Source organism: Centruroides vittatus, unplaced genomic scaffold (genome assembly GCF_030686945.1).
Source record: "Centruroides vittatus isolate TY-2023 unplaced genomic scaffold, ASM3068694v2 contig_216, whole genome shotgun sequence".
NCBI lineage: Eukaryota > Metazoa > Arthropoda > Arachnida > Scorpiones > Buthidae > Centruroides > Centruroides vittatus.
In genome coordinates, this window is record NW_027121347.1 from 11,114 (window position 1) to 83,202 (window position 72,089).

The window sequence follows — 72,089 nt, forward strand, 5'->3', positions numbered from 1 at the left end:
TATTTCAAAGGAGTGGCTTGAGAAACTTGTTACTGAAGAAAACTTTGATCAGCTTCTTAAACAGAAACACAGTGACAACACTTTGACATCAAAGAATTTACCAGCAACTCAATTAATAAACAACGTGACGCTTCAATTTCAGAAGTTAATCCAGAAGTTGAATTATTTAACTACAATGCTTCAACTTCAAATTTAGAAAATCTATAGCAACTGAATCGATAACACAGCTGTGATGACCGGCTTAAACCGGCCAGTTTGATTTTAAACTTTTATTGTTCGAATCCCCTCGAGAGATAACGATCAAGATCAGAGATAGCGATCAGGATTCGAAGGATGTACAGCCTTCCGCCGTCAAACCCGCTTCCCTCCTCTCCGGATCCGACTTTTGAGTCACAGAGCCCGACTCATCACCCTCTGTCGCGATTGGTGATCGCAGCGGACGAGATCGAGAATATATAAGGAGGGAGATATCTGAGAACGGGGGTGGCTGAACGTACGAAGACGACGAACGTCTCGACAAAACCGAAACCGTATCGAAGGTCAACCCCGAAGACGCCGGAGCCGCCGATTACAAGCCGCCAAGTTCGATCCTTCCACCCACCGCCGAGCCGAAGAACGACCGGTCCGCCTTCCCAGCGACGATCCGTCACACGATTATTGTCACTACTTCAGAAGACGAGGTATGATTCCCCCAACCATTGTGAACTCTCTCTCTCACGCGATTAGGGACGGGATGCGTAGCTTCCTTGTATTAGGTTCTTTATCTAAATACATCATTATCTGTGTTATCTGTTATTACGGATATTGCTTTGTCTTATCGACGACCCCACACACCCCCTTCACTTGACCTGACAATTCATTACCCTATCCCGCCGAGTCCGGATATCGCGAAAAATTTAGCCATCCTTGACAGTGGGATAGGTCTTGCTGACCTGTTCGCCGAAGAAAAAGGCGGTACGACTCCCGTCCTACCTCCCCGCCTTTCCCACACAGCTCAAACCAATTTACAACTCTACAACATCTGTACCGCCAGTTAAAACATCTGTACTATCAATAGAATAAAAAATTGAAGCAGTTGACAGCGAAATAAAATTACATTGCGTTGTTTGTGGAACAGAATCTACTGGAGCCCATTCATGCAACGTTTGTAAAGATCCAGTACACGTAATATGTGGAAGTAGCGTAGGAGAAAAAGCATATAGATCGAAAATTTTATGCTACTTATGCCAAAAAAACAGAAAATTATAGATCAAAGGAGACATGCCGCAAAATACCTAAAAATATCAGCTGAAAAAAAATTTTTCATTGAAAAAACTTAAGTACGTGTTAGTGAATTCCAATTTTGGTTGATGTACCTAAGGTAGATAGAAGTTCATTAGATGGAAATAATATTACCGGGATAGTATTAGATAAAAAAAAGATTTATATCAAATTGGAACTTCAGCTAGCATTATAAAAGATTACTTCATAGAAACGCTCTTCAAATAGCTACAACCACATTTACCGAAACCGCCTCAACGATCTAAGTTTGCGAGAAATTGCTGAAACATTAACTTTATTCGGAAGTCAAGGTTTTAAGAAATGTTCCCGTGAAAAATACAAGGTACAACGCAAAACAAATAGATGTGCCTGTAAAAAAAATAACGTTTTCTGTAACTTCAGATGTCACAAATCTACAACGTATTTTAATAAAAATAAATAAACTTGAGGTTATCTCTATCTTTACACATAATTACTTCTTACTTTGTTGATTCGTTTTTTTCTTTTTTTTCGTCATTCGAAGTAACCAGTTTAGAGATTTGATCAAATCACTTTATTTAATTAGGGCAATGTCAATATCGAACCTCTATTTTAACTGTAAGTATACAGAAAAGATTTTCTATTATAAATTGATATACGAGCGATATAATACTAGTAAGTAACTATATTATTTATTACGTCATCCGTAATTGTCGCATGTTTACAAAAGTAGATGTATTGTAGTAAAGTGCAAATGAGTTTCAGAAAAAAAGTGAAGAATTTGTTTAAATATATTTATCTAAACTCTACATTTTAATATTTCTATAATGTTCAACGTTGTTAGAAATGAAAATTGTCATTCCGATTGAATTTAGAATTAAACATTATCATAATTAATGATTCAAAATTCTGACAGTATTAAAGATAGAAAACTAAGGGAAATACTATATAAAGATTAATTGTAAACAGAAACTGGTTTTCTGATGTTCAAGGAAAATCCCAAACAAGTTAAAAACAACTAATTGAAAGAATCAGACATTTATGTATTTTAATGTTAACTTAATGTTTTACAGAAAATTTAAATCAAAACTTCCAAACCAATTTTTTACAATAAATAATTATACGTATTATATCATAATACAAGTAATATATACAAATTTCTAACTTCGCCCCATTGTGGGCCTGGCCGAACCCATAATGGGCCTACTAAAAGAGGCCCTCTTAGTGCCCACAGGGCGGAAAGAGTTAAAAAAAAAAAAAAAAAAAAAAAAAAAAAAAAAAAAAAACTTCGTTATATTACAAAAGTTTTAAATTAAAACAAAGATTTATAAATTTATATTTATGTAAAAAATAAAGGAGCACGTTCTCTCGTATTTGTGTACATTACAGTAGAGAGTCATTAATCCGAACCCCGGTAATCCGAATCGCCAGTTATCCGAACGATTTTCAGTCGGACTGTATCGTGCCGAATCGAACGTTTTTGATACTAGATTTACTTCTAAAGTATAATTTTCATGTTTTTATATTCTTTAATATATTTATTTTGTTTGTACAAAATGAAGGAATAATTATTAACGATACGATAGCCTCGATTATTATTATAAAAATTTTCGTTAAGCTTGAAATCGACGAAAATTCAACACGAAGCGACACGCAACGGAGAAAAATTTGAACTTCGGACAGGTTAATATATTTTTTCGCACATAATCGGTTATCCGAACAAATCAGTAATCCGAACAAACCCAGTTCTTAATTGATTCGGATTAATGACTCTCTACTGTACTTTCATTTTGGTAAAACATTAAGTCATTACAACAAATACTGTTAGAGTTAAAAATAAATAATAAGAAAAATACGACGTTAAATTCTATTCGACAAAACTTATAATATTTTTAAATATTAATAAAATTTTTAGTAATTTTTTTAATCCGTTCGAGATGAAGTCGGCTGAACGAAAAGTTGTTTTACTGGTTTCGTTTTATTTCGTTTTCGCTCGGTTAAGTTCATTTTCATTTAAGAGTGATATGGAATGTCAGTTATGTTTACAAATTTTTTTTTGTTTTGTATATACTGTATATTTTTTATATAAATTAAATATTATTGTATTGTTAAATGAAGTGTTATCTACACTTTTTTTCTGACTTTTTTTCGTTAATTATATTTATATTAATCTTATTTTATACTATATTATTTATTGTTATAATGCAGATTACTTTATATCATTAATTATGTCAAATGCTATCAACGACGTAATATATCGGGATAGATAAAGGCTATAATATTATTTAATTAGAAAATAATCATTTAAAATAATTATTTCGAAATTATTCTTAATTATTTAAAATCAATTAATTAAATTATAATTATTAAAGTTAATAAGAAATAGCATTTAACTTTAGTACCAAATTATTTCATAATTAAATAATATTATAGCTTTTATGTAGCGTCATATCTTATGGCATTAATCGCTTGTAGGTTAAAATGTATCGGGTATTACTGTTATTGTTTAGTTAATTAACTAAACAATAACATTTTTATAATATATTTTACGATATTTTAAAATGACTTACAAAACCTTTTATTGAAACTTATCATACTTAATGAGAGGAATATTTATCTATTTCTAGAAGACGAGTAACTAATATATAATTTATCTTATATATAAAATTCTCGTGTCACAATTTTTGTTACTGTACTCCTCCGAACGGCTTTACCGATTTTTACCAAATTTTATATGCATATTCAGTAGGTTTGAGAATCGGCTACTATCTATTTTTCATACCCCTACACCATTTCCCCCTTTCAAAAATATATTTATATATGGATTAAGGCTTTTATGTCCAACAGATGGCGCCAACTTCCGACGACCTAAGTTTGCTTTTCTGTGAGGCATTATCTTTTCTGTGAGAATGGACTGAAGCAGATCATTTTCTATCTATGTATATAAATAAAATATAACGTTCGTTTGTTCCTACCGATTCCTTTGAAATTTTGACACAACGTTGCATTCGAATACGCACGTGGTTTTATATAATATACATGTCGAAATTCCCTTCAGTGGGAGGAGATGGACGGGATTAAAACTTACCGTGAAGAACTCGGCTTCAATTATACTATTTTACATGCGGTTTTTTGCGTTTTTAATTGCGTTTTAATAGGTTACGTCAACAGAATATACACTAGAAAGGGATTTTTCGATATTCCCCAGCGGGAAAAGTACGGGATTAAGGCTTACTGTAAAGAACTCGGCTTTTATTATACTAATTTAGATGCGTTTTTGATTGCGTTTTAATGGGGTACATCAAGAGAATGTACACTAAGAAGGGATTTTTTAAAATTCCCCCCACGGGAAAAGTGTTATACATTTATAATAGATAGATTTTGAGCCACAACATCGTGTGGCCGGGTCAGCTAGTTATATATATAAAGCAAAGAATGAGATTATATACAGAAGATAACATTTAAAATCATGTTAATTTTAAAAATATTGACAAAAACAATAGCAACAAAATATCACAAGACTTCACAAATAGAAAACCCCCTAATAATATATTTGAACTGTTTTACAACTGGGGAAAAATTAGACCATATTTTCCCACTAAAGTGTATCCTTAGAGTAAAAACTATTCAGTCTACAAATACGTAGTAAAAACAAAAATTTTAGTGCTTAACTCTTTAATTTAAACACTAAATTTTTTGTCTCCAGTTACTCGCATCTACGAGGTAACCTCTTTTCTGGTGGCAGATGCAGAGTTTTCCTTTGGGTACTGTACAAGAATCCCCTCTTCTGTGCCTAACAGGTGCAAGGATCACTTTTTTCTTCAAGTTCCCGAATCAAATCTATCGCGATACAACAAAGTCGCACAATGTCATAGTTTTACAGTATTTTCTAATTTACAGAGACTGTTTGTGATACTTTTTACTGTTTTAACACTAACTGGAAGTCCTCTGCAGTAGCAATTATACACTTTGCAATAACATCGTGATCAACATAATATAAATCATCTGTTGTGGCACTTCTTCTTACTGCTTTTTTCGTAATAACACGCATATATATACACCCGTTTTTGTGGACCAGAAAAAATCCATTTACAACAGCGTCCACTTCGATTTTCACAACTGAAATCATACGAATGAGTTAACACTATAACTTAGTCGATCGTGTTGCAGATTGGTCATTAAAATAAGCGAACTTACATTCCTTTGCATTAAATTATACTTATTTACACCTGTTTGGTGACACAGTGGATTCCGCTTAATTGGGACACATTGGGACTAATCCATTTTGGCCCAATTATGCGGCTGCCCCAATTAGTCGAACTAATAATAAATTCTACAATAAAATATGTAATACGTAGGTAAATAAATAAGTAGGTAAAAAATAATAATTACGTACCTATTTTAATGCTTTATTAGACCAAAATTCAGAAAATATTTGTATTATAAATTTGCCAGACTCACGAAGACAGATAACTGATTCGCATAAAGCTAGGGTTGCCAAATATAAGTAGTGACGTAAGAAGGGTTGAGCGTTCGATCCGTTTTTGATCGAACAATTTTATTTCTCTTTCTTTTAGTTAGGACATGTTCTAACTAAAAAGACAGTAAGGAAAGGGTTCTTCTAAATGTGACCTTACGGTCTTTCTTTGAGCACAGATTTTTTTACTTGGAGATGGACCACTTCGGCCCGAGCCTCCATAGAATTTGCCAGCTCCGGATGCTGGACTCAACGATCGGATGGCTGCTGTTCGAATTTAGGCGAAATTAATCACGCAATACTTTCTAAGGAAACTCTATCTGTCTTCCCTCTCTGTCTAGAGCGATCGAAACATTTTCCGGCAACCTTTCTCCCGGGCTCAACGTGTGATACATCCCGCTATGGTGACCCCTTCGACAAAACCGAACTGCTTGAGCAAGACAAAATCCTTTGTCTCTGCCAATCGTTTGACCTGCACGATATTAGTGCTCGTTTTTCTTACATATTTTCGGAAGATTACTGCAATTTTTCAAAAATGCTGAATTCCTTTTCTGCTACTGTCCCAATTAAGCGATTAAATTATGTATTAATTTATTAGTTTTTGTTTTTGTTCTTCAAGATTTGGCCCAATATTGCGGCTGATCCGATTAACCGGTGTTCCAATTAAGCAGAATTTACTGTATAAGATCAGCAAGGAGTAATGAAAAATTGGAATTATACGTTAACAATATGGCTGCCAGGATGAGTATCTTAACCAAGATTTCAATTGTTTTCGATTATTCGAATATGTAGAAGCTTCGACGTTTTATACTATAATTGTTATAGCGTGATTTGACACCAGGAACGAGTAGAATAATTTATTTACCACCTGGCATGACTTGTGTAGGTTTTATAACAGATGGCAATAACATCTGCTATCTTGAAACGTAATACGAGGAGTTTTCTAGAAATCATAAAAACTTGTCAAATTTAATTGTATTTGAAATATTAATCAGTAGTTACTTTGTGATTCATTTCTGCAACTTTTTACATAACAACTAGAGCAAACAAAATCTTAAATAAACGATTTAAACATAATTAATGAACAGTGTTTTATTAAAATTTAAAATTTATTTTGTATACTAGTACATTTTTATATATTAACAGGACTTATTATACTAAAGACTATGGATGCAGATATTTAGTCTTACAAATCAGGAATAATGTTTTTTATTTAGTTCACCAGAACACATACACTTTAATCTTGTGTTTCGGATTTGTAGGTCCTTCCTCAGCAGGCCTTCAAACGACACTTTCTACATTTAACAATAGAACATTTTTTGGTACAATTATAAGTGAAATTAATTAAAACAATAATTTCTTGACAATAAATTAAAAATTCCTACAAATTCTGTATTTCTGAACTTCTTTACATTCCCATATAAACTTACGATCCACACCAACCATATAATTCGACACATTCCTATTTTTTATACAGGATAATTAGTCTAAAACTATAAATTTAATTTTTATTTAAAATATTTTTATTTAAACAAACTTACTTCTTTTGTTTATTCTTTTCCACTTAATCTTTATTTCAGTTTTTTCCTATCACTTTTTTAAAAATCTCTTCCAGTATAATAAGTCCTGTTAATATATGAAAAAAGTACTAGTATACAAAATGAATTTTAAATTACGATAGAAAAGACACAAAGGCATATCAATTAAAGTGTTTTATTACTTTTATAATTTGTTTGCCAGTAAACATTTTTATTGTCATCGAAACGATGAATTCCACTTAAATAATTTCACAGTTATTTTACTAACTTTTTAGTTTTATTGTTAAAGTTTGCTGAAAACAATAAAACAGTTAAATGTCTAAACAATTACAGCTTTATTGCTCATAACTTCTCGTCTGTTATTATTTCCGCATTATAAAAATCATTCTAAAGTTTCCTTTTAATGTAATTTAAGAAAATGAACTTTCTGAATAATTGTTCTAACTGATAAATAATTTTCATTTTCTGTATTTTCAATTAACAGAGAGTTTCCTTTATGAGGAAACCAGCCTCCATTCAAAGAAGGAATAAGACACGCAAGAAAAGCCGGTAGAATCACGAGGCAACCTTTTTGTCGAACGGAAATCCGTGACTAACTATCCTGTTTGTATATGAAAACGGTTAACGAGAGCGCATCTACACTCCTAGTTTTTTTTTTTTTTTTTTTTTTTTAATTATAACTTAGATCCTAAGAAAATAAAACGTTCTATCGGGTATATAGTTCCTGTCTTGCATTCTTTTAAAGCTTCCTGTATCCTTCTAGAAAGGTTTTCATGGGCAAACTTCTCTAAAGTAATTGTTCCTGAATAATGATTAAGATTCTTTACTTCAATTCAGTACAATATTACACAATAAACATGTTATAAATATGAAAATGTGTTAACCACGATGACTCTAATTATATTAGTATGATTAAATGGCAAAACAGCCAACCTGATAGAGAGTTTAGAAACCTCGTTGTGCTTACTTAAAAATTTGTAAATTACAACATAATGTACGGGCTAGAGAATTTGCCTCATTTAACAGTTGTACAAACGAAAGAAAGATCAAGATAGAGCTAATTTAATGAAAAAAATTAATATAAGTCATTAATGTACGATTATGATTACCTTTAATCTACCTTATAATTATTTACAAAACCTGGAAGCAATTACCTCCCTCATTATACTTTAAAGAAGGACTGTCATTATTTTTCATTTATTTAATAATTTATCTACATCGAACTTTTCTGCACCTGTTTACCGTTACTATGTGTAATTATATGCTATTCATAAAAGTATAAATACTCAAAATTAGTAAACAGCTAAACAGTTTGTTTTAAAAAAAATAATCATGTTCAAGTCACTTGTCTTTGCAGCATTACTCTTAATGTGTAAGTTCTTTATATTTTAATCAATATTTTCTTAGTTATGGTATTTTAATGCCCATTTATTTATGAATGAGACTATTTGGATTATATATATTTATGTACAATCCCTGCAATAGTCGTTACTGTATACAAGGATGAAAAACAAACCCTATCTTAAATAGTTAAGTTGAATTCATTGAAACTTGCTTAATGTCATTATATATTTGTGTAAATTTTGTTAAGGAAAAAACGCTTTTGATTCATTTTATAGTTTGTAAACTACTGATACTAGATTGACTCTTTATGTTTTTCGTTTCTTCACTTCTATTCTTTCTTTCAGTAATAGACTAAATTATAAACTAAGGGCAATTATTACTAAAGTGTACAGAAGATCTCTGATGTAACAGCCAACAAACCAAATATTTCGGTAATATTGCAATTTTCGTATTCTCTGCAGGTATCAAAGTGGATGCAGACGATGTTCCGGGTGGATATCCGATAAATAGATTTGGCTGTACTTATCCGTGTTATTATGGGCCCGAAGAAGCCAAATGCAATAAATTCTGCAAATACTTAGGGGGATCATATGGATATTGTTATTTCTACGATTGTTATTGCGAATATCTCCCCGATAGTGTTTCGCAGATTAAGAAACAAGGCGTTCTTGGTTGTAGCAACGGACAATGGGAAATACCAACTACAGAAAAACCTTGACTGTTTCTATTCTCAAACAAGAATTTTTAAATCTTCTGTTAGCGAAACGCTTTCCACAGACATTCACGATTGTTAATTAATAATAAAAGATTATGTAGTAATTTATCGCAAATAAATCAAAATTTAGAAACTGTTAAATTAATTATTGAATTTTCACTTTGTAAAGTTCATATACAAATGATTCACTCAATATGTGTTATAGAATAATTCAAGAAACTGACATTACAAAGATAGAATAAAAACTAAATTTACAACAAACACACACACACAACTTGAAAACCTACCCTTAAAATAATCTTTTCTTTTAGTATCAAAACCATTTTTCTGATATCTTCAATAGATGTCCTCATCTCACTTCGAAATCCAAGTTCCATTGTTCATTCCAAATTAATAAATATCTGAGCAAACAAGACATAAGAATACTTTTTCAATCTCTCTGTTGTGCTTTGTGTAATTTACCCATTCTTGAAATGAAAAAGAAGTTGAACAGCTTCCGGTTACTGCAGCATGAGAACTATCTCTGCTTCACAAATACTGCTTTATAAATATGTAGACACTGGCAAAAACACGGTATTGGCAATAACAACTGCAGAAACACCGTATTTTCTGCACTTATAAAATAGTTTCGTGTCGAAGATTATACTATATAAGACGTACAGTACTGTACACATATAATCATTTACAATTATTATGGGTGAAATTTTTTATAAGCAGTAAAATTTATGATAAGAAATGAAAAATAAATGCTGGCGGTTGCAATCAAGATTCAATTAAAATATTATTAACCGAATTATGTATTGTTCATATCACTTCTATCATTGCTCTATAGTATTTTTTGCGACGTTCTTCATTTTCCCGAACGATTCTGAAATTTAAATATGCTTTATGTTGATATAAAAGTAGGGTTAGAGGGTTAGAGGGAAAAGTCGAAACCAGAGAATCTCTACAGAGAAAAATGAAAAATGGAAATAGAGTAAAATAGATTGAAGCGGGATTGATCTCAATCATTACAATAAAGGTTCACGGTACACTTAATTTTTACTCGGAGCTAACTTTATTTCTCAGAAGTAAATTCTTTACTCAATTTCTGATACAATTTGACAAGAATTTCAGTTGTTATGGGACAGTGTTATTAGATTTTAGAAATAAAGTTAGATAATTTACTGGGACTGAGGTTGATTGTTCGTTAAAGTAAATATCCAAAATTTTTAGAAGCATGATGAATACGACATATAAAGCATTACATGTCTGTAAATATATATATATATATATTATACATCTTAATCAAATTTACTAATAAATTTTGATTAAATAAATCTCAGTTTAAATAGGTGCAGAAATCTGTTGCACAATTCACAAAATAATCATGAGATAAAGAAAAATTCAACTAAATAATAAAATTATATGCAAACAAATTCAAGTTCTATTATTTATGTGCATAATTGCGCATAAATGAATTATAAACGTATACGTTATGTAATACGAAAAAATATACCCGTACAGGTGTTGGTTTCCAAAATACATCCTATTAAAGGTTCTATTAAAGGTAGACATTCGCAAATCAAACTACATGACAGCAGTAATGTTGCCAAACGACTAGCAACATTAATATAGTTTGAAACGTGTGGGGCTTCTGCTTAAATAAAAACTCGGATTCCTGAATTACAAGCTTTTGTTCTGTAAGAAAAATAAATTTTACCTACACAAATTTTGGGCACAATGAAACTGGATATAAATATAACGATACCACCACTAAATTCGTTGTATAGGCCTACTGTCAGATTTAATAGGTCGTTTTCTGCTAAAATCCTGTCTTTATTAATAAATCTTTGCTTCAGCATTTTATCAGTTTTTTATTAACCTATATTCATTTGTCATATAATCATAGGAATGACTTTCTAATCTAAAAAAGTTTTTGTTAATTCTATGTTTCACTTATAAATTTATAAATGAAGAACTAACCGAATATGATTGAAATACAAAGCTAAACATAAAGATCGTACTCCAATAGCCAAAGGAACACAATAGCGGCAAAATCAATAAAATGTTTCGGAGAGTGAAGGTAAGCACTTTAAATTTAGTACAGAGAATTAAACGCTGCAGTAGAGCACATGATCGTAAAATTTCTCTTCTTGCCCTTGCATCATTGTACTTACGCGCTAATCAGTCAGCATTGCTAATTTTACATCTTGGTTGACAGATTTCAACTTCTGGTACATTTTTACCTCATGAATATAAATGTACGACGTTTTAAAACAAAATTAATGACGTATTTAACATTACAATTAGATTAAATGAATTTTTACATAACCCGTGAGGTGGGGTCAGGTTGACCCCGAAGCAAACACTAAGCTCGTATAAAAAAGTATGAACTGACAGTGAAACAAACATTATGTTCCAACGGTTCAAGGTCAACAAACTTTAAGGTACTAAGAGTCTCGACCACAAACACTGGCTGACAGACTAGTAAAAGCCAGTCAAAGTTTTCCTGGGGTCACAGTGATCCCACCTCACGGGTTAAGGGTTAATAAAAGTCTTACAGACACAGTAGACACAACACGTATCGAATAATGGACAATGGTTAAACCAGATTTATTACATATGCACATGCTGGAAGTGAAGAACACGCCAAAGTTCCAGGAAACTTAAAAAAACTTGACTATCGAAGTATGAAATTAACATTTGTTGGAAATGCCCTAAATAAATACTTTTTCCATGATCGCCTGGGCTCTGTGAGAAGCCCTCTGGTGAATTTTTTTTCTCGCAATTTTTCTAAAATTTTTCAAAAAAATTCACAAAATTTAACTTCTCCAATTTCTTCGAGTTGAGAAAAATGCAATGAATAAAGTTTTTATTACGCGCCGAGTTTATTTAGAAATAAAAGTCAAAAAGTGCCCGTGTGTCATAATACAACGCGACCATTCGGGTAGAAAAAATCGGATAAAAAACGAGTTCGCGATAGTCGCTATCGTAGATCGCCACCATCGCGAGCATCTTTTTTTTAACTCTTTCCACCCTGTGGGCACTAAGAGAGCCTCTTTTAGTAGGCCCACAATGGGGCAGCCGGGTGGTGAGGGACGGGGCCCGACATATCCGAACGGACCACCCCCGAAAAATTCCTGGAGATTATTCGACCCGTTCGGATTCGATCCCGGGTCCCCCAGAGCGGCAGGCTGCCACCTTTACCGCTCGGCCATCCGGCCGTCCGCAAGTATCTTTTTCGGTATTAACTTTTTCTCCCAACAATTTCATTTTTTTCAAGAAAATGACTGATTCTAGCTTGATTTTGAATCGAGATATTCGCAATTTACTATTAAACTCAGCGATGTCTCATTATACTCTGCGAGAAATCGCGTTGTCTGCGCGAGAAATAACAGCGACAAAAATTGTCAAAATTAAAATCTTTAATACAAATTGCGCTAATTGTACAATATTTTTTCTTGCGTAAGAATTTAATTTAAATATTGCTGCAAATGCATTTTTTGGTGAAATTTTCATAATATTTTTAGTTATAAATAGATAAATTTACGCCTTCGACATCATGTGGTGAATTGCAGAATTTTTGATGGGCCACCCATCATATTTTTGATTACTTCATTTAATGCACAGAAAACATTTATATCTAAACTATTAGCAAAGAATTTTGATTAATTGTATAACACTTTCAGCGATGTCAATTTTTATATTATGTGATCGAATTAAGCTTAACGCACGACTATATCACATTAAAAATCGAAAATAAAATTCATGTGTAAAAATATAAAAAAAATACCTGTTAAATCTTAAATACAACATTCATATGACAAAAAGAAAATGAAAACTTTGTCAATTGATCGATTTACAAGTTAGAAAGATGCATTTGAAAATAGGGTCATAAAACAATTCGCGTTTATTGACTATCGCGGTAGGGAGTAAGCGAGATTTATTGACAAATTTACTCGCAGTAGTACGAAATTTCTATTGACTTCAGTTGAAAGAGTCATATTTCTTCGGTATTTTCAAACAAACCCTATAGCAATCGGTGAAACATGAAATAAATTACAACGAGTTGAAATTTGATATGTTTATTTTTTGCGTTTTAGGTATTAAATTACATTAAATTCGACACAAATAAAGCATTTGTGTCAATATAAAATATTTTACACTGTTTAAAAGTAAAAAACATAAATAAAACCAAGATGTAGTAATAATTTTTGAAGCGAAACCAAATATTTTACAATTCAAAGATAAAAAGTGGCGTCTGTTGGAGCCCACGCGAGTAAAATTAAATCGAACAGTCACATGACCATAGAAGAAATACAGAATATAAGATCACGAAAAAAGAAATATTACAATATCAAGAGCTCTTGTATTTTCTAATATTATTGACAAAAACAATAAAACAACAGATATAAAATAGAAATAATCCATTTAATAAAAAAGCTAATGAAACACAGAGTTTCGATGAAGTAAAAGAAAATAAATCCGTCGAAGAGGAAAAGAAAAACAATGCTGTTGTAAAAGATACTGAAACACAATGTGATAAAATTCAGATTTGTTCACCGTTTTACCTAAATCGCGAATAAACAACACATGCAGCAAGCACGGCTTTCGACTGTGACAATAAATAGAAACCGTGAAGTTTTCATTTAGCTTACACAGTGATTACAAGTGTTCAGTATTTAACCGGTTCAAAAACAAATTCCCATTTATTATAAAATTAAAACTTGAAAATATAATCAAAGAATTAGTTTAATATTTTATTCAGTAATTTAGATAATTCTCGAAATCTTTTAGATACTAATGCATACAAAAATATCATTTGATGCAGAATTAAATTGTCTATTATTGGATTCTTCAGAAAAAATTTATCAATCTTGTAATTTCTACATACACTGAAAAATTCCTTTATTTTCCCATTAATTTTGAAACAGAAATTCCTTGTAAAATAGGAATGTCGGCCATTTACTCTGAAATTATTTTCTATAAGAATGCAATGACTCGAATTTCAATTTTCTAATTTGTGAATCCTTGTAAATCTTTAAATGTTCATTTAAGAATTTTTAAATTTTTATAATTTATAAACTTATATTCATTAATCTATAAACTAAGTATTAAGTCATTATTATATTTTATATATAACTGAAAAATTTACATTTGTGTGAAAAGTTAGCTCATTAAATGAAAATGTTTCGTAAGGTTGTGCAGATTTAATTGAAAGGCAAACAGCGAATTAAAAACCTAAAATAAATAATTAAAAGAAAATTATTTGCTGAAAATCGAAAATAAGTTATGAATAAATTCGTAATCTCAATTTCTGTTTTGTATCACGAATTTAAGTACTGAGTCTGCAAAATGGGTCAAATGTGTTTAAAAAATGAAACACGTATTGTAACAAATAAACAAAATCTGAAAATTTTCCTGTATTTTCAAAACATCGAGCAATGAGGTAACTTTAATTTAATCCACTACGTTACAACAATTTTGTAAATAGCCAATGACTAAGTGAATGAACAATACATGTGTAATCAGCGAAAGGTATAATGAAAAAATAAGTAAGGACAACCTTATTTCTGCGGAATCGTACTTAGTAACTGTGATATTCAAAATGCCTATAATTAATGAAAGTAGCATTAGGTAGCAGAAAGTACTCTTACAGAAAAATTTTACATCGTTTATACCACAGGAATCATTTATTATTCTACAAATTATAGTAATAGGAATGTGATGGTTGTTGTGTTAGATTACTAGACAAAATCGTCTGTAATCAAAAACACATAAATATCAAACTTTAAGAACATGGGATTAAGAATCGTTATAAAACTAGATAGGTCATATCGATTATCGCGAAACGATGTTTATCGATGTCGTTCGCCTGAACGATCAGTTTGAGTAATACAGATACTTTTTTAAAATACATACTGTATATTAAAATTCGGTAAATATAATACATGAAAAACAATGTGTAAAATTTAGCAACTCTACTAAATGCCTTCAACAAAAAGACGAAAATAGAAGAGCCTATCCCCGAAATACGTATCAGTGAGTAAGATATTTCTGAATAAAGAGTAATGTTAAAGATGCCCAGTGTGTACCTATGCACCCAATTGTAAAGTTAATAATAATTAAATAAAAACACGGTTTCGGAATAAGTCACAAAAATCAAAGTGAGCTGATAATAAAGAAAAATCAAAATTATTTTAACTAAATTGAAAGCTAAGAAAAAAAATAAGCTCGGGCAAATTAACTACCAATAATCATACTATTTATTCTGACAAATTTTTCGCCGGATAATTTAGTTTCGTTAGAAGATATGCCAACGTTTCTTAATTTAATCCAGTAATTAAACTTGTGTTCATTTTTATATTTTGTTTTGTTAATAACTATAAATGACTTTTAAATATACACAACAAATAACAGAATAAATATGATAAAATTACAAAAAAACTCACAAATTCGTAATAAATCCGATATTCTTTTTTCAATACGCATAAATGAAGTTTAAGTGTTTTTCGTCTAACCGGAAATTTTTGTGAATGTCTGCTAACAGCTTTTATGTAAATTTCATTTGTTTTTTAACTAAAATAATCTCAAGAACTCGGAATGTAAAGTTGAAGCCATCTACTAATGAATAAATTGGCTTCAGTTCTTATGGACTTTGCTTGTAGAATCGTAATGTTCTAATAACAATAATAATAATAAAATGAACGTAATGCCTACAAATTTATAGAAAAAGGAAGTTACTTTAATTAAAAGAAGTTTTTATACGAGATTATAGGTAATAATAGCGAGGTTGAAGCCGAACTTTTAACTTAACGGTTAGAAAGTCAGCTTATGCTCCACATTCCGAATGCCATTGTCAAACTTGTAGGCTTACAGAAAAGCGGCGCTGAACACGTTTTCGCGTTTAAAAGTTCGGACTTAACCGCGCTAATGAATGATTGTGCTGCAGCAAAAACACTCATTATTGAATATAATCTTGATTAAAGAATTTTATAACAATAAAGATAAACAAATCATCATTTTTTGTTAATACCTGGCACGTTTTAAAGACGGTTTATAATTTACAACACACGACGTCTTCATAAATTTGTCGTTAACTACTTTATTCAGAAATATGGACGTCATAACTTTAATAACTTATTATAAATTAATAAGATGTAACATCATCTCCACAGCAGTTTAACAAATTATAATATGTTAGAATTATCAGAAATTATATTTTTATTATATTTTATTGTGTAGTAGTATCAAACATTCCATATGTGTTTCGATTGTATTATACTATTTTATAATTTAGAATGATTTCTGAATAATCAAATATATTCCATTTAAACGTTATTACTATTACTATTTTATACAGAAATATGCGAAATATGAAAAATAACGTTGTATTTAAATACACCTGATATAGATTCAAGTGAAAAGTAAAATATTCTACGCATTACATATAAATTTATTACGAGCAAGGCATTACGAGGCATTACGAGCGAGGCATTAATAAAATTCCTTATAATATTCTGTACTAAAGTACAAACAGACAATGCATAAATTTTCTATAAATTTATATAAGATTCTACATTATATCGTAAACAAGGAATGTCAAACTGCATAAGACTGCTTATAGTGTACGCGCTATCCTTCTTAATTAGTTTGGAATTTATTTAATAGACCACTCACACTTAATTGTAGGAAAAGGTAAACTGATAACTTTTTTACAATTTTACTGTTTTCTTTCATTTATTCATTTATGTTTCTGATGCACATAAAAAAATCCAGCAATGAGTTGCTTCACTTTCTTGGCAACAAATATAATGTTTGGCACGATTAGTTGTAATGCTTTATTTAAAAACATTTTTATATAATTATTTAAAAATAATATAATGCATAATTTTAAGAGTAGGAATGAGTCTTATAAAGATTTGTAAATAGTATTATGACATAAAATTTTTATTAACCGTGACTAAACCTACTCGGGATATGACACACGCGTCATATATATCTCCATATTTCAAACCAAAAAAATTTTAGAGTATTAATTCTCCAATAAACAAAACCTTTTTGCATAATTTCAGATTTTTGGACAAAAGATACAAGGGTTATTAAACTTTACATTAGGTGAATAAAATCGTAGTTTTTACACATAGATACATCAACATCCATTAAGAGAAAAAAAAATTTGAACTTTATCCGTAACGTAAAAATCTTTCAACGGTCATTCTTTTACCGATCGCCCTACTTACCCTCTGTCATATATACTAAATTTGGGAAAGTAACATTGTTTCTGTGAAGAAAATACTCGAGTTCCGACACTAAAATATTTCAAAAATTACAATTTTTTGTAAGTAGGTTCATTAGATGTATGTATTCAATTTTTGTTCTGAGTAATTTTTCGTAGCTTCTACAAAAAAAAAATTATCACCTTACTTATTCGTATAATCAATCTTGCATCAAGTGGTAAGGAATGTGCCAAAGTGTCAGAGTAATTATAAATTTTTCTTGTATTACATATGTGAGAACCAAGGGGGTCAGGCGGCAAACTCTATCCTACTAACCGGCACGGTCTAGTAAGGACTGCCACAAGACTGTCAATGGATAGCTTTAGCAGGGCAAAATCGAGTGGGAGGGTTGGTGAGGTTATGATAAGTTGTCGGCCATACTCAAAAATCACAGCTATAAATTATAAAACAACACATTTAATAAACACACAGGTATTGTTCTAATTACAATTATTCTACTGGATAACTATAAGATACAAAATTAACAGTAAATGCTTGTATCAGCACGACAATTTTATTTGGCGCATGGTCGTTCGTACGTTAGTGTTCGGTATACCTAATCTAACTTTAAACTTTTCGGGCTGAGAGCGAGAGAGAGTTTATAATCTACGTATAATATATTTCTTAGACCTTGGTATAGAACGGTATCGATGCTATCCCTCCTGAGTACGTGATAGGACGTTATCCCTCCTTCCCGATAGGACGTTACGACGTGCTATCCCTCCTGATTACATGATATTCGAGCTATTAAATTGTTATTTCTTGCTGGTGTTCGAAGGAACTAAAAGGAAGGAGGACAGTTTAAAAGCTTTTTTCCTAACAAACTTATTGTAATTTTTACCAGTTTAATTTAATTTATTAATAATCTACAAAAATTTACTCGATAAAAAATACTGTACAAAGAGTTTCTGTAAACTATAATATATATTTTTATTTCTAAACAATACACACATTTCTCAAAATTTGATTTCTCCAACATTTAAGTTTTTTTCTTATTTACTCAACCATGAATTTCCTTACATGCAGAAAGTCTTCTACACTTACACTTCGTTTTTCCAGGGTTAGAAAAGCAACTTTTATGAATAAATTAAACTTTTTCCTAGGTTGTAGAAGGTTTGAACTTTTCTCAATTTCGATTCTAGTGCAATCCACATCTCCAATAATATTGCAGAAATTAGAAAAACATGTATTAATGGACGAGTGATTGCTGTAAATTAAATAATTACTTCTGAGTGAAAACAGTCGTTAAAGACTAAGCAAATTTAAAGTTAAGAGGAGGTAAGAACAAGAACATCCAGCTTACTAGACAATGGCTGAGGGTAAACGATTTAGTAGAAACAGGAGCAGACAAAGATAAACTTTTGGTAATCATGATGAAACAAACTTACAAAATGGCTTTGAAGATTATGTCAAAAAAACAGAATGTGACAGAGTAGATAACAAAATCATTGAGAGAATTGATAGGTAAGTCAAAAGGCTGGAAGGAACAAGGCTTACTACTGTTTTACCTTTTATTAAAAAGTGCCGATATTTAAGGCCTAAAATGTGAAGATTATTTGCATTCTCCAAAACTTACAAAGATAAAGAAATAAAGCTAATAATAGAAAAACGTAAGGAACCGACTGTTATCTTAAAAAAAAAACATTACACAAGTTTATCTTTTCTCAACATGACAGCAGTGTACTAGTGGCACAAGATCCTGAAATTACAGTCAAAAAATATGCAAGACATATTATTTATGGAAGAGGAAGTGGGAATGGCATTAAATTATCTGAACTTGTATCCTTCCATAAAAATCTGATCCGGCATGGAAAACTATTAGAATTCATGTTCAGTAAAATCCCTGAATTGATACATTACAAAGAGAAAAAATTAGACCTGGTTAATGTAATATGTTACGAATCCTGCTTTAGTTTAACCGATTAAGTGTCTTGTTTCGGGAAAAAAAACGCTGGAAAATCTATCTTGTTATTAAATATTAAAGCAAAAAAGTTCGTTTTAATTTAAAAAAGTTTTTACCAGTTTTTGTGTTTGTGCCTCAGATGGTTCCTAAACGGTGTCTTTCCCTTGCGATAGCGAAATTTACAGGGCATCCCATTATGCAATGTCGGCTTCACCGTATAAATTTCATGATTTGCTGGGAAGATGCCGTTCGTGAGTAAAGTAGGTTAAAAATAATTTAAAAAATGAAACATGACAAAACATAAAATATAAATAAATTTAATGACATGAAAGATATTTAAAAATAATATATAAAAGATACAATGATAAAAATACAAAAACTGAATAATAAAAATACAATAATATAATATAAAAAAGAAAATACAACAGGAAAAAGATGAAAAGAATATTAAAAAATTAAAAATTTGACTATAAAAATAAATGAGAGTAATGATTTATGATTGTTTGTATATGTTTGTAGCTGACAAAGTATCTCCGAGAAGGCATGGCTTTTTGCATTAAAATTCCCAACCCACAAACCCGAATCGATGCTTTTTCGTTGAAGGATTGTCAATCAGCTATAATCTATCAATTACAGCTCAAAAAAGCATGGTGAATGAAGTTTTGTTTCATTCAATAAACAAAAGAAGGTTGTTCTATAGATATAACATAGGAAGGAGGAGTTTTGTACAAACTGTAATCAAGTCTGTAGCGATTTAAGCTTTCATCTGCTTTCTTTATGTGTCTTTTCACTGTCTCAATCAATACATGTTTTTTCACCACCTCTGGACCATAAATATTTCGCGTAATACCGTCCTCTCCCATTATAAAGCAATTAGAGGTGAGGAGGGAGATTATTGGCTGATAAAATTGATAGTCAACTTCTTTTACACTGTAGTTGGTTACTTTCTGTCTATGTGGATATTAGATCAACGAATCAGACACCTCTGGAAACAGTGGAGCTCAAATTTCCACTAAGTGCCATCCCTCTTAGGCTAGTCTTTGAAATATCTAAACAATCGCTATAATATTGCTTGTTTCTATCGTTTTTTTAGCTCTATGTACTTAATTTATTGTTCTTAGAGAATATTTAGGTGAGTAAGCATTATTTTAAAACTGTGAAGTTATAGATTATTTCAGAAAGTGAACATTTCCCCTTGCTATTACATAATATGAGAAAATATGTAAACAATCACCAGCAAAATTGTGTAGTATAGTCGATTATTGTAAAAATCATCTAAATAATATAAAAATAATGTTTCTTATACATTATTGCTAAGAAAACTTGTCAAAAAATTTAAAAACCAATGGGATCGGTAAAAAATTCCAATTTTAAAAACTTTAAATTAAAATCCGAGTAAAAAGCTACTCTTTAAAATCCGACTTCGAGTGAGTTAAGAAGACAAATAAGGACGAAAAAGATGCTATACTTTCATATTTTTATTAATTTCATTTCCCCAAATGCATTTCGCCATGCCTCATCAGTGGGTAGTTGAGTTTTGGTAACCTCCGTACCTTTTATGCTGGGTGATGTTTTCCCAGCATGCATCTATCTGCATACCGTCATTCAGATTGATTAAATTTGCATATTCTTTTATACAAAAATGTTCTATTATTCTACGTTTTAAACAATCTTCTTCTTTATAAAGTATTTTTATATTATTTCTGTCTATGTTACAAAAATTATTTTTATAATGTAGGTACCACGGCGATTCTTCTCTTTTTAATCTTATTGCTGCCTCGTGCTCTTTTAAACGTACTTCTAACTTCCTTCCGGTTTCTCCGATGTAAGACTTCGTTTGTGGACAAGTACAAGATAATTTATAAATTACACCTGCAACATCAAGTTTGTTTAACATATTGGCATCATCTTTGTTTATGGCGTTAACTATATTCAACAATTTGTTCTTTTGTTTTGCCACGATACATATAGAATACTGTTTAAAAATTAATTTATATCTCTCATAAAGTTTATGTACATACGGAAATTTAACATATATAATATTATCAATATGATTCTTTACATTATATCTGTAATTTACGAATTGATTGTACCACTTACATAATAAATTCTTTGGATAATCATTCAATAAATATTTTTTAAAAAGTTGTTTTATTTCTTTATCTATGTCTTCTTGTAAGGATGTCCTATTCACTATTTTTTTGAGGTCCATAGTAAAGACGTTTTTCTTGGTTTCTACGGGACAGTATGATTTGTAATTAATGGTCTTTTTTGTATTACATAATTTTTCGTACTTACGGAATAGCAATCGGTTTTCCTTTCTCAATATAGTTATATCCAAATAATTTATTTCCTGATTTTGTTCTTCTTCACTGGTGAACTTTAAGTTGTTACTCAAACTGTTTGCATAGGTTTCAATATCTTTGGATGAAGTTATTTGTGAGTCATATATAATTAGTATATCATCAACGTAACGTGCATAGTACTCGATACCTGGAGCCTGTGATATATTTTCATCAATCGGTATCATGCAGATATCAGCCAGTTTTGGTCCGACGACCGATCCCATAGAGATTCCATTCTTTTGTCGGTAAAAGTCTGTGTAAATTTTAAAATAATTATTTTTAAATATAAATTCAATAAAAATTAAAATGTGCTCAGGTATATTATATCTATTTATGGTTTCTTTAATCATTTCTAGTGTTATCGATGGATACATGGACTTGATATCTAAACTCATAAGACAATGACTTTTTTTAATTTTACCTTTTAGTAGTCCATTAATTAATTCATCTGTGTTTTTTATGCTGTAGAGTGATCTATCGATTTTCTGCAAGTAGATTTTCAAGTAATATTCAAGATTATATAAAACTGTTTTTTTTTAAAATCCACCAATGGTCGACATATATTACCAGGTTTATGAGTCTTAATTCTTAGATTTAATTTTGGATATCGTATATTATTAAAGTCTAATATCTTTTTTACCTGGTGACTTGGGACTTCCTGTTTATATTTCTTCATTAATTTTGTAAGGTTTTTCTTTATTTCCTTTAACGGATCTATTGGTAACTGTTCATATTCGTCAGACGTAACTATTTCATTTTTCTTAGATTGTAATTCTTCTTTTGTTAATATAACAAGTTGGTGCGATTTATCTGCCTTTACTATGGAAAGGTTATGTTTCTTAAAAAACTTAATTAATCTTTCTGATTTTTTAATCATTTTATTTGCTTTTTTATCAGTTATATAACTATTTTTACCTCTGTACTTGCCCAAGTCTTTACTTAAGTTGGCTCGTAGCTGTGCTTTATCCTCGTTGGATCCAGATATTTTCCGTATAACATTCTCAACTTCTGCTACTATCGGATAAGGTTTAGCGTACATTGGTAAGTTCATATTAAGTCCCCAGGACAACAATCTCAGAAAATCCCGTGGTATATCTACAGAAGTAAGATTAATTATCAATTTATTCAACCAATCTTGTTTTTCTACTCGCTTTTTACTCGGATTTTAATTTAAAGTTTTTAAAATTGGAATTTTTTACCGATCCCATTGGTTTTTAAATTTTTTAAATAGTTTCAGCACTTTGAGAATCGAAGAATGGGGATAGAGGAGTTACAGCGACAAATAAACCGATTGACGATAGATGTGAACTACTTCAAGTGCTTCTTACGAGAAGAACATACACCGGTAACCTTCCGTTTAACTGAGTCTATACGTTCTAGTATTCAACTAGGTGACGTCAAGAAAATAGAAAAAATGATTATAAAGTCAGCAATCAAGATAAAAGGTAAAAAAATATTTTTACTAAGGAAAAAATTAAAAGAAATGAAAAGATCTAGTGGAAATAGAGTAACTGTCAATAATTTAGATTCTTATTTGATAAACAAAAATAAGAAATTGAAAATTAAATTTGAGTATCCTACTGAACTAGAAAAACAAGATTGGTTGAATAAATTGGTAATTAATCTTACTTCTGTAGATATACCACGGGATTTTCTGAGATTGTTGTCCTGGGGACTTAATATGAACTTACCAATGTACGCTAAACCTTATCCGATAGTAGCAGAAGTTGAGAATGTTATACGGAAAATATCTGGATCCAACGAGGATAAAGCACAGCTACGAGCCAACTTAAGTAAAGACCTGGGCAAGTACAGAGGTAAAAATAGTTATATAACTGATAAAAAAGCAAATAAAATGATTAAAAAATCAGAAAGATTAATTAAGTTTTTTAAGAAACATAACCTTTCCATAGTAAAGGCAGATAAATCGCACCAACTTGTTATATTAACAAAAGAAGAATTACAATCTAAGAAAAATGAAATAGTTACGTCTGACGAATATGAACAGTTACCAATAGATCCGTTAAAGGAAATAAAGAAAAACCTTACAAAATTAATGAAGAAATATAAACAGGAAGTCCCAAGTCACCAGGTAAAAAAGATATTAGACTTTAATAATATACGATATCCAAAATTAAATCTAAGAATTAAGACTCATAAACCTGGTAATATATGTCGACCATTGGTGGATTTTAAAAAAAACAGTTTTATATAATCTTGAATATTACTTGAAAATCTACTTGCAGAAAATCGATAGATCACTCTACAGCATAAAAAACACAGATGAATTAATTAATGGACTACTAAAAGGTAAAATTAAAAAAAGTCATTGTCTTATGAGTTTAGATATCAAGTCCATGTATCCATCGATAACACTAGAAATGATTAAAGAAACCATAAATAGATATAATATACCTGAGCACATTTTAATTTTTATTGAATTTATATTTAAAAATAATTATTTTAAAATTTACACAGACTTTTACCGACAAAAGAATGGAATCTCTATGGGATCGGTCGTCGGACCAAAACTGGCTGATATCTGCATGATACCGATTGATGAAAATATATCACAGGCTCCAGGTATCGAGTACTATGCACGTTACGTTGATGATATACTAATTATATATGACTCACAAATAACTTCATCCAAAGATATTGAAACCTATGCAAACAGTTTGAGTAACAACTTAAAGTTCACCAGTGAAGAAGAACAAAATCAGGAAATAAATTATTTGGATATAACTATATTGAGAAAGGAAAACCGATTGCTATTCCGTAAGTACGAAAAATTATGTAATACAAAAAAGACCATTAATTACAAATCATACTGTCCCGTAGAAACCAAGAAAAACGTCTTTACTATGGACCTCAAAAAAATAGTGAATAGGACATCCTTACAAGAAGACATAGATAAAGAAATAAAACAACTTTTTAAAAAATATTTATTGAATGATTATCCAAAGAATTTATTATGTAAGTGGTACAATCAATTCGTAAATTACAGATATAATGTAAAGAATCATATTGATAATATTATATATGTTAAATTTCCGTATGTACATAAACTTTATGAGAGATATAAATTAATTTTTAAACAGTATTCTATATGTATCGTGGCAAAACAAAAGAACAAATTGTTGAATATAGTTAACGCCATAAACAAAGATGATGCCAATATGTTAAACAAACTTGATGTTGCAGGTGTAATTTATAAATTATCTTGTACTTGTCCACAAACGAAGTCTTACATCGGAGAAACCGGAAGGAAGTTAGAAGTACGTTTAAAAGAGCACGAGGCAGCAATAAGATTAAAAAGAGAAGAATCGCCGTGGTACCTACATTATAAAAATAATTTTTGTAACATAGACAGAAATAATATAAAAATACTTTATAAAGAAGAAGATTGTTTAAAACGTAGAATAATAGAACATTTTTGTATAAAAGAATATGCAAATTTAATCAATCTGAATGACGGTATGCAGATAGATGCATGCTGGGAAAACATCACCCAGCATAAAAGGTACGGAGGTTACCAAAACTCAACTACCCACTGATGAGGCATGGCGAAATGCATTTGGGGAAATGAAATTAATAAAAATATGAAAGTATAGCATCTTTTTCGTCCTTATTTGTCTTCTTAACTCACTCGAAGTCGGATTTTAAAGAGTAGCTTTTTACTCGGATTTTAATTTAAAGTTTTTAAAATAAGAAAACTTGTGTTGACTTTGACCCTCAGATGACTCATCCATTCCCCTCCTAGGAGAGTAATTAGAGAAGTAGTGTGAAAAATGACAATAACTTCTCACTTGCTGTAGCTAGAAAGCTGTGGTTTTCAAAGAACAGATGTGTGTGACTAATAAATCTACGATATTTTAGCCAATTTCTATAAATAAATACATTTTTTTCTTTTTTTTCGGAAATTCAAAATTTTATTATAACTTTAAATTTATGACAAACAAAATACAAAACTACAAAAAACTGTAATATGATTTTGCTAGAAAAAAAAACAGACTGAATGTACTGCGAATTTGAAGCGAGGTACCACATTTGAAACAATACTTGCATCTGTAAAAGTGCTTTTCCTGCAAAACATCGTGTTTTTGATAGAAGAACGCAGAGTTCTTATAAATATTCTGTATATAAATATTTTTCATTAGCTTATTATCAGAGAAAAGTTTTATCTGTCCTACATTGCTTGAACCACACTAACTCTGGAGTTTGTCATGAAGAGAGAAATAGTATATTGTAAACAATGACATTTTACACCATGAAGATATAGAAGGGTGCAGTTCGTTTAGTAGAGAAAATAATTTTTGCATAAGTACAATTTCTTATATCACAATAATACTTACTTTATAATTATTAGTTTCTAGCTTTATATGCTGACATAAAAGCTTTACATAAAACTCCCACAAAAAATCGGAAATAATTTATAATACACCATTTTATAAAATGAATTTCTAAAATATTTTACTATAAAACTTTATATATTTTATTATGTATTATTTAGAAACTTGTTATTTTTCATGTAACACAAAACTGGCAAGGAGACACTTGACACTTGCTGCAGTAAATACACAGCTGGATGACCTTGAGAACAGCTGATTGTAAAATTTGGCGGGATGTTCCAAACAATGCCTGTGGAAGGGGGAGTAGGTTTTCTACAAATCTGAACTAGTTACCGTAAATACTCGAATGTATTTCTTTATTTACAAATAGTTTTTTTACTAGGTTTTTCTTATTACATATATTATATGGTACCTTAACCTAACATTGTTTTTTTGTGCTTTACAGAAAAAACACCCACAAAAAGTTATAAAAAATTTTAATACACCAAATTATGAAATACATTTCTAAAAAATTTTAATATAAAATTTTATTTCCTTGATTACGTATTATTTAGAAACAAATTATCTGTCACATAACAAAAAATCGCAGAGGATCACGTGACACGCGCTACAGTGCGGTGTAATTAGCTTTTCGTCCTTGAAAACAGCTGGTTGTTGATGTTGGCAGGTTATTCTCAACTAAGTTTCAGGGGAAAACCGGTTTCTTGCCAGACGTGCTTCAGTTACCGTAAATACTCAAATAGGTGACAAATGTTTGGTCATTTGTAATGTTTCTATAGGAGGGAACCAAGAAAATGGTAAAAAAAACCCACTTCTATTGGATGTTTAATTTTTTTGCTGAGGTGATAAAAATCATCCAATAGAATACGAAATGATCTTTTCCCGAGTAATATAGTGCATAAAACGTTAACGAGAAATTTTTCATTGTTGCCCGAGTATACTCGGGCGAGGAACTACGCAAGTGTATGTCTTGCCCGAGTATACTCAGGCTAGGGACTTAACACCAGGCATACAAGGAAGAAAAGAGGAGTCCCAATGAAAAGTCCAATTTCAGAAATACTATGTGAGTTGGTCGTTAGAAAACTGAAGGAAAGAGTTGTGTATGATTTCAGAAAGAATCTATATATATAATCGAGACGAGTTGATAATAATAATCAGTGCAGAGCCCAAACGGTTAGGAGTTAAAAGTTAAAATTTGGTACACCGGTAGCGTATGTCACAAAAACGCACACTAAGAAGGGATTTTTCGAAATTTCTCCCCACGGGGGGGAGGTACATGATTAAAGCTTTTATATACATTATCGAGACGTGTCCATACGGTTAAAAGTTAAAAGTTGAAATTTGGTACACAGGTAGGGTACGTCAGGAAAACGCACACTAAGAAGGGATTTTTCGAAATTCCTCCCCACGGGGGAGAGGGACAGGATTAAGTCTTAACACTTCTGTGAAATCGGGGGGTGCCGAATAAGTCGGAACCCCTCTCGATTGTCACCAATGTGTGAGATCCCGGGGAGGTAAGAGTTTGTCGTACCTCTTTTTCCGGTGACTCACGTGTCCAGGATGGCTGTTACGTCGACGGCGCGTTACACGTTACGCGAGTGGAGGAGGAGGAAGGATGGGGCCGACAATAAGGCGAAGCCGACAGTCAAGAAAGACACCATTTTATAACAAAACAAGATTTATTAAACTTGAAACGAACAAAACTACACGTCTACACGTTTACCCTCATAAACAAAAAGGGGGTCCGGAGAGAGAGAGTTTACAAATTATTTTTCATACCTCTTAATGAGTCCATAATAGACAGAGTCCGGTGAAAGTCCCGGTAGGTTGATATTCACTCAGAAGGGACGATAAAGTTGGCTGATGGAGAGTCAGTTAATGGGCCGATGGCACGTAGAGCTTTTGAATTCGTAGACAGGGCAATGGCACTTAAAGAACTTAGAAACTTTTGAGAGTCCGGCAAATGGCGTAGTGCACGTCGTAAAAGCGCGACGAAAAAGCCCCTTAGGAGGGGAAGGAAGCGTCTTTTATAAGTTTTGGATGGGAAAACTTGTCACGTGATCGAAAACGAATCACTATTAGAACCATAGGTGTTCCCGGGATATTAAATAAACGACTAGTTCGGACGCTAACTATAAACCATTGTGCAAGATGATCTACCTGCTCCGAAGGAATAACAATTTGTTGATAGTTAGGGGACAATCGTTGCCATTCGAGGGTCAATAATTTCCCGGGTATGGAATGTTGTTGATTAAGTTGTTTATAACTGGAGTAAACAAATTCAGAAATTTCTAGGTTTTTAACTTCCAGATTTCAAACTTCCATCAACAATGAAAGTGTTAAGTAACAATGGAAGTGTGAAGCAACAATGGAAGTGTGAAGTAATAATGAAAGTGTCAACAATGGTAGTGTTAACAATGGAAGTGTTACGTAACAATGGAAATGTTAAGAGCACAAACGGTTAGGAGTTGAAAGTTGAAATTTCTTACATAGTTATGGTACGTCACAAAAACGCACAATAAGAAGGGATTTTTTGAAATTTCTCCTCACGGGGAGAAGGACAGGATAAAGTCTTAATACTTCCATCAACAATGGAAGTGATAAGTATCAATACAAGTAACAATGGAAAACAAGAGAAGGCGACGTGCAAGATTTACGGGCGCTGGAGGAAAAAAAAAGTAATATGTTAGAACATATTCGATTTTCAAATTTTAACAAATTAATTCGGTTTTTCTCAACTTTTCTTCTTTAGAACATTCGATGAAAATCGAACGATATAATCAGAACACGTCGTGAAAATCGAACAATATTACAATATTCGATTTTCAAATTCGACCTTTTATTAAAAATATTTAGTTTGTTGATGAAATTACTCTTTTTCTTTTGTGACTATAACGTAATAATCTTAATCTTCGCTATCATTACTTTTACCCGAGCAACGCCGGGCCTATCTGCTAGTATAGTATATTTTAAAAAATATGTGAACGATATTCATATCTTATGAAAGAATGACCGTATAATAAATTACTTTGTGGATGGCATAAACAGTGATAACAATGGCCATAAATTGAAAATGGAACAGAAAAGTTTTTTAGTAACCAATTTTTTTAGTCATTAACACTTGCTGTCCGGACCCGAGTTATCTCGAGCAAAGTTTTCAATATGAGCTGTCCAGACACGAAATAAGTAGGGCTAATTTAAATAATCGTACGGTAGAACTCGTTGCCGAATTAATTCAATAAAGTTTTATACTAAAATTTTTAAAAATGTATTTTATTATTGTTTTCTATATTCAGTACCTATAAAATCGAACATGTCTGTACTGTGTAAAACATTGTATTTTATAATTATTTTTCATTCTTCTTATTACTTGTAATCATTTAACATGTGTCTTTATGTCAATAAATTTATTTTCCTTTTATGTTTTTTTCACTTTTTGGTTTTTAAATTATTTTTAAAACTAACCTACGAATGGCAGTTTTCCAGCACAATAAAACACGTATGCAGAGAAGCCACCCATTGTCCCTGTAGGCCCCTGTGAAGTTGTCTATCCAAAGAAAATGGTGCTATTTAGAGACCAATTTTACCATATTGAAAAAATCTAATGACATTTTTTCCAAATAAAATGGATGTTTACTTTTAAATAAAAATGAAAGATTGTTTTATCTAAAGTCATTATTTAAAAATAATTCGTACTTCTTAAGGTTAACATTCAGTGCATGAAAGAAAATTTATCTACTAGTGTTTACATAAAACCAACGCACAGCCCACTTTACCTCTCATTGCAATCAAATGATGAGTAATTACAAGATAGCAGCGTTGAAGACAGAACAAAGGAAATCGCAAGAATCGTTAGAAGATGCGAGATAGGCACAGCTAAAACTTGAAAACATGATTTTAGTAAAGTCAAAAAGTTTACATATAACAAAAATACGAAAGTCATTGCAAGCTGCAAGGAGACAAGAATGGTTGCAAAAGAAACTCAGAACGTATATAAAATCTTGAGAAATGACAAAGGTAACATTTAAAAAGAAGAAAAGGCAAGGTTGTACAAGATTCTGTATGAGAATTAAGGTCTATGGACTAATGTACGAACTAGGAATTAATAAAGATTATACTAGCGTCACGACAAGAAATTTCGTTACAAGACTTAAAGAACAGAAGTATAACGTCAGAAAAGGTTCCAACACAACAGTATATATATCCAGATGGCAGAAACCCTATAGTAAAATGGAAAGAAGTGGTTATTGTCAAACCTTTTCACTCTCTGATGTTAGCAACGACTGCAGAAAAAATTGAAAATTTCAAAAGCAACCTCAAAAAGGCAAGCATAAATGCAAGGAACGCAATGAACCTGCCAACAGTGTAGAAATTTATAGTCAAAAACTTAGCCATGGACTCGTAATCTTACCTTAGTTTGTAGTTACGTGTTTCATCAAGTATAGCTTAATAATTTACTTTAATGTTTATTTAAAATATTATTAATGGATATGTTTTTATTTTTATTGTACAGTAGACCCACCTATAGCACGGTAGATACGTTTCGTGTTATACGAATCCGTGTTGTACGAGTCACTTAAATACATGAGCCAATCACAGCCCGGCACGTGTGCGGTTTAGGAGTTACCGCTGTTTGAAAGGTTTTCTTCAATAAAATTAATCGATTCTAGATTAATTTGACTTAACATTGGTAAATCACGTATAATTTTTTGGGAATAATCCATATACACTATGCTATAAACAAAAAATTGTAGGATTACTTACCGAGTTTGCACCGTTCAACGACGTCATTGCTTAAGCTTGTTCTTTTTGTAACAGAGCGGCTCATCGAACGGCAGACTCGTGTTTCCCGATCAGGAAATTCTTTCCAGAAAAATAACTTCACCTTCGTGACATGATTAATAAAAAAATATAATTTTTATGGCCGTTGAATAATAATTGTTCTTGAGTAGATCGAGTGCACGTTTAAACTCAACGGTTTGTACAATATCCGCTATTGGTGCAGATTCGACAAATTCTGTCGCGACACTAGTCGGCGATGACGTTTTACCGTGTTATACGAATCTGTTTTAGCGTGTTATACGAATACGATCACAATTTTATCGCCGTGTTATACAAATCCGTGTAATATAAACTCGTGTTTTGGGGGTCTACTGTATTACTATATCTGACTTAGAATTTTGTTTTATATTTGTTTTTGTATATGTTATTTTTTCAATTATTTTCTAATTGTTCAGCCATCTTTTTTAATGGCAATATCTAATAATACTGTTTGAATTCTTGTCATTTTACATTTATCTATTCAATATGTCAACCTTTAACGCTTCATCATGTAATTAACTCTATGTCATTATTTGCCTGTAAATATGCTGACTATGTTGCCTAAATAGTTGAATTGTTTAATTTTGAAACGCATCCTTAAGTCTTAGTCCCTCTTTTTACTCTATCAGTCTATATCTGAAATTCTAAAACTTACTGTTTTATCGAGTTTCATTTCCCTTCTCTAATTTGTTCTTAATTTTTCTGGCTCAACTTTAATCTTTACCTCATTAAGAAACATCCATGATCTAAAAAATGTTTCAGAATTATCAGTAACTGAACTTTTATTATCTATTAGAATGTATTCATTATCAAATTATCAAATATCATAATATAACTGAAGCACGAAAAGAATGTACAGTACATCCATTTCGTGCTTTAGTTAGGCTATATTATGTTATTTGATAATTTGAAATATCTTCTTTAAAATGAAAACTATACAGTTTAGATTCGATTATTACTATTATTATACAAACTCCTATATTTAAAATATGAAACAATAATGTAGAATTCAAATTTATGTTCGATAGATTATGCAGAATATAAAGTATTTTCTGATGCTTTAAACGTGAATTCATTACAAATATGGCATAAATAAAATTCCCGAAATACATACAGATGCCACATAATTTAATTATGAAATGATATAACATTCTACCTTATATCATGAACTATATAATAACAAAGTACATAAAACTAGTTATGATGTTTAGCTACCTGTCCTGCCAATGTGTGTTGTTATAAAACTTAGTTTGTAAATCCACTGCCTTCCACTTATAGGAAAAGGTAAACGAATATATTTGTTTCCAAAATTTGATCTATTCTTATTTTGTTGTAACGAACATTTGTATATTGCATTTGAATAATAAATACTCGTGTTCACATATTAATCACTAACTGTAAAAAACATTTTAATATATACCGATTTAAAAAAACAAACATTTTCAAAAGCACGTTTATTAGAATGCAAAAAGAATGTTTATAATATTCCATTTTATAATAGACATAATTAAATACTTTTACGCAGACTTTAATTAACCCTTCATAATTCAAGTGAATTCGTGCCCCTTTCTCAAGAGCAGAAAGTGAATTTGATTTTGTGGATTTAATATATCAAAAAAGAAAGATGAATGCAGATATGGATATTCTGTTGGCTATGTAATATTATTTATAACGTGTTTTTTCGCTATTGTTTAAAAAAGTTTTTAACAGTCGCGATGATTATGTAAATGTTTCACTAGCCTCTTCATTTTACATATTTTTATATTATTTAAAAAATTAAAAATTTAATAAGAGTTGTAGACAAACTATCTTCATCTACTAAAATAACTTAATCATTTTAATGTTATGCCCGTGTTATCTATTTGAATCAGATTACAATGGTTCGGGTTAAGCATGAAGTGAACTCTTGAAGTCGAGAAAAGTCGACTTTAAAACATTAATTCATTCTTGGCGTTAACATTTTGTCTCTATAGACACGTTATTAAAAATGAATTTGGAAAACATACCTGTAAATATGCTGGAATTAAACAAAAAAAGTAGTAATAAATGCGAACAAACTATAAGATGAATAATTAAAGTTAAGCAAACTAAGGGACAATCGAAAACACAATAATGCAGAGAACAATATTTACAATAAAAAATAAACTGACATCAGAAACCGTAAGACCGTAAGACGTATAACAATAAAATAAAGAATCAGTTTTAATTTATTATCCATATGGAAACGTTCTGAAGACAGCTTGTAATTGAAAACAGGAATTTTTATTCAATTTTTCATTTACTACTATATTCGTGAAGCTCGATATCATAAACTATAATTATTTATTACACACTAATCACTAGTAACATGCTCACAGTAGTTTAAGAATAACGATAATATTTCGAAAACATCAGTACTTAAATTTCCATTATATTTACTATTGTAGTAGTTTTAATCATTCGAATTGTGTTTCGGTTGTATTATATTATTTGACAATTTGAAATATCTTATAAAGGATTTAGTTGTAATTCTTTACGTTATTGAATAGTAAAATATGAAAAATATGAAACAATAATTTGTAATTTAAATATATCTGCGTTACATTGGAGTCGGAAGTAAAATACTCTATTGCCTTACATGTAAATTTATTGCTATTGTAGCATTTGTAAAATTCCTTATAATAGTCATAAACAGACAATACATTAATTGTCTATAAATTTATATAAGATTTTACATTATATCGTAAACCAGATATACAAATTGCTTAAGACTACATATAGTGTACTCGATAGCTTTCCTGTCTATATCTACTCGGTTTGGGATTTATTTATTACAACCTTTACACTTCATTGCAAAAAAAAGGTAAACTGAAATATTTTTGCAAGTTTGCTGTTTTCATTCACTCATTTATTTTTGCTTTCTGATGCACATCATAAAAAATCCTGCAGCGAGTTGCTTCACATTCCCGGCAACAATATTTTAAAGTGCGTTTGTCACAATCTGTTGTATTGTTTTATTTTAAAAACTTTTTGTATAATTATTATAAAATAGTGAAATATATAATTTTCCGGGTAGAGAAGAGTTTTATAAAGTTTTGTGTAAATAGTGTTAAATTGTAAAATTTTCGTTAAACTTCACTTAATTCAATTTACTCAAAACGTAACACTTGAAATTTTTCATTTTGACGCTACTCGACCCACTAAAAGCTGAAAAAATCAATATACTAATGACAATTTTCGTTAAAAAATTGTAAAAACCTTAGAGAAAATATACAGAAGTTATGAATCGTTAAATTGGGTGAAAGAAATTGTATTGTTCTCACTCAGATACCACGACATCCATACACAAATAAAAGTAAATTCCAAACTTTTTTAATTTCTAGATGTTTCAATCTTTCTGTTATATATAACAGATATGGAAAACTAATATTGCCTCTGTAGATTAAATAATTGTGTTCAAACATGTAGCGTACAGTTTTCACGATATTTTTTACTCAACTATACTAACCACGATTAAAATTAACTCAATCGTCTTAAAATCACTGTTTAAACTTTATACCGAGTGTTAGTTTTATAAATATTTTTATTTGGTTATGTTTCAAGCACGTTTTCAAAGAATTTCAACATTATAGATTATATAAAATTTTAATCTATATCATGAAGCCATTGCAGAATACATCTATCATTAAATATTATGAGTTATATAACTAACTAAAAATAAAAGCCAAACAACTACAAACTCTAAGCATGAGCATAATGTACACATTTGCTTATATTAGCTGGATTGTAGTGGATGTGGTTTCTTCTACAAAAAAATATTAAAAGCTAGATAAAGTTCAGCAACCAGAAGAGAGGTTTAATGTAATGTCAGGGTACCAGAGTACCAACCAGAAGTCACGCGAAGTGAATATGTTTTACTCATTCTAAATATAGGGCAGCAGTCACCAACATTTCAGACCTTAAAAACCACTAATCTCACGATTTTGAATCCCTCAGACTACATCTGTGAATATTTTACACTATATAATAATGGTCATAAAAGTTTCATTTTACTCTATTTAACTTTACTAATATAAGGTTCACTTGTTCAATTATAATAAATTATTGTAAAGAGTGCTGCTTCTTTTTTCAGTTTATGGATTCTTGGCTGTCAACAGGAAGGACGACAATCCCACTCATAACGTTATTTATTGTTGATTATTTATTAATTTATAGACTTTATTAGGTAATGGAAAGAAATGTTACGTGTTTGGTATATATAATTGAATTCGAATAAGAAATTTGCAATGAGTGATAAGAAGCAACTAACTATTTTGCATTTGTCTTTCGTAATATTTCGCGTAAACTTTAGTCGATCAACGTTTCCATGGACTACCAAAATTTATTCACGGACCACCAGTGGTCCACGCACTACCTGTTAGCAACCGCGGTTTCAGCATAAAATACAATTTAAGATTACAAAGTCTCTCAAAAGACAGTTACTTTTCAAGTGGATGCTCACTATTTATTGCCTTTTGAGAAATGATAAAGGTAACGTTAGAAAATTACAAAAGGTTGGAGTAAACAAACTCCATTATAAAATTTAACAATTGGGTTTAGAGTAATAACACATAGGGGTCGAAAGCAGAAACATTAATCAACCACTGGAATAACACATGTATAACATTCAGAAAACGTTTTTGTCTAGAATGGCGCAAACCGAAAGATCAGTGATAGAAGATTAAAAAGCTAGTATTGTAAATTTGGTTCAGTCACCAACATTAGCGATGAATTTGGAAAAAGTTGAAATATATAAAAGTAACCTTTTGGACAGATGTATGAACTATAAACATGCTGAAGTCTTAATTACTTACAGTGTTAAAAGAATTAATAATTGAAAAAATAGTTCTTTCCAATTATAATTGTAAAGATGTAATTGGAAAATAGTGCGTAATATCCATATTATCAAAAACTGATGCAACGTTATTATACTAATTTTATCTTTTCCTTTATTTTTTCTTTATTTTGTTATTCGAATTTTAATATATATTACTGTTACTTATTCTATAGATTTAAATAGCTCATTATTTTAAATAATTTCGTGTTTTAAATGTTTCCAACAGATTTATTCAAAAAGAATTCTTTATCAGTGTTCAATTGATTTTTTTAAAACCTAAAGATGGCCTGTAGAATGTAGCACACGTTCAAAACGTTTATCAAAATTGATAAATAATTCGCAGTGATATAATATATTGTTGAGTGAATTAAGAGGTATCTACCTGACAATTAATTAGTATTATTAAGAGACGTATTTAACATACAGCCAAAAGCTATCGAGAGGTTTTAGTATACGTTTAGCAAGACGATCCACACATTGAACGTTTAATTTATCACATTTGAATTATTCTAAATACAATTTGAAAATTACCAAAGTAAATAAATTAACTATGAAAAATAGAAGGTTAACGAAATAAATATAAACAAAATTTAGAAAAATATAAATTATTTACCGTTTTCTGTAACACTTTCATTTTTAATATCTAACGCACGAGTAAATCCAAAGTTAACTGTATGAGAAAAACTCAATATTTTAAAACCTGATGATAGTCCATGACAGTAGTATGAAAACAATTTTTCATAAATAATTCTCTCAGCAAATGCTTAGGTGTTGTAAGTTTGTAACCAATTAAAAATTGAAACATCAATATTTGGCTATACATTTTGTAACTAATAAAATGTTTTGTTTTTATAGCTAACCTGGGTCTTGTTAGAAAAACTTACAGACGGCTTTATTAGAGTATATAAAGAGGTAATGTAAAATTTTAGATTAAACAGTGTTTATTGATACTAGATACAGTAGTAAATTCGAAATCTATCAATGCAACATTCTATTGTTTTTTTTTCTTTTTATTTATTGTAAAGTATTTATTTATTTATTTATTTATTTTATTAGCATACTCATTTTACCTATTATGTGAAAAGTATAATCATATTTAATACAACAAAACATAATTATAAAATTGCGTACGATGTGGTTCATAGTAATTAATAATTAAAAAACAAATTAACAAACAATCTGACAATCAAGTTGTACAGAAGAACTTTTCAGAAGGAAACGAAACAAAAACGCTTACATAAAATATTAAAATAGTTAATATCATGACAATCTAACAAACAGTTTTCAAAAGCTGCAAAAACGTAACAAACTTCGAAGTGAAGACACAACAACGACTAGACTAATTAATACATCTTCGAAAACTTATCACGAATTATTAAACACACAATAATTACCTGCACAAACTTCTACAAAATCCGTACACTTAGATATCAACTAATACGTGTATACAGCCGGATTATCTGCACAATGTAAGCAAGTATCTCAGCAAACTTTACAGCGAAAACAAAAAAAAAAAATTCATGTAACTTAACATTGAAAAACTGATTGTAACTAGAAATTTTACAATAGGAACAGGATGTTTGGCTTTATAAAGAAAGATTGACTGCTTACAAGACATATACAACAACATTCTCAATAACACTCATTAGTGGAGTATTAAATAAGCATAGGAAACCATTAACACGACAAATGCAAAAGCAGGATAGGTAGTACGAACACCTCACCTGTCAGGAACCTTATCTCTCGAATACGTGCTTACAGAATATAGCAAAAAACAGAAATTTTATATTTAGGTGTTATTCTTGACAAAAAACTTAACTCACACCCCACATCAAATACATTGCACACAAAGCTATCAAGACAGTGAACGCCATCATTATTATTGCTTGAAACACATTGTGCCTTGGCACTAACATTGCTAAGCTTATCTACAGGTGTGCAATTCAGCCATCACTTCTCTGTGCTGTTGAAAATCCATAACCGTACAAAAACTGTAAGCCCACCAGTAGCCAAGTGGTCTTCGTACTCTAATAACTGAAAGTTTGGTCTGGGTTCGTGCTTTTTTTCGAACAGGCTGACCAAGTGGAGTTTTCTAAGTTTTCTTTATGTCTGTATTGTGAAATAGAGGTTAGTTTCTCTTAATAAGACTTCTCTGAAGGTTTTCACCTAAAAAGATCTCCCAAGTGTTGCGTTGCCATTACTTGACTAACAAATGAAAAAATGTTATCAATTCGAAAAATTGCAGCCGTCCGCATTTGTAAGGTTTATAGTGCTACTACTAGTGCTGTTTTGGTAATGTCAAGGCTGACCCTTATCAACTAAAAAATTATTTGGCAAGAAAATCTTGTCATCTTACATAGGCGTGATTGTAGCAACTCAGATGTTGACAAAATGATTACAGTATTTGGTTTACTAACACAAGGCGTGGTTCCATTTCAACACTTGGCGGTATTCGATCTTTATTTCGTTGATACGGTTACAAGCGTAATAACACGTTTCGGACACTGCCCCTATTCAGTCAACTAAATATAAAAAGATTATACATAAATTCGTTTTTTATATAATATCTTAACATATTAATCTAATTAAAATAATTTTCTAATTTTTAATTTTATTTTGTAATTTTAGTAATTTTGTAATTGTAATTTCAGTAATTTTGTACAAAGGAGTAGAATCATTGATCAGTAAACATATTTATGAAAAGTGAAAATTACACAAAACTTATTAGAAACAGGCAGATTAGAAATTCAGGTGTTCGAGTTATAAGTCGTTTCATGTATAGTCTAACAGCAATGCGTATTTAGACGTTACAGGAAATATTACAGGAAAAGAACACAATTCTGTTTACACTAAAAAAGCTTATTGATTACTGTAAAGCATTCAGAATACTTTACTGTTCTACATAAGTGCACAACAATCCAATTCTGAGAATTAAGCATTTATTACAACGCCATGTAAAAAATCAGCGGCAACTGCCATATGCAGTCAATCTACTCAAGGTAATGAAACACCGGTGATAACTTATCGTTATCACTATTATTCGCAAATCATTTCATCAGCAGACTTTAGTCGTGTGAATTTGTCATTAGGAAGATAAATTTTAAGTTATTACCCAAAATGCACATTTAAAAATTTTTACAAAATAGTTGTTAAAAGTTCTAACTAATATAATTAATTTTAATGATAACTTTTTCATTTATTAATTTTTCGGCTGAATAATTTGGAAATTTATAATAATTACTTTTAACATGTCACTAACATAACTATAACACATTTAGATCAATTGAAAGAATGGAAGACTGCTTCTACTGCACACTTTATCCATCGTGTAATTTATCCCTTCTTTTCGGAGATATTGTCTTCGAGCGTTGTAAATGCCACCAACTGACTCTAAACCAATCCAAAATCATGTTTTTATATGCAAAATTAGTTCAAGCAATTCTTTTCGGTCAGTTTTTGCTAACCTGCATTCACACACTTTCAACCGAAGAGAAGGTCATCGCTTGTAGTCCTATCGAAACGACTGGCAAAAATAAAGATAACACATTGTTTTTGAAAGGAATATTTGCAGGCATATCGATAATTTGTGGTTTAACAATTCAATATGGAAGAGAAAAGAAAATAGTTATGGAACTCAAAACAACAAATTATTATGGTGAGAAACAGATATTGGAAAAATATCAGCGGTTATTGTTTTATTTCCTTATATATTGCTATTGTATTGTATTAGGTTTAGATTTTGTTTGCAACATATTTCTTATCCGACGTTTCCAGAATCGATCAAGTTACACCAGGGCTGTCTTCTGCGTTGTATTCCATAATATACATGTAATATTCGAATTATCTGTATGGGGGTGGTTTCTGTTTGTTGTTTTGATAATTGGAATTGCGCTTAAAAAAAGATTCGATGCCTTGTCTAGCCAGTTACAAGAATTAAATTCTATAGAGATAAAAATAAATATTAACGAAATCATTTCTAAGCACGTGGAATTATGCGATTTTATCCAACAAATAAACGAAAAATGGAAGGAGTACGTATTTATTGAATATGGATTGCTTTTGTCTTGTATTTCATTTCTCATTTATAACACTGTTTTTGGAGGTTTATCATTTCCTATTGTCATGTATGTTATGATATGTATTTCTGCTATGACTGCCATCATTTCAGGCATTATTGGTTCATTTTTTCTTGCTGAACTTTGTAAATCGGTAAGTTTAGATACTATAAAATAATCTTTCAAACTACTTCATTTAATGATATATGTTCTATTATATATATAATCTCAATAGGCTTATGACTCATTTCAAGAAATAAGAATATTAGGAGCTGCTATTTTACCGCTGGAGACTAAACTTAAAGTATGAAAGATTCTCTGATATAATAGTATTTCTTTAATTCTGTACAACAAACATTTTGTTTGTTTCTAAAATAATATTTGTTACAGATGTTGAGTTTCATGAAGAAATTTCAGAAAAAGAATATTGGAATTAGTTGTGGCGACTGTTTTGTGTTTTCAAAACAAACACCAGTACAGGTATGTTGCCTCGTATTCTGTAGCTTATTTGTTATAATACAGTTACATACGTTTGTGCGTATAAAAAACACAATAAGATTTATATAAATATAATTTGATAATTTTTTCAATCTGAAAATGATATGTTACTCGCTCTCTAATGTAATAATTTTGCTGTAAATAAAGTAACATAGCTTTTTATGTATTGAAGTATGCACTTATTTAATATTCTAGAATCATGTATTGTATAAGTATTTGAATTTGCAGTAAATTGTTTTTAAATTATACAGAATATTTTTATATTTTTCAGACATATAAAGCGTTATACAGCGTATTCAACATGCTATTACAAATTCGAGACATTTACTTTAAAGAACGTCAACCCTGTATACTGAAAAGTTCTCCTTCACTCCTGCATTACAATAACACTTCTTTGTGGTAACTGAAAATCTAGAAACAATTATATTATTAAAAATCTATCAGTAACCTCATGTCGCAGAAATTGCAAACATTTTCCAATTGTTAGAACATTGTTTAATAGTTACATTCTACTGAAATTTATAAAACGTTAACGTTAACGGTAAGTGTATGTAGTAATAACGTGTCTACTAGACATTTCGGTAAAAATATGTGAGAAAAACGTTGATATTACATTAAATTGTTTGACGGTTTGTTTTAGGATTAAAACTAATTATACCCTATGGTCTCGATCAAATATACAAGAATTTCAGATACAAACTGGATTTCACGATATTTAATATGAAATATTTTATATTGAAAGCAATAAACAGCAAGACTCTATTCTTAAAGGAAAAGTACGATTTACAACGGGAAGACAATACACTGCTAATTTGACGTAGAAATCACATATTTTTAAATAAATTTTAAAAAATATAATTAAAAGTTATATCTTTAAATAATGTCATAATTAATAATTGCTCAGTATATATTGTTGTTTTGTAAAACGAAATTAAAAGAAGAAATATCGTTTTGAAACAGTTATTATTTTGACGTTCAAACATTTTAATTCAAACAGTGAAATATATGGCTGATATATTGCATTCTTGTTCGGCACAATGTAGTTATTGATTCTTTATTTATCCGCATTTGTGCAACATTCTGTATTTACAACCTTTGTTTCATTTGTTACAATTTGTCCGGCACTTTATGATTTCACGTAAAATGTTTTGGTTGTATTTGTAAAATAACAATAACTGCTGAATTTTTGCTCTCCGTACGCGCACTTATTTTCAACAGTGCCAACTTCGTAATATACCGGAGATTTAATTTTGCTGTAGTTAAAAATATATTATGCGCAGGTTTATTTAAATCCATATTTAGAGTTGTACTGTACATTTGTTTTGCAAAACACATTTTATCGTAGTAAAACATGAAAATACTTGAATAATTTCAAGTAAATTGTTCAGAGTATTTTTCTGAAATTAAAAATACAAACGAAACTAAAAGGGACTAATATTGTTTACTCTACAGTTTCTAACTGTGTAAAAACACTTGCGAATGCACATGAATGTAACAACTACTTTTAAGAATTAAATATTCTGATTACACTTAATTATTTTTGTAAAATTTTTATTACTATTATTAAAAATACAGCAACGAGTTGCTTAAATATCTTCTTCGTCACAATGTAGTTATCGATATTTTATTAATCCGCATTTTTGCAGCGTTGTGTATTTATAACCCGTGTTTCATTTGTTACAATTTTTATGGCCCTTTTCATTCCACGAAAATGTGTTGGTTCTATTTGTAAAATAACATTGCTTGCTGAATTTTCTTTTACAGTACGCGCACATATTTTCAACAATTCAATCTTCGTAAGACAACAGAGATTGAAGTTTGCTGTATTTAAGAATATAATATGCACAGGTTTATTTATATTTGTATTCCAAGTTGTACATTTCTTTTGAAAAAAACATTTTATAGTAGTAAAACATAAAAATACTTGAATAATTTCAAGTAAATTGTCTTTGAGTATTTTTCTGAAATTAAAACTACAATTTAAACTGACAGGAACATGAAAAAGTTTTAAAAATAATTTTGTTTAATGTACAGTTTCTAACTGTATAAAAATACTTGCAAATGCACATGAATGTAACAACTACTTTTTAAAATTAAATATCTTTATTATACTCACTTTTTGTTGTAATAATTTGTTACTGCTATTATTAAAAATCCAGCAACGAGTTTCTTGATTTTCCCGGTAGCATTTAAAACTGTTTGTTTTGCCATGTGTTGTTATATTTTTCTATTATTAAAAAACGGTAAATCACTTCTAATTTTTTGGATCGGGAGGATAGTTATTAAATATTATACGAGTAACGTCTTCAGTATATTTGAACCGTTTGTAGATACTCACGTCCTATTTAACTCTCTATTTTTTCTATTTTTGATCATCAAACGTAAACAGTATAAATTATTTAATATACAAATTTATCTGTAAAATTTTTAATAATTTCCACTAAACCCACGGGAGTTATTAATCTTTGCACAGGATGAACAAGATCGTGTTCCCCACACACATACATAACGCTTACATTAACATCGAAACATAGGAAAATTTTTTCTAAATTTTCTGCATTTCTCAATGTTTGAAAGATATTTTGTACTTTCAGAATCCTGTTACCACATTCATTTCAAAAACATTTATAAATCCTACGGTAGGATATTACTAATCCAATTTCTTATTTTTAATAATCGGGCCCTAGTATACTTACGGATGTAGAATCCAGCGCCAGACAGTTTTAATCTTGTTGTTAATTTAAAGGGAATTCATGCAGAAGTAATGAAGTTTTAGTTTGAATAAATAATTTTCATTTGTTCAAACTAAAAGAGAAATGTTCAAAATCTATTTCTTAACCAAACAGCAAGTTTCCAAATTTTCATTAAGAAAAAAAATGTTTAATTCTAAAATGATTGACAAACAAAAAGGTACTTATAAGAACTATTTGTATAAACCATAAACTTTTAAACAAATCTATATTTGTTAGCTTTATACAATATCACTACTGTGAGATCCACGGTTTATTAGGCATTAAATATTACTAGAAATATATTAATTATCTAAAATATTATTCACAAGAAATTAACATTAGTCGTTTTGGAGAAAGAATGAAATACACTTCTTTTCCCACACGGCTTATCGTTATTTCATATAACCATATATCAGTTTACCCTCTCTGCAGTCGTTACATAGACAAAGAATTAGTTTAAATGGCAAGTAATGTGGCAACAGAATGTATAAAATAAGTTGAAATCACGTCACTTTTTTTGTGAAATTTTCTACCGTCAAAATTTATTTGTACGTTGAATTCTGCCGTGAAATAAATAATGTTAAAAAACACTGATTTAGACAAAGCGATATTTTTACACGATTAGATTTCTTCTTCTTACCAAACAGTTCAATTGGAATATTCCATTTGAGAAATTTATAAAATAGTAATGTTTTCGAATAACTTTAAAATGACAGAATAGTACTTAAAAATTATTATATATTGTGTTAAATTTTAAATATTTTCATTAAGTATCAGCAAATATTTGTTGCAAGATAATCACAATGCCAAACTGGAATTTTAAATCATATTTTTAAATTATTTCATTTAAAATATATGCTCTTCATCCAAAATTCTAACACCGTTCGGAGGATGATTTCGGAACTAAAATAAGACGACTACTAGTTTGCTTTGGAAGACGCTATACAGATAATCGAGGCCTTCTGCTGCCCCTAACGTTTCCATATCTGGTCTCGTCTTTTATATACCCGACTTCGTTCTCGTGATTAAGTAATTACGGCTGACAGACGGCAGTAGGAATATATAAGTCTACGATTATTTTTAAATTGCAGCGCAATAATATTTATTTAACCCAGAAAGTATTTTATCAGTTCCTCGTGTAATAAAATTTCATTTATAATTAAAAGAATGTTTAAAATAACAAAATGTATATATTATGAATACAGTCAAACCTGTTTTTATGCGAGGAATAGGGACCGCATTAAAAAAAACGCATAAAAAAATCTCACGAAACTTCACGAATGGCTGTAAATAATAGTTTTCGCAACACAATTAAAAAATATTTTTTTTATGCGGTCAACAGGGACCGCATAAAAAAGTCTCACATAGAAAATAACTCAAAACCGTACGAAATAGAATTTATTGACAACAGATGTCAGCACTTGACTGCATCGTCTGGTCTATCGTCTGTTTTACATATTTTTGTCCAGGTGGTGTTTTGTTGACATAAAAGTAAATTATTTCATTTTTCGCATATTCATGCAATAATATTACTATAATAAGTGCATTTATGCTATAATAAGTTTATTTAGCTATAATAAGTCAACGTAAGACATGACGAATCGCACGAGACTAGTTGCCAACTATACCGCACAAATTAAAAATTCGCATTAAAAAAATCGCACAAATAAAAATTGCACATAAAAAGAGCGCATAAAAACAGGTTTGACTGTACTCAGAAAAAAGTTCTATTATGAGTAAAATAATTGTTTGAATGTATATTCAAATCAAATTAAAAAGAAAAGGCGGAATCAAAATCAGCCTCTACCGCCAAGTGTGAAATCATATGATTTGATAAACAAGATTATTTAAAAATGTGATAAAAATCACTTTTTACACTTTTAAGTTATTTATACACTACCAGAATTTTTTTTATGAAGTACGTTTAAACATTCTAGAAGATTCGAGACTTTGATGGGTAAGTGTTAATGGCTTGATAATAAATGTTATAGACATATAACCAGTGCACGATGTTAGGCAACACTATTATCATTTCATCGACAAAGTAACGAACACCCTGATTACTTTAGCAACATTTTATCGTTAATGTTATTTACAAAACTACGTTATAAAAAATAGCAAATTACATTTTATACAATCTTTAAAAGTCCTAAAATCAATTGTTTTATCAAACATGCAGAATAACAAGCGATAAAACACTTCGTAAGTATTAGCGATTTTCTTTCCAAGATGGAGTCAATACAATGGTAGAGAGGCTTTACAATGTGTTCGAAACTTTTCACAAAATACAGGATATATAAAACAAAATAATATATATATATGAAAACGAACGATTAAATAATTTCCCGTTAACATAAAATATTATAATCAGTTTATCAGGTGACAAATTATAATTTCGACGTAAACCTTTTAACGAATAATTAGCTTTTTTATACGATAAATACATCCATGATAGTTTCTAGTGTTAACACCTATAAATATATAAAAAGTGTTATTGCTTACTCGAAGTTAATGTGCTTGACTGCTGACTTCTCTTTTATGATCCATTTGAAAAGTTTATCGTATATTTTAAGTCTACACAGCAGACACACTCAAATACAGAATACGCATTTAAATATATTTCGTTTTGGTTTTGGAAACCGTAACCGATAAAGTACTTGTTTTCTTTTTTAGTGTCAACAATTTTCGATTATTCCGCATACAAACTGACTGCAAACACGGATTTAGCTTATAATGATTGCGAGTTTGACATTGTATAGCATATAATTTAACCTTCGCGCGTAGGTGGCGTTACAGATAATAACATGAATGTGATTACAGTGTTCTTATTTGAAAAATTTACCAATAGTTTTCTTCCTATTTATCAATTTTATCCTTTTTTCTGCTAGCTTTTAATTATTCAATAATTTTAATTTTTAAAAAATTAATTCCAGTTCATCAATATTTTAGTAAGTTCGGAATATTTATTAAGGAACACATTTAATAAATTAATATTTTAAACGACTTATTAGTGAATATTAAATAAAAATTACTTTTAATATTTTTCAGAAAATATTGTTGAAAAGCTTAGCAATTCCATCTACATCAACTATGGAGGATTAAGTCATCGAAAAGAATGTCACAACTAAAAGAACAGAAAATGAATTTGGATTTAGAAAGTTCAAAAATCATATAATCTTAACAAAGCAATTAACCACAGACTCTAATGTTCCACAAATAAAATTCTTTGTATTCATTTCAACAGATAATAAATTATTGTAAAAGCCTTACTGTCCTTAAATTATAATATTGTTGTTAATTGTCTACTTGGACTTTACACTGGTGTCTAAATATTGCACAGTAATGAGAGTTAGTTCAGGAAAAAACAAACTTTTTTTTATTACATCACCTGTAGTAATAATAACACTTCAAACACCGGTATAAAGTCCTATTATTAAGTAAATTCCAAGTAGACAATTAACAATAATATTAGATAACAAGCTGCAAGTACCCGCTTCGCTGAAGGGTTTCTTTTTTGTCCGTATAATATATGTAATATAGTTTTTTTTAATATAAAAAACATGCGTTAAAAGACTTTTCTCTTCCTAGCAGATAAGTCCAGCATTGCTCGGGCAAAAAGTAACAATAGCGAAGATTAAGATTATTATGTTATAGCCAACCTTACCCGTTTTCACAGAATGCAAGAATTAGGTCCCCCTGTATTTAGAGACAAATTAGAGAAATTTTAGATGGGTCTAAAATATGTTCCATTTTCTGCAAAAACGCATAAAACCGCATCTGCGCCTGTAAATCTTGTACGTCGCTTTCTCTTAACACTTCCATTGTTAACAATCCCATTCTTAACACTTTTATTGTTAACACTTCCATTCTTAACACTTTCAACCCAATAAACTTTCGTCCGATGGAGAATTTTTTATAATTAAAATAAAGACCAAATCTGCCCAAAAGAAATCACCATTTATTTTTTGTTCCAGGACGAAACACTTTTCGGCAACTGACCTTCCTTTTTAGGTTACTTGTCGCCGGAAGGTTATTAAAAAGTCCTTTTAAGACACACAAACAGTTCCAATTAAATTTATATAAATTTGTGAAAAGGCACTGGTGACATAAATCAGACGTCTTGCTTATATCCATCTTGCCTTTTTCAGGGTAACTTGGCTGCTTTTATTCACTGGGAACAGGCGTTGGAAAATGTAGATTAGACAGCTGACCCCTGACGACGATATTTCGAGTTTCATCAGCAAAAAATACTGATTCACAGAGTCGAGCAACAGCAAATGAACAAAAAATGAATAAAAATGGCAATCAAAGCAGAAATACATATCATAACATACTTATAAATATGAAATGATAAACGTCCAAAGAAATTGTTGTAAATCAGTAAAGAAATAGCAAACAAAATCATTCCGTATGCGATAAATATATATTCGTTTCACTAGTCATTCATATGTTCAATGAAATCGCACAGTTCTTTGTGCTTACAAATGATTTCGTTAATATTTTTTTTCGAGTTCGATACAAGTTACTTGCTGTAATTGAACTGACAAGACATTAAATCTTTTTTAAAGCACAATTCCAATTATCACAGCAACAGACAGAAACCACCGCCATACATAAAAATTCGAATATTACGTCTATATTTTGTATACAACGCAGACGACAGCCCTGGTATAACTCGATCGATTCTGAAAACGTCGGATAAGAAATGAGCTGACAACAACATTTAAACCTAATACAATACAATGGCATTAAATAAGGAAATAAGACATCAACAGCTGTTATTTTTCCAATTTTTGTTTTTCTCCATAATAATTTAATGTTTTAATTTGCACAAGTATTTTATTTTTATTTCCGAAGTGAATTGTTAAACTACAAATTAGTGACCAGCATGCAAACATTTCTTTTCTAAACAAGGTATTATCTCTACTCATACTAGTAGTTTCCATAGGAGTACAAGCAATTACCTTGTCTTCGGTTGAGAGTGTGTGAATGCAGGTTAGAAAAAAATGACCGATGACAATAGCCTGAACTAATTTTGCGTATAGAGACATAATTTTGGATTGCTTTAGAGTCAATTGGTTACATTTACAACGCTCAAAGACAATATCTCCATACAGAAGAGATATGTTACACGATGGATAAAGTGTGCAGTAGAAGCAGTCTTCGTTAATTCTTGTAATTATTCTAAATTTGTTGTAATATTATATTAGTGACAGATTAAAATTAATGTGCATTTTCCGCAGATTTTACCCGAACAATGAATACATTAAAAGTTTGAATTAAACTTAAATAAATTAGTCAAATTCTTTCAACATTGTAAACACAATATTAGTGCTTATTCTGAAATTTTGTTTTAATGTTGTTGTCTTTAATATTATGAAATTTGCATTAGGGTAATAATTTTCATACAATCTTGCCAATTACTAATTACCGTGAAACTTTGGTTTTCGTAATTTATTTGTCCGAAAACACTCACACTCAGCAAAATCCTGAATAACAATATTTTGAAAATTGTAGAATCTATTTACATTATAAATATATACTAAAATAATAATCGAAAACACATCAATTATGAACACGTTTAAAATACAAAATCTTTGAAATATTAAGCTATTTGAATCCAAAATAGTAAATATTCTCACAGTTTTACAAGATTGTTTTATTTAGTGAAATATTACATTATCAAGCGAAATAAATCTTTTAGACATTAAGGTAAACAATTCGGATTACTTCGCAGCAATCACAACCTTGAAATTTCAAATTTGTCCTTGGCAATCCTTTGGATGAGATTTGCTAGCTATCCACCAAAGTAAATGAGAAACACTGAAATGGATGTACCGCCTGAATATTAGACTGTAACCTTTTGCTCTTTATTTTTGTGTTCGCTTTTTCTATTTTTGCGCTGTACCATACGCAATGTATATCTAGTTGTCCATACGAATAAATGTAAAAAAGAAATACACATTTTAGAAATATATCTGACATCTATCAGGTGAAGTTAGTGACAAAAAATAAATTCTATTTGAAGCAAAGGAACCATCGTTAAAGTGTAACCCTTCGCACTACATATTATATCGGTTGTAATACACTAAGATAAAGTTAAATTATGTTATCGATGAAACTGTAAAAGTTGGAACATATCAAGATTCTGCACATTTTGAATTTAGTAGATGAAAAAATTACGTTAATTAAATAACATTTATTTCTGTTAGCATAAATAGTGATATTCCGGTAGCTTTTACGGATTTGATTGTAGTAAATTTTTATTATGACAACTAAACTAATACAAATAATTAGTTTATGGACTAATCAAAATAATATAAAAGATTTTCATGTAAGTATTTTATATTAAGTCTTTACCTAAAATAAAAGCAGAGCAAGATACACGTAATGACAAATTTTCGCAATGAAAATTAAAACTGAAGTTGAATTTTTCACAATTAGACAATTATAAAAAATACTGTATTTATATTGTTGTTTTGTTACTTCATTTATTGTTACTTCATATTTATTTTACGAGTATTGTTTAAATTTAATTTTTTTATAATTACGCGTTTTTTAAATGTGACATTGACATAAATATATTTAAATAAATATAATAAAAAATATTAATATATGATTTATTAAACAAAATATTACATTGTTTCGTGTCTCCGAATGCAGATGCTTATAAATTATGTAGTACAGAAGAAGAAAAAAACTTGGTTCAGGCAAGCACTAACTTACAAAAGAGATTCTATTGTGTTTCGAAAGTACAAGGATAATGTAATTTAATCTAGATGAAATTTAAGTGCAATAAAATCATATCTGAAAAGTACTATCAGATTTATAAAAATGCCGAAATAGTTTATTTAGTATTGACTTTTGAATATTAAATTTTAATTTGTCGAATGGTGTTTGAGATAAATGAAAAATGTAATTATAACAATAGAATACCGCACAGTCTATGTAATTAAACATACAGGAAAATCAAATCGGCAGTGTTTGATAACTAGATTTTATATGTATATACTGTACTTAGTTCACAGATTAGTATATCAACCACGATTATTACTGTTCTGCTGTCTGCACGTGTAACAAACAACTAGCGACTGACAGTATGCACGTAGTGTCCACCACACTATATAACATATATCGACAAGCAGTAACACCATAATTTTAATATTATCACAATACCTTTTTGCTCCTATTATGAATATTACAATTTTTGTGTTACTACACAATCAAATGATAGGGCTTATTACATCGACTAAATTTACAATAGGAGTTGATTAAATTGATAAAACAGAAAGTGACTATGCTTAAAATATTTAATTAATACAATTAATTGTTAATTTCATTTGTGTTTGTATGTTCATAAAATTATAAGTATTATTAACATTAATGAAGTAGAAACCAAATCGTCTTTACACGTTCCTCATGTCTCAGTCAGTTTATTTTATATACTTATTTTGTTAAGATAAGATACCGCCGGATATTTTAATAACGTTGTACTACTATATTTTATTTCCTGCCACAAATAATTATTATTGAACGAATTGCACAAATCGAAATGTAATAACATGATATTGATTTTAATAAACATATTCGTTGTTTATTCTAAACTACAGAAAAATTAAATCTATATACTGATAGAAGGGTAGTAAAAACAGGCATGCGTAGTGAAAGTGCATATGCAGTATTAATGTTACTTTACAAACAGAACCAACATATTTTCCATATAAATATAGGGAGCGAAATAAGTTTTTGCAAATGAAACATTACATAATTTGCAGAGAATATTGAAACACTTGAAATAGAAAAAGCGACGAATAAATGCATTTTTCAGGGTTGACGATATTTTAAAAGAACACCTTCACAATATAAATATTTACTTATTTATTTTAATTTTTGTGTGTTTACAGTATATCAATTGTTATTAGAAGTAAGTTAAATTACGTTTTCTGCAAACAACTAAAATTCAATATATCACACACATATTTACCAATTTCACAAAAGTCCTTAAAATATCGTAATGAAACTGCGGAATACTAGAAATATTCTGACTTACTGACTATAATTTTTAATATATGATCATAATTAAAAGAGAATTTTAGAAGAAAGTAACTATCTATTTTCAAAAAACACAAATATAGACAATATAATCATGTCTGATATCTCCACTCTAAGCTATCAACATTTGTGCAGTACATTTAGCGTATTATATACAAATATTAGTAAATATTTGTAAAATGTAATTACTAAACAAAGCTAAAACAAGTAGGGGATGATATAAATTTGAGCAAAGTGATGCTGATAATACACATTTGCTAATCTATATTTTAATAATTTCAGTTGCTAAGATCAGTATTATTAGAACGTAGGAGTGAAGTTGGGTGATTTGCAGGCATACAAGTTGGACGTTCTTTAAAATAGATATCTCGAATTTGTAGTAGCATGTTGAACACGGTATATAATGCTTTATATGTCTGAAAAATATAGAAATATTTTGAACATATTAATAAAAGTTGACTGTAAATTTCAATATTTTTCATGATTCGGAGTAAATAAATAAATGCGAATTTAAACAAACGAAACGATCCGTTCCTCCATTCATAATAAAGTTATTGGATAAGAAGTAAACTAACATACTTTTTACTCTAAATAAATCTTATAATTCGAATAAAATAAACGATAATTGTCTTATTTATTTCGATAACAGTCTAACACGGTGTTATGCACAGAGAGGCTACGAAACACGAAACAACGTACCTGTAGAGGTGTTTGCTTTGAAAATACAAAACAATTGCCACAACTAAATCCAATATTCTTTCTTTGAAACTTTTTCATGAAATTTAACATCTGTAACAAACATTTTGTTATTAATAGACGAATGAAATATACTTATATACCGAAGATATCTTTCTTACTTTAAGTTTTGTTTCCAGCCGTAAAGTAGCAGCTCCGAACTTTCTTATTTCTTGAAACGAGTCATAAGCCTATAACAGCAAAAACATATTCTAAAATATTGTATTAAAAGAATACTATATTACAGTATTTATACTTACCGATGCACAGACTTGAGCAACACCAAAAGAACCAATAATGCCCAAACTGATGTATGTCATGGTAGAAACACATGTCGTAAAATGTGTATACATATCAAACGATGACCTGCCAAATACACTATTGTATATGTTAAAGGATATAAAAGACAGAATCATTCCGTATTCAAGAAATATATATTCGTTCCATTTGTCGTTTATTTGTTGAATGAATTCGCATAATTCCAAGTGCTTACAAACGATTTCGTTAATATTTATTTTTAGCCCTATTGAATTTGCTCGTTGTAATTGGACAGACAAGGCATCGAATCTCTTTTTAACCGCAATTCCAATTAACATAGCAGTAGATAGAAACCACATGAATAGTGGTAATGAGTACGTCAAACATACATGATTGTATACCTGGCAGAATACATTTTGAAAACGTGGAAGAGAACCTGTGTGCGTATGAAGAAATGAGCTTAATATCAAACAGTAGCAATATATAAGGATATAGAATATTAACGGTTGATATTTTTTTAGTTTTTCTCTCTCTTCACAATAACTTGAATTCTTGAGATCCATAACGATTTTGTTTTGTCTTCCATATTCAACTGTTAAAGCAGACATCAGCGATCCGAATGCAAATATTCCTTTCATAAACATGGTATTATCTTTACTTACTCCTGTTGGATCCATCATATTACATGCGATGATATTATTCTCGGTTAAAAAAAAATTAGTGATAATTAGTAAAAAATTACCGAGAATAATAATTTCAATTAATTTTGCGTATAAAGACATGATTTTGGATTGCATTGGAGTCAGTTGGTGACATTTACAGCGCTCGAAGACAATATCTCCAAAAAGAAGGGATATATTACACGATGGATAAAGCATGCAGTAAAAGCAGTCCTCGCCCATGATTTTAATTCACCTGAAGAAAATTATCATATTTTATTAGTATCATGTTTCAATTATTCGTGTTTCAAAATAAGAGATTTTAGGGAAAAATAATAAATGGAAAGTGATCTCAAATTAAATTAGTGAAAAACTATTACGTAATATTATCGTTATTCACGTGAAAGTTTTTTAAAACTTGTCAAATTATCAGAATGTATTTTGATAACGTGATTATCATCGTTTTGCAAACAATACCAATAAAATTGTTTGAACACCAGTAATCAGAAACTACTGAAACTTTTCCGGTTAAAGACAATTTTACGCTTTTTTAATTGAGCACTTGTTGTTAATTGTACTTTTTGGATTTTCGTAAGTTTAAATCAAACTAAAAGTCTTCTTTATATTCGATCTACTCGAAATTTTCATGCAATTCGCGAAGATAATCTTTCACTTTGTTATACGCTTTTAATTTAAGTTTTTGGGCATGTGGATTGCTTTTTTTTTTTTTTTTTTGATGGGGTTTGCCATTTTGGTCATTACGACGTCTCTGTACGTTATTGTGAAATAAAATAATAAATAATAAATAAATTACTCTTTCGTCAGAATTCTACAAAAACGACTGGGTGATTTTATACAATTTACAAGCAAAATATTTTTCCAGCATTAGTTTTTCAGCAGAGGTTTGTATTAACTTTAAATGAATTAAGTAAAGCTAAACATCGACTTCCTATTTTTAAGTTTCTAATTAGAATTAGATCGTCAATAATTGTAAAATATTCCATTGCTTTATGTATGTATATTACTGCATTTCTGTCTATTTTTGAAAATATTGTAACATATACATTTTTTAATATCTCATTAACATGCTTTCATACTATTCATGCTTTCATGTGACTGACCTATTGCTAACTGCTATAAGCTCTTGCTATACATCATATTATAGTAGTTTAATTAAATTGCTAAATATTCGACATAAATACATAAATTTATATATCGTACAAATAATGCAGTTATTTTCTATTATGCACTTAATGTTGGAAAATTTTTATATAACTCAAATGGTTTTTTTCTAAAAGATGAATTTACTGTTATAGTTACAATGCGAATTTGAATAAGTGAATTAAGTTATGTATGAATTTGAAATTTTTATACTTTTTTGTATAAGTATTTAAATATGCTATCTTTACTTTTGGATAGTTTCCCATGTAGTTCATTAAGTTTTTTTGTTTTTTATGTGAATTTTGTTTAGAATGATATATTAGTAATTTATGAAATTTATAATTATGTTATTACAATTGAGGAATATGTCTGTAGAATATGTTTATATTATCTTGTAAGATTATGTCTATTTATGATTTGTTCTATCCCGGCTTCAAGGACTTTGTACCAGAATGGTTAAGTAAATAAATAAAAAGTTAAATGCAATAATCTTTCTTTTCATTGAAATCATTGCACAGATACTTGCTTACACTATGCAGGATCATTATCTAAATGCGATTTACTTGATAACTCAGTGGAAAATTTTTGAAAAGTTTGTAAACGTAATTATAGTGTGTCTAATATTACGTTGACAAACTTTTAAAAATTATTGGTAATTAATACTATTGTAAGTAATTATGTTTTTCGTGCACATGCATGGTATTAGTATTTTTTTAGGTTATTACTTGAGCAGATAAAATAATACATTGGTTTGTCTAGTATTCTGGTTTGTCAATTTCTCCGGTGGATATTAGTTTTTTTTACTTTATAAGTTTGTTACGAATAGTACTTGCATATTTTGAAGACTGTCTGCCAGATTTACTTGATATTAATTAATTTTTATTCTGCATTTATAAATGGATTGGATTTATTTTCTTTGTTTTTCTTATTTCTAGAATGTTTTTCATGATAATTTTATAATAAAATTGTTTGCTAGTTTTCTATTTAACTATTACTGTTTAGCGTATTGTACGTACGTTTTTTGGAATTATGTTTGTTGTATAAATATTGTTATATTCTTTACATCTTAGTTAAAATCAGTATGCTAAACAAATAAAACAAAAATTTCCTTCATAAGAAATATATATTCAGAAAAAAATAATGAATTAAGATTTTTGATTTTATTACTAGTGGTATAAGTTTGACACACTCTAATCACAAAATTAATTTTTTCAAAATAAATTTTTATATTGTAAATTTTACAAGCAAGTTTTATTATTAATTAATCGAAGTAGAAATTAATTAGTTTTTAATATAAATTTTATTTTATTCTAGTGTTTTTTAAGTACGTAAAAACGAATGGAATTATTTTATATTACAGATAATTTCTTGAGTAAATTAAAATACTACAATATTTTTTATCTTACCTAATCTATTAACTAAAATATATTACTATTAAAATAAATAAAACTTCTAATTACTTTTTTATCTATACTTATGTGAGGACCAAGTTTAACCTGGCTCAAAATTTTTTTTTATTGTTCAAATCCCCTCGTAAGAAATTGCAGAAACGTTCGAAATTCTAAGGATGTGCAGCTTCTGTCGTCAAAAACGCACTTCCTTTCTCTCCGGATCCAAACTCTTAGTCACGGAGATCGAATCATTAGCGATTCACCAACTATCGTGATTGGTGATCGAAGATAACGTGAACTGGAGTATATAAGGGGGAAAAGGCTGATAACGGGCTCGCTGAAGGTCCGCAGAAGACGGCTGTCTCGTCGGATCCGTCCCGAGAATCGAGGGCCGAAACCCAAAGCCACCGAAGCCGGCCGATTACGAGCCGTTCTGACCGATCCTCCTGCTTATCGAGACGATTATTCCTACGATTACAGCCGATATATCCTAGGAAGAGGTATAACCCCTAAATTTGTAAACTTTTTTCTCCCGCGGTTAGGAACTGGACGCGTTAGATTTTTTGTATTTTGTTTATCTGTATAAATAAATCGTTATTTGTTTTCATCATGGTTCCGTTATTTCGAATATCGCCTTAAACTTCTCAACAAACCCACACGCTTCCCCCACTCGACCTGACAAATAATTACTCAATCCCGACAAGTCGGGATATCATAAAAATTTAGCCATTTTTGACAGTGGGGTTGGTCTTGGTGACCTGTTCACCGAGAAAAAAACGAGGTACAACTCCGTCCTACCTCCCGATGTTCCACACTTAAGAATATTGCAATTCAGAATATTTTCTTATTACTATGATATTTAGTTGAAACAATAATGTGAGTACCCAAACGAGGTCCGAAATCGCAAAAATGCAGAACTCTTTTGTGAAAAAAATAACGATAAATTATATGAAAGAGAGAGAGAAAAAAAACTCTTGATGAAAACGTGACAAAAAATGTAAACAGCGAGTCTCGGGACGACGCCAACGCATCTTAAACGACTTGTCAATTTTCAACCGAAAGGTAGAACTCTGACACACGTGCTCATAAATAGGTATAAGTTTGACACAAGTACTCAAAGAAAAAATTTAACTTAAAAAAACAATTTCAGAAAAATGGAAAAATTGAAGGGATAGAAAAATATCGCGTGATCATTAGAATTGCAAAGTGGCATCAATTATAAACAACGGATTAAATTATGAATGCAGGTGTTGTGGTTCTATCAACAATCTCTGAGCATAGTCGGCAAAGAGTGTCAAATAGACACCTCGAATCAGACCTCTCCCGCGACCTGACATGGTCTCGTTTTGCGCTTGGAAACAAAGGGGAAACCAATTGGGAAGCGAGGAAAGGGACAAGGGACCAATCCGAAAGGTGGATAGTACACGAGAAAAACGTATAAAAATTGGGACTTCAAAGTCGAAGGAGAGTCTCTCCCGAATTAACCTCTTAACAGTGAGGGATGTAAATAGACGTCCAAGGCGATCGAGTGGCAGTGGTGAGGGACGTCAATAGACGTTAAAAAATTCTTATAAAATACCTGGACCATTTCGTGAAGTCGTAGAATTTTCACGAGTAGTTGGGTTCTCCAACTTTGTTTTGGAATATCCTTTAGTTCTCGAGAAATTACAATAAAAGAAAGAAAATTAAAATAAATATGAAATTTTAGACGGCCATCTATCGACATAAATCGAATTTAAATCTCCCGCCGTCATCTGATTGGTTAAAAGAATTAATATTCGTAATTGGCTCGCGTGAGAAAAAAGTAGGTTTGACTTCTGTAAATGACGCTATCGGGAGTGCACCGATGCGACCGGAAAAAGTAAACAGCCTACGTCATTAGTCTAACGGTCCTTGTCTGACCTACTTTTCGTAGAATCAACATTGGAGTAAGCTGTAGTAAAACGTAGTAGTTTATAGTAAAACGGTCTTCTCTGATATTCATAGTACTTTGTAAAGCTCGGATTTCAATTTAATAAGTATTATTTAGTTCAGAAACATTATAAATACATCATTAAGTAGGAGAATAACGAAAAACTTTATTTCTTAGTATAATACAATTTAAAAAATCGAAAGTTCGTATATCGTAATATTATAAAAAACTACATCGAAACATACAAAGTTACCTAATTTACTTAAATTCAGTTCATTATACAACTGTAGATACTCTTGCCTTCCTCAGTTTCCTCAAAACAAAATTCGAAAACTTCAATTAATTCTATAAATATTTAAGCGCCATTACTATTCGAATTAACTGTAATTACAAATATAACTGAAAAATATTTTCGACATAAACCCTAGGCAATAATTATCAAAACAAAATTCTTCAAGTATAAATTTTTCTGATCGAGTAATATGTAATAATAGTTTTATCTATTAGTCTTGCCATATTCTACTTTCTATGTTCACATCCATTTAGTTTCATGTAATTACACTTTAAATGTAAAAAAATCTACAAACAAATTAGTTTGCTAATAAAGGGACTACTTGCTAATTAAGGTTTGTATTCTTCTTTGACGTAGTTCTACGTTTTGCACTAAATTAATAGACATGTCTAAATAACACGCTTATAAACACTAAAAACCATAAATGTCTCGAAACTAGAACTACATAATTATATGCACAAATAAATTAGTAAATCTATAATACATGCCTTCATTTACATCCAAACAAAGATCAGTTTTCGCAAATTGTCAAAAAATAAATTATTTTCAACTTTTCTTTCTGTAAAGTAGCATATTCTGAAAAACAAGTTATATATTCAGAGTAAAATTTCCACCTTTTATCGGTTAAAAACAACGCAAAATCTATGAATCCACGTAATAAAAATTTATCGCAGTAAACTTCGAAAAAACGAGAAACACAGAAACACCAAACTGCACGCTATTAAATTTTCCCGCCAATTGATCAATATAGTGATGCTCCTGTAAAAATTTTATCACATGACAAAAAGTTTTAGAATAAATGCTAAAAGTTTTAAAAAATTATTTCATGAAATTCGATGAATTTAATTAATACACAATAACTAATTCTGTTTAATAAAGGTTAATAATTTACCACTATAATTATGCAAATTAGATATAAAAAAGATCGCTGCGCAAATTCTCCTGCCAACTATACGTCATGGAAAAACTTACGATATCAATGCGATTGAAGCTTTCCCACTAAACACTGACAATTTTATATAATTATTTAATTAATCCAGTCAAATTTAAAAAATATAAAATGTCTAGATCTGTTTAATAAAGATTATCACAAATATTATTACAAATATGCAAATTAGATATGAGATTGGTCACTAGGAAATCTCCTGCCAAGATAAAAATAGCTTTCGGTCACGTGTTCACCAAGAAATATGTTTAAAATTTAATTTTTCAGCTTACATAAACCGTACAATAAATGAGTATTTCTTCGAAAGAAGTCGATATACACGAATAAATAATAATTATTTAATAATGCTTTTATCCATTTTAAATTGATATTGTAAAAATTAAGCCATTTAATCTGTGTGGCTTTTATAATTTAGAGTTTCCGGGTATTTTACTGTGAAATTCAATTTAGTAAACAGAAACAAAGTTAGGTTATTAAGTATAAACAGCACAATACAAGAATTTATACGTAAGTTGAGTGTAAATACAGAAAAAAATCGAATTATATCAAAGATGGGAGAAACAAGCTTACATCCCCAGAACAGAGCTTATAATTCGTTGTTATTTTCAGCCTGTTTCTACTTCGACTGTTTTTTGTTGGTAAAAAGTTAATGTTTTAAGATGTTCTTAGTGAAGAAAGATAAAAGTATCGAAATATAATATTCACACACACAAAAATATTCATGTATGTCAACATTAGAAATTTGAAATCAATTATAGAATGTCCTGGATAGAGATATCGTGTGATTGTCTGTTTCTTCTGTCTTATTTTGTTTTTCTACGTGAAAATAAGATATCTTTCATAACTATTGACAATATAAACATTTTGTTTCTTTATATATTACCTTCAATTACAGCTGCAAACTTTAACACATGGAGCATGTGAGAAAGTATTATTGTATAGATTATTACATTTTTATGAATACACCTGAGAATCGTGACAATATAGGCCTATATTAACCTACTTTAAGTGCCAATATTTTATTTAGAATCATTTTAAACGTTATTATTACATCAAATTATGAAATGGAATGTTCCAAGTATAGGAGTAAGATGGAGGGGAAAGAAGCCATGTGTGGGGAAAAAATGAGTTTTTATCTAAATTATAATAAAATTTACTTATATTTACGATAAATATCGATAATTTTCTTTTGGAGAAATGTATCTTGATAAAATTAATTATCTATATGAATGAAACTTTCAATAATACATTAGTTACAATGACTGATGTTCCTTTCTTACCCTTTCTGTAGTATGTCTTATTATTAAACATAGTTTCCTAGATTATAGCATAATAATGTGTAAAAAAAATGGAAAATTCTGTTAATTTGTAAACGCAGATACTATCACATAAGAAGCATACTGTATCCTCTGTATATTTAAAGTCAGTTATTCGCGATTGAATTTTTCTAGATAAGCCTGTTTAATCCATAATTTATTTGACAGAAAGAAGTTGTTTATGGCCGTATTTCATTTATATAATGTTTTTTTCGTCATATTATTTCTAATATCGGAGAAAAATATACATTTCTAATATGGACATACATCAATATTTTTAATTCTGAATATTATATTTTGATACTTTTATCTTTCTTCACTAAGAACAAAGTACTTTTATTTTGAAAAATTAACTTTTTACCAAGATAAAACAGTCGAAGTGGGAACCAGGCTGAAAATGACAATGAGTATATGAGCGCTGTTCGAGGGATGTCAGCTTATTCATCCCATCTTTGATATAATTCGTTTTTTTCGGTATTTACACTCAATTCACATAAAATTATTTTATTGTCCTGTTTATAATTAATAGCTTGTTTTTGTTTCTGTTTACTGAATGGAATTTTACAGTAAAATATTCGGAAACTAAATTATAAAATCCAAACAAATTAAATAGCTTAATTTTTACAATATCCACTTAAAATGGATAAAAGCATTATTACATATTTATTATTTATTCGTGCATATCGACTTCTTTCGAAGAAATAATCATTTATTGTAAACTATAAGCTGAAAATTATTCTGTTGTCTTTGATGAAATTTGTTACAGTTTACTAATTTTTACAGAAACATTAAATTTTAAACGAGGACATTAGTTAAAATTTATTAATTTGTACACAAACATTAAACTTTTTGACATATTTCTTCGTATTTCTTGGTGATCACGTGACCGAAAGCTATTTTTATTTTGGCAGGAGTTTTCCCACAGTGATCTTTGTCGTATCTAATTTGCATATTAATGATAGTACATTACTAATCTTTATTAAACAGATCTAGACATTTTATATTATTTAAATTTGACTGGATTAGTAAAATAATTATATAAAATTTTTAGTATATTTCAGGAAAACTTCAATCCAGGATGACGTAAGAGTCATTAATGGTTCGCGGGAGAATTTGGGCAATGATCTTTTTTATATCTAATTTGCATAATTATAATGAAAAATTATTAATCTTTATTAAACAGATTTTGTTATTGTGTATTAATTAAATTCATCGGTTTTTGTGGAAAAATTCTTTAAAACTTTTAGCGTTTATTTAGAAACTTTTTGTCACCTGATGACATTGGACAAAAGCATTTTTGTTTTGTCTATTGTATATGATCAGTTCGTGAAGTGCGGTTTAATGCTTCTGTGTTTCTCGTTTTTTCGAAGTTCACTGCGATAATTTTTTATTACGTGGATTCATACATTTTGCGTTGATTGCAATGGATATTTAAAGGCGTAAAGTTTACTGTTAATTAGTTCTAAATTCAGAAAGAAAGTTGAAAATAATTTATTTTTTTGACGATTTGCGAGAACTGACCTTTGGATATTACATATGGATATAAATGAAGGTATGTATTATTGGGCTACTAATTTATTTGTGTTTATGTGTATTGTTGTACTGTAACTTAGTTTGTTTTACTATGTTAGAGAAAGTAGGTCACACATTGGATTTCTGACATAAAACTGTCTGCTTTTTCAGAGTGAAGCGGACCCTCTCAGTGAAGTGTGTTTTAGGGAAGTTATGCTTTTATTTCTGATGCATGCCAATGATGAAAATTGTTTTTAAAATTAAATATCGGTCAATGACACTAACATGTTATAAATGTGAAGATGAATATAAAAATATTTCTACATTATTTGTTGTTTCTTAAAAATTAATTTATTCAAATTTATTATATGTCAAGTAAGTTTATTTACAAAATGCTAATATTTTAATCCGCTTTAATATTTCGGTGTAAATTTGAACAACGAATTTTAAAATTTTAAATAAAAGATATACTAAAATTTTCTTTTATTTACAATGATTATGTCACTTCTACAGAATGTAGAACGCGAGACGATCTTCATTCACATTTCAGTCTGGGGGGAAAGGCCGCCAGTCGTCGTAGTTGTAAACGCAACTACCTTTACGTCATCTATTGTTGTGGATAAAATTCGTTAACTGTCAATTACATTTTCTTGAATTTGATTCGCAAGTTGGAAAAAATCGTCATTACTTAGATGCCTAAAACTTTAAAAAATTATATAAAATTAAAAATAAATTTAAAACTTTTGGAAAAATCGTAACCAATGGAAAATCAAAAAAGAATTTATAATAAATTTTTTTTAAAAATTTTACAAAAAATTACCGCGAAAAAAATTCATATATAAAAATATTATATGACAATAAAGAACGATTTTTTCTTTACTAGACGTAACTGTTTAAAATTTTTTTTCCTAAACGGAAACGAGAAAAACGCGTGGGAAAATTCTTAAAAAATTTCCCACGCTTTAGCTCCACAACTAAGTGGAAGTGCTACGGCTGACTGTTCCACTGTTAAGAGGTTAAGATTTGTCTCCTATGGATTGAGCCAACGGTGTGTATTTTGCTATCACCCGGAACATCTCAGTGTATCTCCACTCGTCCCCATCGCTCGAGACATCTCTGAGAATCACAGATTGTCCCCATTGCACAACGGCCCTTCTCGTCCGCCTGGGACTAGATTACGATCAACCAACCAAACTCTCACGTTTCGGAAGATCGCCGAGATTTGGAATTGTCTACTCGATGTAAGCATGAATTCGTTCAAATGAACGGTTTTTCGCATGTAAACACTCGTTTTCATTTGCCTTCTTCGCAACCGCCCACATACACAGCTTTCCTTAAGCTTATTCTGACGCGGGATTAATTGTAACGCCTTTGAAAGTCGGCAAATCTTAGAATAATTATAACCTTTCAGCAGTGGGAGAGTCAGGTATGGTTCTACCCCTTAGTAGTAGAGAATATACCTGAAAAATTTTTAAAGTATTTTTTCACGCAATTTTTTTCATTTCCGTTTTAGAAAAAGTCTTTGTAAACAGTTATGTCTAGTTAAGAAAAGTCTTTTTTTATTGTTACGTAATTCATTTTTTATGTGAATTTATTTTTTGCGGTAGTTGTTGGCTATATTTTGGTGATACCCCCTAAAAGAATTTAATGTATATATACGTCCCTCACCACTGCCACACGATCACCCTCGACGTATATATACGTTCCTCACTGCTGAGTGGATAATATTAAGTTGTAGTGATAATATCTGATGACAATAAATTGCTTTGATATTATTTCGAATATTTTTTGTCATTAGATATTATCACCACAACTTAAAATTATCGTCTCAACTAAATTTCATAGTAATAAAAAAATATTCTCAATTGCTATATTTTTAAGTAAAAATAAAAAAGTAATTAGAAGATGTATTTATTTTAATAATAATATATTTTAGTTAATAGATTAGTTAAGATAACAAATATTGTAGCATTTTAATTTACTGAAGATATTATTTGTAATATGAAATACAGTAAACTCTGCAAAATTCCCAAAGAGAAGTGGAACTGTGTCGAGTTATTTGATGTGACAAATAAGCAAAGTTAGAAAAATAACCAAAAAAATACAACTAGGAAAAAAACAGAAGTGCGTTATACAGTAGTATATGCTTACAATACATTGTGTCTTCCATTTACAATTACTTTGTAAATGAAAAACTAGAAAAATTCGTTCAGTGTTGTTTGTTTTTATCACTTAACTGTCTTGACATTCTTTTTCAATGATCATGAACGTCTTGAAAACATCTTCTTCGCAATTGTCAGTTGTTGGCAAGTAACATCTAAAGATCCTTAATGCTTCTAGCATGAGAAAATGCAAAATTGTATTCTGGTGTAATGTTGATGTAAATCGTATATTTTCTTTTTGTTTATCTGTCATTATTTTATACATAAATATACATAAAATGTTAAGGCTTTTTTATTAAAATGTATATATGTACTAATAATATTAACCATTCAGCAGTGGGAGAGTCAGGTATGGTTCTACCCCTTAGTAGTAGAGAATATACCTGAAAAATTTTTAAAGTATTTTTTCACGCAATTTTTTCTCATTTCCGTTTTAAAAAAAGTATTTGTAAACAGTTATGTCTAGTAAAGAAAAGTCTTTTTTTATTGTTACATAATTCATTTTTTATGTGAATTTTTTTTGCGGTAGTTTTTGGCTAGATTCTGGTGATACCCCAAAAGAATTTAACGTATATATACGTCCCTCACCACTGCCACACGATCGCTTTCGACGTATATATACGTCCCTCACTGCTGAGTGGTTAATATATTATTGTATTATTAAATATATTAATTATATATTAATAAATAAATCGACTCCCCCTCCTGAATAAATGAGTTTGTACCACAGGTGCTGAGTGAATTCATTTCTTCAGAATGGGGTGACGACTTATCAGAGTGTGGGACAGCAAAAGTATGTCGACTTATCCAGTGGTGTCGAGTAAACCGCAGTTTTTTTAACATTAATGCCTATGTAAGTAAACTAGGACCACAGAAAACTGACTACTTAACCGATGGTGTCAACTGATTTGGGTGTCGACTGTAATCTCATTCGTGTATATGAACTTGAAAAATAGTAGAATGAAATAAAATTTGTATTAAAAAAATTAATACCTACTTCGAGAAATTAATAACGAAACTTGTACATCTTACAAATCTAGAAAATAATTTTGTAATTGCTGCTCATTTTTACTTGGAGAAATGTGTCTTGCTTTAGATTAAGGAAAGGAAAAAACTGGAGATACTTAAACTAACTGTATTATTTCAAATTACTACTCACTTTGAGAAATTAATGGTAAAACATTCTTGTAAAATTTACAAATTTAAAAAATTAATTTTTAAAAAAATTAATTTTGTGGTTCGAGTGTGTCAAACCTATACTACTACAATTTCCACAAATAGTATCAATAAACGTAATTTATCAGAAAATTTACTTTACCTTTATCTGTCTTTATACGTTAATTTAAAGACATTTGTATTTTCGTAACAATAGTCACGTGAGCTGTAAAGAAAAGTTTTTTATTCAGTTACGTACAATATAGTCAAATATTAAGATGCTTTATTGTTTAAAAGGTTACAATCTTAATACAAAAAATGAGAATTTCTTATTAATTAACAAACGTTTTAATTTTAATGCCATAAGCCTTTATTATGTTTAAATTAGTGATGTTTTTCTATTCAATAAAATTTGGCTTTTCTCTTACATTATACTTTCTTACTTTATACTTAATTTAACTTTTTCTGTTACACATTCATTTCTATTTTATATTTATCTTAATTTAATTTTTTTTTTGTATTTCGATAATCTTATATTTTTGATAATTTATTTTGTTAATTTGTGCAATTTAAAACTTGAAGTTAGAATATTTAAATGTGCAAAATACAAACAAAATTTTCTACTTGTAAAACATTGTAGTAAACTTATTTTAAAACTTTGATGGTGGCCTATGGCACTATGTTAAAAAAAGTTTTATTAAGAAAAAATCTTCTCAGCAAATGATCAGATGTTATATGTCAGATGTAAGGTTGTAATCTTTCTTTTTTCTTAATATTTCTGCTATGCATTTTTAATAAATTTGAGAGGATACTATTCATGGACAATCTTTCAAAGTTCATTTGAAAGAACTTCCTATGGTAATCTGATTACTATTAAGGTGTTATGAATAAGAAAAGCAGCTGCTAATTTTTACATGTTTGTAAAACATAAACATGGTGTTCAAAGATTTTTGTCTATTGGATATTGAAAGAATGGATATTCCGATAACAACTGACATAAATCAATTTTTGATTGATTTTTATAAATATTGTCATGAGAATTGAGTTTTAACTTTTGTAACAACTAATATTAAAATCATTAGATGTTATTTCATTAGTTAATTTCAATGTTTTAAATTTCTATGGGCTACTTCATTATTAAAATATTTATATAAAAAGCTGTGTAAAATTATTTTTAAGAACATATGGTAAAAATGAAGTTTTCCCAGAAATTTATAGTATAAACTTAGAAAAGTTTTCTAGTGAAAGACACTTTTCCATTTCTTCCATTGAACATTTTTTGTAAATTTTCTAACATCATAGATATTATTGTCCAGCTTTGATTATTATATGTATTGTCCATAATTTTTTTATTATATTTCAGCTACATGTAATAAAAAAATATATATATAAATAAATAAGTTATTAATTTTATCAATTACTATTATAATAAATTTTTGAATAATCTTTCTGCTTGGCAAGTAAAATTCAACCTAAAACATGCGAGAAAGGAATAATTTATGAAACTAATTTAGAGAAGTGAGATGTGGTAGAGGGTAATTTAGAAAATTAAAGTTTGAAGAATTGCAGATTTATCGTTTATGAGTAGTATAGAGGTGAGAGACTCTGAAATAATTTGTTAAACTTTTAAGACTTTATAACTTTTATTCCTCTAACTCTCACGATTTCGCAGGAAAGACGTCGAGTAGGGGCTAAAAATCGACAAATTTCACAATAATTGTTAAATTGCTGGAGCATTTTTGAGATATTTTCTATTCCAAAAACTCTCATAGACATCAAAACCATGCTCATTTTAGCTGCCCCTTCGGATATACTTTTCCGCAAGATTTGAATGAGCGTTTCTGGAATAATTTGCTATTTTCATATACGTACAGATTTGTTGTTTTTATATACATAGAGATTTGCTGTTTTTTATTTCAAAACATTCTCCCTAAAAATAAGAACAAAAAGTTATAATAAAAATAATTAAAATAACAATAAAATGGCTACACTTCTTCATTACAATAATTAAAAAAATCGTTACATTTACGAAAATAAACGACTATAATAATACAAAATGGTTACATTTTTTCATTCTAAAATAGAAATACGGATAATATTTAAAAAAGTCAATAGAAAGTGTTCTAAATACCTAAGAAGAAATCGAATAATGACCGTAGAATAAAATGTCCATTCCATTACTTAAAATATATTTTTTATTATAAAAAGCCGAAAAAGCAAGATTTCATTTTTTAATTGCATCGTAATTACATGATTCTTACTTATTATTCGCGTTTAAGTGTGTCGAAATTGCTTTTTCTTAAGTAGTGAATCTTTATAAAGATCGTGGTAAAAAGTTTGTTTAACCACTGATTTATTTATACCTTTCGCTGTTTTTTTTTTCAAAACATTCTTTCGAAATTGAATACATTTTGGCTTATAGGCTGAAATTCCGAAATGGGCATGGATTTCGCCTCATCTTTGAAATAGCCTAATTTGTTTTTATTTTCTTCAGAGAATAATGGATGATCTGATGGATAGTTGGTAAAATCGAATATGTTGTTAAAATTGTGTTTAAAATTAACATAGACATCATCTGTATAAATTTCTAATATTAAAGTATCAGTATCTGTATACAAAAGCTTAACCCTATCTTTATAATGATTTTTAAATATCTCGTAATATGTGTAATACATATGTAATTTACTTAACTCTAAAACACAAAAGCCTATGTATAGTGGCTTACATTCGTTGAGCCATTTTTTATAATCCAAAAATTCTTTTAGCTAATGATATTATTGGATCTAAAATCGCGCTAAAAAATCCTCCCAATTGCTTTATCAAAATCTTTTCTGCTTGAAGACCTATTTTTTTTATTTCCGAGTTTTGTATACATACTTTATATTTTTTCAATTTATTAATGTTTACCAGTAATCAGCCTTGCAGCATATTATTGCAAATTTCGCATATAACTTTTATTTCATCGGGCGATGCTTATTTTAACAAAGCTTTTCTCTGAACAGGCGTTGCCTTTGCGAACACAGTTAACAAATGATAATTTTTTCTGATATTCTTCATTTTTGTGTAATATAGATTCAATACAAGCCTTGGTTGTCAGAAAAACACTAATCTCGTAAACACAATTCTTTATCGGTTGACAGGTGGAAATCAATAAACAAATAACCATACAATTTGGATGTCGCAGTTAAATATGCATCTTTAAAGTAGGTTGTCTTGCCTATAAACGCTTGTCAAGCGAGACAGTTGATTTAAATTTCATTTCTATTATTGTTAAATAAAATCAAATAATAAGTATTTAAACTAATATTTCTCATTACTTGATTACAAGGAAATAAATTCTGCATTATCAATATAACGCACATATTTTTATGATGCGATTGAACGGTAAATAATTCAGCGATTTTTTTTGTAAAAAAATACATTAAATTGTCTATAATTATTAAATCCACATTTTCAATACTTTCAGGAATACCGAATTTTAAATAAATATTTTTCTCTTCCACGAACCAAGGTTGATACATCGAGTAACACCATAACATGCGTTTTAATCGTTTTTCATAGATATTCTCACGCACCATTTTCCGACCTAAAGAAGTTTTTCCAGATTGAGACAAACCAACAACGATACAACTGGATGGATGTTTTTAATGCATTTTCTGCACAGTAAGTTAAATTCGTTCTTTAATAATTGTACACTATTATATTTGTGAGGCAATTCATCTCTCAAGAATCTTCGAATATCATACACAATTCTTCCAGCATTTGTACATTTATGTAAATAAAAGTTTTTACTTAAATGTAAAGAATATTCACAAGTTGTATTTTTTATATTAATATTTTTTTTAAATCCGATCCTTTTAATAAAACTATAAAAAATATCTACAGCGAAAATAATTCTAAACAGCTTACAATAACGAAAGCAAGTACTATTTTGCAAGACATGATAGCCTAAAATAACGATTAAAACCAAAATAATTGCTTATTAAAATAAATCGAAAAACACTAGTGCACATGCGTAAAACCAATCGCGAATTTAAAAATTATTTTATTCAAAGAAATGGAAGGCTGCAGTGACGATATGCTACTCGCAATTCGTTAGACCGCGTTTCACCTAGTCAATGAGAAATTATTAGTTCTGTATGCCTTCTCTAGAATCTTGTTCCCTTATATCGAGTTGGCAAAAGAATCTGCTAAAACAACTGCAAAAGCGCAACTGTTTCCTCCGATCGTTAAAATTCTATACTCTGTAGATTTTCGACTGTGGATTAGACCAAAAGTGAAACATTTCTGATGGTTGCTTACAGCAAAGGAATCTTACCATTATTACAGCTTAGAAATTGAAGAGAAATCCGACAGAACATTTAACAATTTTAAGAAATAAGTTTCCGACACACCAAAAAACGACCCTTACTGCGAACTCACTGAAAATAATATTCCAAAAATGTATTTTGAATACGAAAGTAAAAAACAATAAATTGCATTTTTTTTCGAAAATTTCGTGTCTTGTTTCTTATTGAATAATAATAACACAATCATTAATTGTAAATATTATATTTTTAAATTCGTTGACCTAAAGAAAGAAATTGCAGTGTGAGAAAAAATTCGTTGACCTAAAAAAACAAATTGCAACCTGATAAATTCGTTGACCTAAAAAAAACAAAATTGCGACATGAAAAAAATTAGTTCTGTTAATGATGATATTTAAAAAAAACATGTCACAACATGAAAGAAAATATAAAAGTTCAGATGATATTAAAAAAAGCATGTTGCAACATGGAAAAAATATAAAAGTTTATTTGTCTAATGGATTGCATCATAAAAAAAGCTTATTAATCTAAAAACAAATCGATTGCATCATACAAATTGATTCCATCATATAAAGCACTACAAACTAAAATTAAGTTAGTATTATATTAATATCGGAAGAAGACAAGTTGATTCTTTCATATAACATGGAGACAAGAAAAATAGCCCTGCTTTCTGATGAATTAAATTTATTTGTTAATTGAAAAGATTTTTTCTCTAAATTAAATTTAACAGAAGATGTAATAAGACAACTTAAAGATAAAGTTGATTGGGATATTATTTCTGAAAAAAATTTTAGTAATGAATTTATTGAAGAGTTCCAGGATAAATTAAACTGGAATAAAATGTGGAAAAGCAGACATTACTCTCTTTGTTTTTTAACCCCTTAACGCCCATTGACGTCTATAGACGTCAAGAGTTTTCTTAATGCTACAGCCCATTGACGTGTATACACGTCAAATTTTCAAAAATCGTTTCTATTTTCCCTATAGACGAGATAAGTCAGGAAAGGCTTTTGATACATTCTATTGGATGTCGTTTATGACCTCAGCAAGTTTTGAAATTATACATCCAATAGAAGTTTATATTTTGGACCATTTTTTCGGTCCCCACCTATTGAAAGAGTATTCATGATCGAAAATTTCGTAATGTATTTGAGTATTCACGGTAAATGATGCACATCTGGCTAAAAGCCAGTCTTCCCCTGAAAGTTACTTGGGAATATCCCGCCAGCTTAGACAAACAGCTGTTTTCAAGGACATTAAGCATAGTACACCGAACTGCGGCGCGTGTCACGTGATCCGTCGCGATTTTTTGTTATGTGACAGATAATTCGTTTCTAAATAATACCTAACAAAAGAAATAAAGTTTTATGCTAAAATCTTTTAGAAATGTATTTCATAAATTGGTGTATTAAAATGTTTTTTTATTTTTGTGGGTGTTTTTCCTGTAAAACACAAAAAAACAATGTTAGGTTAATGATATTAGTCTCAACATATAATATAAATGATAAGAAGAAACTGGTATAAAAATTATTAGAAAATAACGAAATACATTCGAGTATTTACAGTAACTAGTTCTGACGTGTGTAGAAAACTTACACCCCCTCAAGCGTTGTTTTGGAACATCCCGCGAAAAGTTTACAATCAGCTGTTCTCAAGGTCATCCAGCTGTGTATCTGCCTGTGCTAGGTGTCTCCTTGCCAGTTTTGTGTTATATGAAAAATAATAAGTTTCTAAATAATAGATAATAAAATAAATAAAGTTTTATACTAAAACTTTATAGGAATTCATTTTATAAAATGGCGTAATATAAATTATTCTGATTTTTCGTGGGTTTTTTGTAAAGCTTTTATGTCAGCATATAAAGCTAGAAACTAATAATTATAAAATAAGTATTATTGTGATATAAGAAATTGTTTGTACTGTACTTGTGTAAAAATTCTTTTTTGTACTAAACGAACTGCACCCTTGTATAGCCTTATGGTGTCAAATTTCATTGTTTACAATATACTATTTCTCTCTTCATGACAAAGTCCAGGGGGTAGTGTGGCTCAAGCAATGTAGGACAGATAAAAATCTTTCTCTGATAATAAGATAATGAAAAATATTCATATACAGAATTTTCATAAAAACTCTGCGTTCTTCTATCAAAAACATGATGTTTTGCAGGAAAAGCATGTTTACAGATGCAAATGTCGTTTCAAGTGTTGTATCTCGCTTCAAATTCGCGCTATATTCAGTCTGTTTTTTTCGTTTACTAGCAAAGTCATATTACAGTTTACCGTAGTTTTGTATTTTGTTATTCAATAATTTAAAATTATAATAAAATTTTAAATTTCCGAACAAAACAGAAAACAATTTATTTATTTATATAAATTCGCTAAAATATCGTGCATTTATTAGTTACACATATCTTTGGTTTGAAAAGAAAACAAACTGCTAGCTACAGCAAGTGAGAAGTTATTGCCATTATTCACACTACTTCTCTAATTACTCTCCTAGGAGGGGAGTGGATGAGTCATCTGAGGGTCAAAGTCAACAAAAGTTTTTTTAGTGATAATGTATAAGAAACATTATTTTTATATTATTTCGGCAATTTTTACAATAATCGACTATACTACGCAATTTTACATGCAATTGTTTACATATTTTCTCATATTATGTAACAGCGAGGGGAAATGTTTACTTTCACAAATAATTTATATCTTCACATTTCTAAAATAATGTTTACTCACCTAAATACTCTCCAAGAACAATAAATTAGCTAATTAGAGCTAAAAAACGATAGAAACAAGCAATTTTATAACGATTGTTTACATATTTCAAAGACTGTAGCCTGTGTGATGTTTAGGGCGACAAGTACAAGGTCCAGCAAGCACGATAGTAGAAATAAATAACTATATTTTATTCACGTGACAAAGTAATTTATTTTCGCTCTAAACAGGTTCTTTGGATCCCAACAACTACAAGTAACTACTATACACACACACGTTACAATCTATACTAACGAACAAAAGATCAACGAGCGCGACAACTATACGCGGGCCGAAACTTACAAACTAATACTTATGCTAATTATAACTAAGGAAAGAAGAG

At 29.6% G+C, this 72,089-nt stretch overlaps 4 long non-coding RNA genes across 4 annotated transcripts; 2 read left to right on the forward strand and 2 right to left on the reverse strand.

Moving 5' to 3' along the window:
- Nucleotides 1-20,937: 20,937 nt before the first annotated feature.
- LOC136970782 (uncharacterized) lies at nucleotides 20,938-21,648 on the reverse strand. Its single transcript, XR_010880035.1, has 2 exons — nucleotides 21,578-21,648; nucleotides 20,938-21,349 (listed from the first exon to the last, which is right to left on the reverse strand). It is a non-coding gene; the product is annotated as an uncharacterized lncRNA (long non-coding RNA).
- A 240-nt stretch (nucleotides 21,649-21,888) lies between these two features.
- Nucleotides 21,889-22,324, reverse strand: LOC136970783 (uncharacterized). The gene is made up of 3 exons (XR_010880036.1): nucleotides 22,244-22,324; nucleotides 21,971-22,075; nucleotides 21,889-21,898 (listed from the first exon to the last, which is right to left on the reverse strand). It is a non-coding gene; the product is annotated as an uncharacterized lncRNA (long non-coding RNA).
- A 1,727-nt stretch (nucleotides 22,325-24,051) lies between these two features.
- Nucleotides 24,052-24,487, forward strand: LOC136970784 (uncharacterized). The gene is made up of 3 exons (XR_010880037.1): nucleotides 24,052-24,132; nucleotides 24,301-24,405; nucleotides 24,478-24,487. It is a non-coding gene; the product is annotated as an uncharacterized lncRNA (long non-coding RNA).
- A 240-nt stretch (nucleotides 24,488-24,727) lies between these two features.
- LOC136970785 (uncharacterized) lies at nucleotides 24,728-25,438 on the forward strand. Its single transcript, XR_010880038.1, has 2 exons — nucleotides 24,728-24,798; nucleotides 25,027-25,438. It is a non-coding gene; the product is annotated as an uncharacterized lncRNA (long non-coding RNA).
- The last annotated feature ends 46,651 nt before the right edge of the window (nucleotides 25,439-72,089 follow it).